The 72,089-nt window shown below is 38.1% G+C and overlaps 3 protein-coding genes, 1 long non-coding RNA gene and 1 pseudogene across 5 annotated transcripts; 4 read left to right on the top strand and 1 right to left on the bottom strand.

Annotated features, from left to right (window-relative positions):
- The first annotated feature begins 24,174 nt into the window (after positions 1-24,174).
- LOC142616117 (uncharacterized) lies at positions 24,175-24,882 on the top strand. Its single transcript, XM_075789002.1, has one exon. The coding sequence runs from the start codon at positions 24,175-24,177 to the stop codon at positions 24,880-24,882; it is 708 nt and encodes a 235-aa protein (XP_075645117.1).
- A 16,136-nt stretch (positions 24,883-41,018) lies between these two features.
- Positions 41,019-45,836, bottom strand: LOC142614962 (zinc finger CCCH domain-containing protein 48-like; annotated as a pseudogene).
- A 167-nt stretch (positions 45,837-46,003) lies between these two features.
- Positions 46,004-47,497, top strand: LOC142617635 (uncharacterized). The gene is made up of 5 exons (XM_075790579.1): positions 46,004-46,134; positions 46,224-46,380; positions 46,444-46,540; positions 46,626-46,755; positions 46,871-47,497. The coding sequence occupies exons 1-5, from the start codon at positions 46,110-46,112 to the stop codon at positions 47,083-47,085; spliced, it is 624 nt and encodes a 207-aa protein (XP_075646694.1). The 5' UTR covers positions 46,004-46,109; the 3' UTR covers positions 47,086-47,497.
- A 1,150-nt stretch (positions 47,498-48,647) lies between these two features.
- LOC142617710 (uncharacterized) lies at positions 48,648-49,251 on the top strand. Of its 2 annotated transcripts, none has more exons than XR_012841025.1 (3): positions 48,648-48,753; positions 48,843-49,005; positions 49,069-49,251. It is a non-coding gene; the product is annotated as an uncharacterized LOC142617710 (long non-coding RNA). The 2 variants fall into 2 exon arrangements; XR_012841024.1 differs by having other exon boundaries at positions 48,670-48,753; positions 48,849-49,005; positions 49,069-49,244.
- A 795-nt stretch (positions 49,252-50,046) lies between these two features.
- Positions 50,047-52,101, top strand: LOC142616115 (uncharacterized). Its single transcript, XM_075789001.1, has one exon. The coding sequence runs from the start codon at positions 50,047-50,049 to the stop codon at positions 52,099-52,101; it is 2,055 nt and encodes a 684-aa protein (XP_075645116.1).
- The last annotated feature ends 19,988 nt before the right edge of the window (positions 52,102-72,089 follow it).

The following is a 72,089-nucleotide window of genomic DNA, read 5'->3' as shown; positions in this document are numbered from 1 at the left end:
TGAACCTCACACCTATCGTGAGGCCTATACTGATCCTCTTTGGCAGCAAGCTATGAATGAAGAACTAGATGTCCTTTATAAGAATCACACATGGGATATAGTTGATTTGCCTCCTGGTCAGTCTGTAGTAAGTTGTAGATGGGTTTACAAGATCAAGACCAAGGCTGATGGATCTGTTGAATGATACAAGGCTCGCTTAGTTGCCAATGGCTTTACTCAAGAGTATGGCATTAACTATGAGGAAACATTTGCTCCTATTGGCCTCTTTATTAAATGGATGTGAAGAATGTTTTCCTCAATAGAGACCTCTAAGAAGAAGTGTACATGCAACCACCCCTTGGCTATCCACACTCAGGTAGTCAAGATTGTTGCCTTTGTCGTGCTCTTTATGGTCTTAAGCGGGCTCCTCGAGCTTGGTTTGAAAAGTTTAACTCAGTTGTTGCCCATCAGGGTTTCACTTTGAGTCCTTATGACACTGCTCTCTTTGTCCGAAGATCCTCTGCTAGAATCACTCTTATTCTTCTTTATGTTAATGATATGATTATTACTGGAATGATTCTACAGGCATCCACTTTCTTCAACACTTCCTTAGTCAGCGTTTTGAGGTGAAAGATCTAGGCACTCTCAGCTGCTTTCTTGGGCTTGAGGTTACCTCATCCTCTAATGGATACTATCTTTCCCAAGTTAAATATGCTTATGATCTTCTCTCCAAAGCCAGTATCATCGACAACAAGACTGTTTCCACTCCCTTGGAATACAATGCAAAGCTCACACCCTTGGATGGTGAACTTATATCCGATACTACTCGCAATCGTCAGTTGGTAGGTAGTCTGATCTATCTCACTATTATTCGTCCGGATATTTCACATGTCATGGGTATGGGTAGTAAGTTCATGGATGCCCCTTGTCTGTCCACTATGTTATTGTTCTACACTACTCTACTCGGTCTTCTCTTGAACTTCATGCTTATTCAGATGTGGACTGGGTAGGTTATTCGACTGATCGATGCTCTATCATAAGTTTCTGTTTCCTGTTGGGTACTTCTCTTGTCTTGTGGTGTAGCAAGAAGCAGGATGTTGTTTCCTGTTCCAGCACTGAGGCTGGGTATCATGTCCTTGTCGACACCACATGTGAGCTTGTCTGGCTTCGTTGGCTCTTAGTTGACATGGATACTTTACAACCCACTGCCACTCTCTTTATTGTGACAATCGTAGTGCTATCTACATTGCTCATAATGATCTCTTCTATGAACGCACCAAGCACATTGAGATCGACTGCCATATCACTCGCCAGCATCTCAAGAAAGGCAATCTCAAGTTGTTCTCCATCTCCTCTGCTGACCAGCCTGCTGATATCTTCACCAAGAGTCACCCGCCTGGTCATCTTTAAGATCTTATATTCAAACTCCAATTGGCTTCTCCTTGCCACCTCAAGTTTGAGGGGGGATGTTAGTATATAGCTTAGACTAGATTAGCCCATTGGGCTTAGCCTAGTTTACTGTACTTGTAGTTTACTCATATTACTTGTACTGCATACATACCTAGCCTATACTAATATTACTTATACTGCACACATACCTAGCCTATATAAGGCTCTCTATTGTACATTATTATTTATACATCAATATACAGACTATTCAGTCTTTCTCTTTCACTTTATATTGTTAACACTCAGTAGGGTCAATGGAAAGCCAATGTTTGAGGATTCAATAAACTACGTCACTGAATGTGAAGTTTACGGGATCCTAAATCATAGATTAAAGTCTTTCAAGAAACCCACATGGAGCGTCTCTATTTTTACACAAAACTGAAGAAGAGGAATCAGAAAGGGAAGTGAATTGAGGGATCTACACACTGCGGAACTTGGAGATGTCAAAAGGATGAACAACTTTCTCTTAACGAAATACAATATGGGTCTAAGAGAAGCTTCACTTTTGACCTCAAGAATGGCTTCATTGGCATGGGAAAATGGACCATGCATGAATTCCAGCTTGACGGAGTTTATGGAAACACGCCTAATCATGTATGACTCTTGATTTTTATTTAATATCCATAATGATACTCTGTTTCTTGATTTTATTTAATACCCATAATGCTCTGTTTCTTGATTTTTTTTTTCTTTGAAATCTCTCTCTCTCTCTATATATGGGGATTGTATCTGTCTTCAAGTTAATAAATTTAGGACAGGATTTTGATTTTTGTCTCATATACTGAAATGGGTTTCCCTTAATTTATTGATTTGTAACTTAGATTTCAAACACTGAATTTATGTTGTTGTACCAGTTGAGGATTTGGCCGATTTTGTGAAGTGGCAAATTTTGAATTTTGGGGCTATAATTAATGTCTCTTTGGAACTCCATGGTTTTACTTCTTACTTTAGTTAGTGGACTCTGGGGTTATGGATTTTAGTTATTGTGATCCAAATTGTGGTCTGGAACTATTCGAAAGTGTGTGATATTAATTGTTAATTTTTGATAATCAATATTATTTGTTACTCTAATAGAGATCAGCACCCATTTTATTTGGTTTGCAATAATGGTGACCCAGTTTTGGTTTTTAATGATGCTTGCTTAATGTTGCATTTTGTTATTATATAATTCTTTAATAGATAAGTGTGAAACTTAACATAATTTGGGAATTGGGTGTTGATGGGTTCTAATTCTATCATCTATGCATAATTGATTATATGCATCTAACTTTAATTAAACTAGTAAATTGCCCGTGCGATGCACGAATAATTTTGTGATATTTTGTGTAAGATAGTTTTGCATCATGTTGTACATATATCATAAAGAAAAAGTAGACTAAATTAGAGTAAAGAAATATATACATTTTAAGATATTAAAAATTAGTTTAGTGGCTTCATTGCATATTTGTAGCCTTCTTAAGGTAAGATTAATTTTTTTTTTTTAAAAATCATGAAACCAAAAATAAATGCAAAAGAGTAATAATACCATAAAAATCAAATAATTGTGTTCACATATTTCATACCATGAAATGAAAGTATGTCCAACTTTCTGACCGTCTTCCACTCATCGATAGTGCAACATTAAGATATGGTGTGGGCAAGTGTATATGCATGTGTCTTATAGATAATTTAAAATTAAACCATGGTAGAATACTTTTTTACATTACGCACCAAATATTCTCTCTATTTATATACCCAAAACCAAAACTATCTAACTAAATTACCTAAACCTAAATCATATTTAAGCCCCCTAATTTTTAAAAAAAAAAAAAAAAAACCCGTAGGGGTTTCAGCATCTTGATGGTGGTGGGAGGCCAGTATAATGGAGGTAGTGACCCCTCAGATTCCTCTTTCTCTCTCTTTCAAATGTTTTGTTAGTCTTAGGTCATTTATTTTGATAATCTATAGTAAAATAGTGCGTTTTATTTAACAATCCACAATATTTTTGTGTATCTCTATCTCTTTCTAGGGATTTATCTAGTTAGTTATTACTATTAGTCCTTACTTTTTTTGTTTTTGTTAAAAAAAAAAAACTAAAATAGTGGATATGCTAAAAGACATAAAGAATAGAGATATGTGTGGTGTAAGTTTAGGCAATTAATGAAATATTAAAGATAACAATAAAATAAGTTTTTTTTTTTTTTGGAAAACAGTAAAATAAGTTAATGTGAACTTTTAGTTAACAGTTAAAACAAAAATTTAATGAAAGTGGTAAAAAATAAGCTAAATACAAAATTAGAGCACCACTTGGCAAGATCTCATGCAATCTCGCATGAGATCTCTGCTTTTATATATATACTAGCTAATATCCCGCGCAAACGCAGTGCATTTTGATAAATTTTCTAAGAAGTTATTTATGACCCACTCATGAATACTATTATTATGAGTCATAGTTAATCTTTGAAGTTTTGTAGTAAAACTAAATACGCTGGGGAAAAAAATCCCTCCAATTTATGTAACCAATAAATGTCATCAAATCACAGTTCACATTATCACCTACAAACTGTTGATATCTAGGTGTCTTTCTTTTATGATTTGTGCTTTATATATAGACTCTATAGTGTTAATTTCTACATTACTTACCAAATTCGTTGAATTTGACTCTTGCAATTTTGCATTGAAGTTAGCTTATGCAGAAAATTTAAAAGTTTTCTTCATTCGTATTTTCCCCGTGACTTTTTAGATCCATTTGTATCTATCCAAAACATTTAAAATTGTAAATGTATACAAATTCTTTGAATTATATTAATACATTGAAATAAATGCATCTAATAAATGCTAAATTTGGATGAGGCGGAAGCTTAAATGAAAAAAAAAAAAAACTCATACGATGCGCTACTGGGTAGAATCTCATACTCTCCCACATGAAGACTCTTCTTATATATATTATTGACTAGTGTGTAGCCCCGTGTATATGCATGGATAGAATTAAAAACAATCACAATACAATTAAAATTATACATTTTTTTTAGAAGATGTTCAAATTATATATAGTATTAGCTTACACTTTTTTTAAACCATGCATTTCTAAAATATGTAATTATTTCTCATTATATATATATATATATGATTTAGAATTTAATTGATTTTAAATTCTTCGGTTTTTGCACACAATAATTCATTTGCCACTAAAAATAAAAACTTACATGGATACATGGCGGAAAATTAGACTCCAATTGAAATCCAATTTAGAATCTAATTGGATTTGGACTCTTCGATTTTTACACTCAATAATTCATTAGGCACAAAATAAAAAATTAAATGGGACATGTGATGCAAATTGAGTATCCAATTAAAATCTAATTGGATTTCCTTTAAGCTCCAGCAATGCTAGCTATCAAGGAAACTCTCCAACTATTTGTAACGTAGATAAACTCTATAGATATACCCCTAAGATTTATACTTATAAGTTAGTGGGCAAAAATGGTAAATTACAAGTAAGATTTTAAAACTAAAGATAAAAAATAGAAAATTAAATAACTCTAAAATTATCTTTTAAGGTTCATTAAATTTTTTCTTCTTAACGAATTTTGTTATAAACATTTAAATTTAATTTATTAGCAATATATATATATATATAATATTTAGGGTAAACTACATATTTAGTCCCTAACCTTTACACCATATTTCAATTTGGTCCTTAATCTTTCAATTGTGTCAATTTGGTTCTTAATTTTTTAGTGTCGTGTCAATTTAGTCTTTGCCATTATATGTTAGATGAAAATTTCTTACATAGCAAACAACCAAAATAAAATTTTAGTTTAATGTCACATCAACAGAAGCTAATTTTTTATTTTGGTCATTAGACACATCATTAATTTTCATTCAAAAGATAACTGTAGGGATTAAATTGACACGGTATTGAAAAGTTAGGGACCAAATTGACACAATTAAAAGGTTAGTGATCAAATTGAAATATGATGTATAAGATAGGGACCAAATACGTAGTTTATCCTAATATTTATTTATTAATTTCGTAGTTTTTTTATTTCTATGATTTATTAATTATTTAATTTATTTTGTTAGTTTGTGCATAAGCATATATTATGTTTATGTTTATGTTTTTTGTCCATTTATATTTTTGTTTAGTTGCATCTTTGTGTGTATGTGCATGTGCTCGCTCCTATATGTTTGCACCTTTGACATTAACATTTCTTTTATAAAAAAAACAATCACCTATGAACATCACCTTGAGATTATTAGGCCATCTTCCATTTATATCAACATCAAAGTAATTGTTTATATAAAGCAAAGCTACATGAATTATCTTTGCACCAAATTAGTAAAATAATAAAATTTATCAATACAATAATTATAATTTTTCAAAAAAGGACAACAAATTAAGAAAGCTAAAGGAGATGATACAAAATTAAGGTAAAAGCTAATAATAATAATAATAATAATAATAATAATACTTATTGACATCTGAAATTAAGGTAAATACAAGTCATCATGGTTACCCTCTAGTTATATTGTATTAAATACTTTGATTGAAAATAATAAAGTTTTGTAAATTGTGATGCTCACATGTGTTTTTTTTATTTAAGACTGAAATAGAAATACTCACGTTAGAAATAATGTTTACACCACCAGGAGGAGATGCTAATTGGCAGAGGTTGTAAATTAGGCCCAGATAAGATTAGCTTAGGTCTAGGCCTATCAGATTCGATTTTTTAGGGATAAAACCTGCCCTAATTTGTATATGCTGATTTTCTAAACAACTGTAACTTATTTGGTAAGCAGACACGTACACCTCTATAAATAGACGAGAAAATCTAAAATTCAGTACTTCTCATCCCTTTACGTTAAAGAAGTTCTGGAAGCTTTGCTTTGAGAATTTCTTTTTTATTAGGGTTTATACTCTAATAGTACCAATTAGCACTTTAGAAGTGCCGACTAGCACTCCTATAGTATCGATTAGGACTCCAATAGTGCCTTTTAGCACAGATCTTAGGTCCAGCCCAATCAACACTTATGAAGTGTCGATCAACTGATTAACTTGCCATCCATTGACATGATTTATTTGTCCATTTTTGTCTTTTTTTTTTTGGCATGGAGGAACTACTAATTTCAAATCAAATCAACTTAATTTTAGGCTACTGTTATTTAGTCCTTTTTTTTTTAATCTACTTTCCTATGTTTAGCCATGTTTTATAAATAGCATGCACTCATTGTAATCAAGGAATTAATTTTTTTGAATGAAAATCAAGACAAATGTGAGTTTTGCTTCTTCTGTTGGTTCTTCAAAGAACTTGTGAATTTATCATGGATTCTTCCTTGTGGAGTTCAAATTTTATACATTCGGTTTGTGATTCAATTATAATCATTGGGTCGAGGTTTGTTACTTTATACCTTTTGGTTCGCGTTTCATTTATAGATGTTGGGTCGGGGTTTTCTATCAAAAATTTGAATTTTAGCTTTCTTGGGCAAGTATTCCAAAATTATTTGTTGGGTTTTAGGGCATGTCAGTTGAGGTTCGCATTAGGGAAAAATGATATAAATTAATAAGAAGTATTTTAAATCAAAGATGAAACTGCAAAATAAAATAACTTTATTTTTTCCTTTTAAATTTTTGTATATAAACATTTAAATTTATGTTATTAAAGTATATTGTTACTCATTTAGTTGTTATTTGTTTCTCGAAATTATTAATTATTCATTTAGTTTGTAAGTTTATGTATATACATATGTTTATGTTCATGTTGTGTTTATGTTTGGCTGTATTTGTGGACTCTTGCTTTAGCTCTGGCTTTTATTCTAAACTACTCGTGAACCTTCTCAATGTGTGGGTAAGTCTCAACTCATTCGATAGATTTTGACAATTTATATTTGTAATTCTTCTCTTTTGAAGTTTTCATTATGGTTGGGTATGTGAGGCTCTCCTTTAGTAAAATAAAATAAAATATATAATATATATATTTTTATGTTCCCGAGTTTCCAGACATATAGCTAGTTTTAGTTTAAGCATTTCCTTCAATGATTCTTGAAAAATACTAATCAAGGAAAAGTGGGGGACTCTAGCTGGTTTTTGTTTAGCAAAATTGAAACAGAATGTTTGATAATTTTACTATTAAATTGCACAAATAGGAAACTTATTCAAGAACATGTTCAATAATGACAGTAACCAAGCTATGATGTAGAAAAAAATAATAATGATGAACTTATCGTGAAAATTTAGTATTAAAGGAGTCCTAAGGGATAAAAAGGATATATAAAATTGTTAGGAAAAATTATTAGTTCGAGAAAATAGTTGATGTGAATTCCTTTTCATGATGTAGATTTAATATTATTTGATGATAGCAATCATGATCATATTAAACATGCGGTGTTTAAAATTTTATGGATATTGATATTTGTAAAATCCAATATAAAAATTAATTATTGTGAAATTAAAAAAAAGTTACATGGTCATAATATTAGACAATTTCTTTTACACACATTAAATTATTAACAACAAAAATAAAAATGAGAAATAGTAACATAAAATTTTTTCTACTCAGGAAAATTAATTTAATCTAATAGCACACATATAAACATAACACATATCTTGATGGAACCCTTGTTGTAGGATAGAATACAAAATTTGATCATTCTTGAATAATAAATAGATAAAGCATAAATATTTATAGAGGTTATATAATGGATGTCACGGATTTAAAATTTCATTTATGACTCATAAGAAAATCCTTAAAAAAAAAACACAAAAATAAAGAAGAGAAATACATACCTGTTATAGTTTGGATGGTTGGTTTGATAAAGACTTCTACTATAGATTTCACAAACACAAAATTGCCTAAGTGATAAGAAAAAGAAAAAAAAAAGAAAAAAAGAATGAGAGTTAGATTTCTAAACGATATATAAATTGTAAGAGATTGAGAATTATTGATAATGGGGGAGAGAAAAGAAGAAGAATAAGAAGTTTGCCTAAGAATATATAAGAATACATGGAAGAACAGAATATATATATATATATGTATGTGTGTGTGTGTGTGTGGAGGGGGGGGGGAGGATGAGAATCTGAGGATAGGGTAAAAGGTGAGAAGTCCAATGTTAGAAGAACATACCTCGGAAGGCATTGACAACGAGCCCTCGGGAAAAATATGAGCAACTCATCGCAAGTTTGGGGAGACTACAATGCCCAAAAACCCCGAGGACACTCTTATGTCCTCAGGGGGATTGAAGACTAGTTTTGAAGACCATTAGGCATAAACCGAGGAAGAGGAGGAAGATTTGTTGGGAAGCAAAGAAGAGAATAATGTGGATAAAGCATTTATCAGCTTCACATTCAAAACTCTGAACGCATTTAGCTGGCCACATTAATGGAGAAATGACCCCTGAATAGTGTCATCACAGCTTATAGCCTGGTGTAGAAGCCTTCCAGTGAAGTCCTGATGGGACAAGTATACGAACCCAAGCCCTTTAAGTGGAAGACTAAGATACAACCTGAGAGGCTATATAAGGTGGAAAGACCTTTGTAGAAAGGGGAGGAATAGATCAGAGAAGAAAAGATAGCAATACAAGCAGTGTGATTGTAATCCAAGAACAAGTGTAACCTGTACCTCAGACCAAACCTAAGGAACATAATATAAGCCCCCCAAAGCTCATTTTGACCAACTCTCATTTATACACCTATGCTTAATATTGATCCTTGCATTTCTAGTTAATCCAATACAACTTAATAGGGGTATTAATGGTTAATTAGCATCCCACCTCTATAAATTAATCGTGTAAGGAAAAAAGCAAGTTTGACTTATTTTTTCCTACCACAATTGACACAATTTGTGGGAACATCACCTAAATACCCTTGGGTAAAGTCTTCTTATTATGGTCAACTCTAGAAGAAGTGGTTTCTTGGAGTCTGTTGGGTCCTAGCGGAGGGACCAATTTGTGAATCTTGAACAAAGAAAGGACCATGATATGGCCCACACCCACAACAAAAGAGCTCCATCTGTGCATTCCGAGCATACCAATCAACACCATGCCAGTCATAACTTGCATGAGAAGAGGTATATAATCTCAAGAGGAAAGTGGACCGGCTATGCCAATGCCTCCATCGCAAGACATGGATACGGGAGGAGAGGACTCCCACCCCTAAGCTAGAGTTCTAGCTCTGAGGATGAGAGAAGTTACCGACAAAGAAGCAGAACTCCACCTAGTGAATCTTTTACATCATCATCACTTTACAATTCTGGTGAGAGGCATCATTATAAGAGGTCTAGGACCCCACTGCAGAAAAGCATGAGAAATGATTCCATTGGAAAGACTCTCCTCCAAATATCACGCTCACCCTTCACCAGGCGCATTGAGTAGACCAAGCTCCCTCACCACTTCAATCAGCCCACTTTTACAATATATAATGGCAAGACAAATCATGTTAAGCACGTGAACCACTTTAATCAAAGGATGGCCATCCATTCTAAGAACAAGGCGTTGATGTGTAAAGTTTTCCCCTCGAGTCTCGGTCTTGTTGCCATGGGGTTGTTCGATGGCCTAGAGGAGGGATCGATAAGTTCTTTAGAGTAATTGATGAGGGCATTCAGAGTAATGTTTGTGACATTTAGTCGAGTTCTGAGGCCTTTAAAGTCTTTGCTTTCGATGGCTATAAGAGAAGGAGAGACCTTCAAAAACTATTTCAATAGATACTGGGAGCTTTACAATGAAATTGATGGGAACTTTGAGGATTTAGCTATCAGCGCCTTTATGGTGGGTCTCCTTACACACCGACATCCGGAAGTTTCTTACCATGAAGCCTCCTCAAAGCATGCACCAGTTGATAGATCGAATTGAAGAGCACAAAATAGTTGAGGACAATTAGAATCAAAGTAAGGAGAAAGCTAAAGTTTTTACACCCGATTGAAGAGATAACCAGGCTAACTAGTACACATTGTCCTATTCGAGGAGAGAGTTTTTTAATCAAGTACCTCGCAACCCTATTGGGCCTCAAATGGTAAATTTGGTGTTTAAGGAGCCGATCTACCTAGTGCTGGAAACAATCAAGAGTGAGCCCAAGTTTAAATGGCCTAACAGAATGGGAGGAGAGCCCACCAAAAGGAATCAGAATCTATATTTTCAGTACCATCAAGATTGAGGTCATACTACGGAGGATTGCAAGACATCGCAACTCTTTTTCAATCAATTGGTCAAAGTAGGGAAGCTGAAGCAATTTTACACCAACATGTCGCTTAAGGACAACAGCCCATGATAGGGTTTCAGACAAACAATGTTCCATGGTCTTCGCTTGGAACTTTCGATGTCATATTTGCGGCATCAAGAAAGGATCCTAGCTTTGTCAGCGGGGTGATGATGATATCTCCACAATAAAAAAATGGATGAGGAAGGTGGGCCGTTTAAGAAATTCAAGTTGCAGTACCAACCAATCCTAGGGTTCTCCGAGGCTAATAAGGAGGGAATGATTCAACCCCATGATGATGCACTCGTAGTTACCTTGCGAATTACAAGATTCGATGTCAAAAGGGTAATGATTGATCAGGGAAGTGGGACCAAGATCATGTCTCCATACTTGTATAAAGGCTTGGGACTCAAGCTCAAAGACTTTAGTAAGTATGACACCCCCTTGGTTGGATTTGATGGAAAGACCATCGTTCCTAGGGGCATGATGTCTCCATACTTGTATAAAGGCTTGGGACTCAAGCTTAAAGACTTTAGTAAGTATGACACCCCCTTGGTTGGATTTGATGGAAAGACCATCGTTCCTAAGGGCATGATCAGTTACTTGTTTAGATGGGAAAGCAAGTGGTGAATGTGGATGTCATTATGGTGGAGGCTTATTCACCCTATATGACCATCTTGGCAAGGCCATGGCTTCATGCTAAGGGGGCTATATTTTCAACTTTGCATGTAAAGTTGAAGTACCCTACCGAGGAAGGTGTGCGAGAGTTATTGGGATGCCAGACAGTGTATGGTGGTGGCAGTTAGGCACCAAGCATAAAAAATTGGCTCCTTGGAGTCAACTTCTACCTCATAGGAATTAGTGCTCTACTAGCCTCCTCGGATTCTTCAATATCATGTGAAGAATTGGATAACATTGTCATCAGTGAAGACAAGGAGAAGGACTTCCAAATTGGGACCGAGCTCCCACCAGATGAGAAAAAGGAATTAGTGAACTTTTTGAGGAGCAATCTAGACATTTTCACTTGGAGTGCATACGAAGCCCCTGGAGGTGATCCATAATTCATATGCCATAGTTTGAATGTAAACCCAAGTGCAACCCCGAAGAAGTAGCAACCTCGGCGGTCTTTCAAGGAGCACGCCGATGCAGTTATGGAGGAGGTCTGTAAGTTCAAGCAGGCTAGGGCTATCAAAGAGATCTTTTACCCCAAAGTGGTTGGCTAACACAATAGTTATCAAGAAAAAATCCGTGAAGTGGAGAGTATGTGTTGATTTCACAGCTCTTACCAAGGCATGCCCCAAAGACCTATTCCTTTTCCTAGGATTAACTAACTTGTGGATGCAAAAATTGGTCGTCCTAGAATGAGCTTCCTTGATGCTTTCCAAGGATATCTCAGGTCCCACTAGCACTGTCAGATCATGAGAAAATAGCTTTCCTAATCCCAACTAGGAATTACCATTATCGAGTAATGCCCTTTGGCATGAAGAATGTTGGGTCCACATACCAAAGAAGGGTGACGAGGATGTTTGAAAATCAGTTGGGCAAAAATGTAGAGGCCTTCATTAATGGTGGTGAAAAGTAAGGTGTTTGAGCATTTGACTATCTAGATGAAGTCTTTATAGTACTAAGGAAGCATAGGCTTCGCTTGAATGCTTCCAAATGTTCCTTCGGTGTAGGGTTAGGAAAGTTTTTGGGCTACATGATTACTCACTGAGGAATCAAATTCAATCCCAATCTGATTAAAGCCATTCATAATTTACACATACCTTGGAACCCTAAAGTGGTCCAACTTTTGACTGGGATGATGGCTGCCCCAAATAGATTCATATCTCAGTCAACCGACCAATGTAGACCTTTTTTCCAACTGTCACATAAGTTGAAGAATTTTTTTTGGTCCAAGGAATGCGATAGAGCCTTTAAAGATCTGAAGGCATATTTAACACATCCTCCAATCCTGTCTAAACTAGAAAAAAGAGGAGGTCTTATATGCTTATATAGTTGTTACTTTACATGTAGTGAGTTTGGTTTGATATGAGTTGAAGAGGGGATCCAAAAGCCAGTTTATTATGTCAGTAAATCCCTTCAGGAAGCCGAAGCTCGATATCTCCCCTTGGAAAAAGCCATCCTAGCCATTATTCATGCCACAAAAAAGCTCCTACACTACTTCTAAGCTCATACAATCATCATCCTCACCCAGTTGCCGTTGCAAAAGCTACTTTAGAGTTTTGATTACACTAGAAGAGTGGTCAAGTGGTGAACTATGTTAGGAGCAATTGATATCTGATATCTACCTTAAACAATGGTGAAAGGACAAGTCCTTATGGACCTGGTAGCAGAGTTTATTGAAGAAGTAGACCAAATCGATTCCGAAGGGGTAAGGATGCCTGAAGAAGGACTAAGGGTAAACATGATCTCATCTTGGTGAACCTGGGACCTATTTGTAGACGAGGAAGCTAACCAAAAGGATGAGGTGGTCGAAATCGTGATAATCTCCCAAAATGGAATTACATTAGAGAAATCTTTAAGACTAAGCTTCTCGGCCACAAACAATGAGTTTAAGTATGCGGCCCTCCAAGTAGGATTAGTTGCTGTTTAGAAGCTTGTGGGGAAACTTGTGAATTTTTATTATGATTCAAGACTCAAAGCTGGGCAAATTTAAGGGAATTTGAGACAAAGGATCCAAGGATGCAGTGATACTTAAGTAAGGTGAAGCATTTGCTGGCTAACTTTGAATCCTTTATTTTAGAAAGAATACCTCGTAGTCAAAATTCTTATGCTAATTCACTAGCAACTTTGGCTACCTCAGCTGGAAAGAGACTTTTGAGGACCATACTGGTAGAAAACCTTGTAACTCCTGCCAATAACAAGCAAATGCTAGTGGGGGTGAACTTCACACGAGTAGGCCCTAGTTGGATGGGCCCGATAGTCTCTTTGTACAAGAATGGATCTTTGCCCAAGGATAGAATTGAGGCAGAGAAAACTCGCAGAAAAGCACCGAGGTACTAGCTTTCAGAAGAGCAGAAATTGTATAAACGCTTGTATTCTGGACCGTATTTATTGTGTGTCCACCTTAAGGCAATTGAAACATTTCTGGAAATGTTTCATGAGGGAGTTTGTGGAAGTCATACGGGGGGTAGGTCCTTATCACACAGAGATTTGACACAAGGTTACTAGTGGTCGAGCATGCAGAAATCCTCCCAAGAGTTTGTTAAAAAAAGTGATCAATGTCAATGGTATGCCCTGAACATCCATCAACCAGGGGGAGTGCTCAATCCCTTGACTAGCCCGTGGCCTTTTGCGCAATGGGAATTGGATATTGTTGGTCTGTTCCCTAAGGCTATAGGAAATCAAAGGTATCTTCTCGCTGCGACTGACTACTTCACCAAATGGGTAGAACTTGAGCCTCTTGCTAGCATTCGAGATCAAGATGTGAAGAGGTTTGTATGGAGAAACATCGTTATGAGATTCGGGGTCCTAAACACTCTCATATTGGATAGCGAGCTTTAATTTGATAGCAAGGCCTTTCAGAGATATTGTTGTGATTTGGGCATAAAGAATAAATATTCCACCCCAGCATACCCTTAAGGTAAAGGCCAAGTAGAGGCTACTAATAAAGTTATCATGGATGGATTGAAGAAGAGGTTGGAAGAAGTTAAGGGTAAATGGGTGGACGAGCTACCCAATGTGTTATTGGCATATTGCACGACACTGAGAAGATCCACATGAGAAACTCTTTTTTCCATGACGTATGGGTCTGAGGAAGTCATCCCCTTGGAAACGGGTTTTCCAACAATGATAACTGATTAGTTTGACGACATTAACAATGAGCAACTTCTTTCTAACAACCTGGATTTGGTCAAATAGCGAAAGGAAGTTGCCACCTTCTGGCTGGAGCAATATCAGCAGGAATTAAGGCAGGGGTATGAGAAAGGTGTAAATTTAAGAACGTTCGTACTAAGGGACCTCATCCTAAGAAGGGTGGTTGGAAATATGAAGAATCTTGCTTGGGGAAAGCTCAGACCTAAATGGGAAGGACCTTATCGAGTGGCCTCAATAACCGGAGTGAGGCTTTATTGTTTAGTAAACTTATATAAAATCCTAGTGCCATATCCATGGAGTGTAAATAATTTATGAAAGTATTACTACTAGTGTATGGGCTCATGTATGGTCATATTCATCTTTATTACTTTGATGTATTTATAGAACTTTTCTCCTGTTCTTTGTGTTGATCGAAATCATGGTTGTGGATTCAAATAAAATGCACTAAGGATTAAATGGAACCTCGACCAGGTTCAATTCCTCAAGTCACCTACCTTGGGTAAATTAATGCATAATTCCGCTAAGGGTTAAACAGAACCTTGGCTAGGTTCAATTCCTCGGATCACCTACCTTGGGTAAATTAATGCTTAATTCTGCTGAGGGTTAAATAGAATCTCGGCCAAGTTTGATTCCTCAGATCACTTTCCTTGGGTAAATTAATACCTAAAAATGCCTAAGGGTTAAACAAGATCCCTACTAGGCTCGGTTCCTCAGATTTCATATATTGGTCAAATTAGCTTTTACCAAAAAAAAAACCTAAGTACAAATGAAATCTTGCTCATCAAAAAAACAACCTAAGTAAAAATTAACCTTGGGTTCCTTAGACCATCAAGTAAGTTAAACTTTAAAGGTAGTGCAATCTAAATCATCTGAAAGTGGCAAAGATTGTTAAAGAGAAGAACACATTTAAATATAACACTAAAATGAAGATCTTTATTAACTGATAAAAAAAAAGGCTCAAAATAAGCAAAAGTCATGGCAAAAGAACCCCACATGGGCAAATTTTCTACAAAAAGTAAGTATAGTAAACTATCTGCTACAAAAACCTAAGCCCTACTTTGGCAACTCTTTCCTCTGCTCCTTCAGTTTGTTGTTCTTCTTGGCCACTTGGGAGGTTTGCCCCGTTGTAAGGGGATTTGGAGGAACAAGAACAACCTTGTCTTGAATGGGGCCCTCATTCTCGGAAGAGAGCAAAGGAGTTGCAGGATTTTTGTCACTTGGGGTGGGACCAGAAGTCTTGGCAGAAGCCAATGAGGTTGAAGGGATAGTGCTGCTCGTGATAGGGGAAACTACTTTGACTCTGATAGCTAGGGGTTAAAATACCTTCTCTAGATCCCTTAGTTTCGAGGATTGATCTACACCGACAATCCAAGTCTTGAGGCAAAAGCCCCAACACACGGTTGTGATCTGAGACTTGAGGTGGGCCTCAGTCTATTTTTGCACCAAGTTATAGGCTGCTTGCTCAACCTTAGCAATCTCCTTGGCTTTTTGCCCTAGTTCCTTGGTCAACTCCCTAATATTTACTTGGGCAAGAGTAAGCTGATCCTCAACCTCCTTCAGATGACAAAGTTGCTCTCAAGCTTGCTTTTCAGAGCTCTTTATGGAGGCCTCTATGCTTTTTTGAGCTTTATCACACTCAGTCAGCTTGAGAAGAGTCTCTTTCAGCTTTTTATTGGTTTGGGCATGGGCCTTCTGAGCAGCATATCGTTTGGACTCTTTCTTTTTCTTCTCATAAAGAGTCTGGTTCACCCGCTCCTCGGCAACATGGGCAACCTGTGTTGCCTTTTCAAAAAAGGGGGGGGGGGGCTAGTAGTCAAGCCTGCAAGCAAATGTCAAAAGGGTGTACCTACGCATATTAGAACAAGAAAAATGGAAGGTGTGCATACTAGAGCCAAGTCCTTCTTCAAAGATAGGAACATCTCATGCTTTTTTAAATTGCAAAGCTCAGCCATATTGCAAGGCAGCAGAAGTGCTTGCTCTATAAAGTTGGCAATGTAACATACCCTCTCGTTGTAAAAATCTCAGATGGAGGAATTTGAGGTGAGGGGATCTCTATCCAAGACCATAGGAGGGTATTAGTGTGGAATCCGAGGACAGTGCTCAGGAATAGTCTCGGCGACTTCACCCCTCTTCTATTGTGACTGGGTGGCCTTAGGGCCCCTAGTTTACTCTAAAGGGGTATTTTCTTGAATCTCACCCACCTCAGTGATGTCGTTTCTTGCCTCTTTGTCTCGTTTCCTCTTCTTATCAATTGGAATGGTTTGAGGAGGAGGATGAGGAGCAGGAGCAAGAGGCCTTGGAACCACAAGGACCTCGAGAGTGACATCCCCAGCGTGATACTCTAGTAGAGATAATAGGCCTGATAGTCTTTTCTTGATTACCATCCCTTCAGGCACTTCGATAGCTCTCTGGTTAGTACTAACGATGATAGCAACTGGTGTTGATGTTGTTGTTGCGTCCTTGGTCACGTCGGGTTGGTAGAAAACTTCAAAGTCTTCCTCATGGACCAAGCTTTCAAAACCCTCTTCTTCGGCATTTTTATATTGAACCTCAGCCTCGTCCTCTAATGGGATAATCTCTTCACCTTCAGCTATGAGTTAGGCCACCTGGTGTGTGGGGAGTTCTATGAACTGAGTTTTGGCAAGAGGGGGCTTCCAAATGAATCCTTCAATGGCAACGTCAACCCTAACGAGTCGAGGGTCTTTAGCCTTGATTACGTGCTTCGAGATCTGAAAATGGGTGGAGATGGGCTTAAAATTGAGGATGATGTGCGCAGCTCGGAGTTGGCTATTGTGATGGAGAAATATCTTAGATCTCAGAATTCGGTTAAGCTCGTCGAAATTCACCAAGCTTCATCTCTTGGCGGTGGCCTTCTTATCTGAAGAAAAGACAATAGAAACCAGGGTAAGGAAAGAAGTAAAGAAAAAAAAAAATCCTTTCTTAGCAACTAAATGTTTAAAATCTTTAAGGTATTTCTAAGCCACCCCACTTGGTGTACCATCCTTGGTCGGGCAATGCAGTTCATTGTGCCACTCCTTTGAAACGATAAGAAAATTCTCGTCCATGCCCTTATTGGTCTTGGTGAGGCAAGAAATTAGCCTAATGGTGGGGACCCTAGTTTTTAGGTAATATCTTGCCTCCTTATTATTCTAGCAACTATATACCCAATTTACATCATGATGAGTGAGGTTTACATCCATTTTCTCATTTAGCGCATCTACACTACCTAATATCCTAAACATGTTGGGGAGCACACTAAGTGGGACAGAGTCTAAAAAGATACAAAAAATCTGAAGTTACCCTACTCATGGGAATCCTCATTCCCCCCCTCTATCAATGCTATCATTGGAATTACTACAGAATCAAAAGGCTTTTTCTCATACCACTCTCCTAAGTGGCAGTGTTCTATGGTGACATCACTAGAAATCCTATTTCTTAAACTCTTCCTTGTGCTTGGGGGTGTTAACTAAGCTAAAGAACCTACCCATTTTTAAGAAAAATAAGAAAGAAGAGAGATCTTGATTTTAATAAAAAGAAGAATCATGAGACACTTACAAAGAAATAGAAGAGAAGGGCTCCTCGAGCGTGTCTCAAATTAATTGAAAGGACACCCCTACGTGGGAACACATTTGGAGCATGCCAAATGCCTCTCCATAATTACCAAAACCACCCTTCCCTAGAAGGAATGGGAAGTAAGGTTTTGGAAGGCTGTTGTGGGAGGACGAGAATCCGAGGATATGGTCAAAAGTGAGAAGTCCGATGTCAAAAGAACATAACTCGAAGGCACTGACAGCGAGCCCTTAGGAAAAATATGAGCAACTCATCACAAGTCTTGGGAGACCACAATGCCCAAAGACCTCGAGGACACTTTTATGTCCTTGGGAGGGTTGAAGAATAGTTCTGAAGACCATTGAGCATAAATCGAGGAATAGGAGGAAGATTTATCAGCAAGCAAAGAAGGGAAGAATGTAGATAAAGCATCCATCCCTTCCACATTTAATACTTTAAACCCACTTAGCTGGCCATATTAATGGAAAAATGACCCCTAAAGAGTGTCATCATAACTTATATCTCAGGGTAGAAGCCTTCCAGTGAAATCTTGATAGGACAAGTATTAAGGGAAACAAATCCAAGCCCACCAAGTGGAAGGCTAAGATACAAACTGGGAGGCTATATAAGGTAGAAAGACCTCTGTAGAAAGGGGAGGAGCAGCTCAGAGAAGAAAAGATAGCAATAAGTGATAGGCCAAGAATGTATTGACCTGTTGTGATGAATTAACCAATTAATTTACTCAAGTTAATTAATTAATCAGATTAACATACAATATGGGTGGTAGCACAAACAAATCACCAAGGCAAAAACCCCATCGGGTGATTTTTAGGTCACCACTCCCAAGAATCCACTATTATCACAACAAGCGGTTACAAGTAAAGGAATCCCAGTATCATATACCAACCTACAATTGAACCCTTACCCCAATACACAATTGGACTTGTTTTGTAGTGACAATCTCTTCTTTTAATGCACGGCTCCTAATATGTGACTAACTAATAGATGCGCGGATCCCAGTGCACGACTTAATCACCAACTTGAGAAAGATGTTGGCTATCACCAACTTGAGAAAGATGTTGGCTGCAAAGTTCTTCAGTTCATCAACACGATGAACATCACTAAGTTGCTTGGTCACAAAACCCAACGGTGTACAAATGCAGTAGCTTCTTCAAAAGAAAGAAGAACTAAGGCAAATTAGGTTTTCGGTCACAATTTGCATGAACAATTCTTTGCTACACACTTGTGCAACTGTGCAACCTATGATGGCCCTTAAAACAATCCTTATATATGTTTAGAGTTGTGAGAAAAAGCCCAAACATCTATTCACGGATTGGATGAAAATTAGAACTGAAAATATGTTTTTCATAAATCTTGATAGATACCCTATCTATCAAGCTGCTATTGAGCATCGGGCTAGAATAGCTTTTTAAACCTCGATAGATACTAACTGTCGAGATTTAAAAACCAGCACTTCTTCACTTGTTTCTTGGACAGATTTGCATGACTTTAATACTTGAAGTATTAAACACATCCTAGATCTACCCAATTACAAGTAAAGTGTGTTTTGTTAAAGGATTAGCCAATATATAATGACATATGTTCCTAACATGAATCACATATGTCCTAACAACAAGTAATGTAATTGTAATCCAAGAATAAGTATAACCTGTACCTTGGAACAAACTCGAGGAACATAATATAAGAGCCCTGAAGCTTATTTTGACCAACTCTCATTTTATACACTTATGCTTAATACTGATCCTTCCATTTCTAGTTTATCCAATACAACTCAATAGTGGTATTAAATGTTGATTAGCATTCCACCTCTATAAATTATTGTGTGAGGAAAAAAGCAAGTCTTATTTTTTCCCGCCACAATATATATATATATATATATATATATATATATATATATATATATATATATATATATAGAATTTTCAATTGTAATGAAGTTAGATTTCTAATCATTCTAGGAATTATAAGAGAATAAGAATTAACTTAGGTTGTATGTTTATCCAAAAACAATGTGACATGAATATAATTTAAAAAAAGAAAAGAAAAGTAAGTAAATGTGAATGATTGAAATAAGGAAATAGTGTTATTTTTTTAAAGTTAAAATCATCTTAGAAGTTTAAACTTTTAAGTTATTTAAAACAGAAGAAGTTAAACTCAACATAACTTTATCCAAAAAAGTGATAAAGTTATAGAAGAAAATCTGATAAGAACAAAGAAGATGATTTATTTACAATTTTTTTTTTTTGGTGTTAAAAAGAATTTCTACAATTTGAATTTAAAAAGAAAAAAAAAATCATAGGAATAGTGTGAAAGTTTTTTTTTTTTTGTTGTTGATATGAACGTAACATAAAAAAATATTATAAAAAAAAAAAACGTGTTTGATGTTCATACAAAAAGATGCATTAAACCTTTTATATATATGTTTTCTTTTTATGTGTTGTGTAATAATTGAAAAATAAGAAAGTTGTTGCGTTTTTTTTTTTTTGTTTTTTTAATACACTACACATAAGAAATAAGTATTAGATGAATTAGATAAAGAATTTGGATTGTAATCAAATTTAGATTTCTAATAGGAGAAGAAAACTTATATATATATATATAAATTTAAAAATCTAAAACTTTTGTTGCAATTCTATTGTGTTGCCAAAAGATGCATTAGTCCCTTTTTTTATTATTTATAAATGTTTTCTTTTCTACATGTAGTGTAGTGCTTTAAAAAAAAAAGTTGCTTTTAAAAAAAAAAATACACTATATGTAAAAAATAAGGATTAGATAGATTAGATGAAGAATTTGGATTGTAATCAAATTAAGAATTTTATCAACTAAGAAATTATAGGAGAAGAAAAATTATATATACATATATATATATATATATATTTAAATCTAAAAATATAAATTTTTTTGCTATTTGATGAAACTACTTAGTGCAACCACAGTTTCTAAGCCCAACTTTTGTTATATAGTATATGATGTCCTATTTAATTTCTTAAATTTTCTACAAATATTTACTTTATGAAATTCAAGGAGTCCAATTTAATTTTCGTAATATTTTGTGCTAAATGAGTTATTAAGTGATAAAACTATAGAATCAAAATTAATAAACCTCTTTCTTAAAAAAAATAAACCTTAAAAAAATCACCATCATTTATTAATTTTTCTTATTATTACTATTACACAAACTAGTATATAACCCTTACATATGCACGGTACAATTAGAAACAATCATAATTATATACATATATGGGTTCAAATTATACTTGGTGTAAGAGTTACACATTTTTCAAGTCATAAATGAGTTTTACTCTTCCTCTTTTATTATTTTATTTTGGATATACACATGAGTTTACTCTTCTTCTTTTCTTTTCTTTTGGTTTATTGGGTTTTTAATGGTTTACTTATATTAGAGTCTTTGTCTTTGCACAATATTAACTCACCTAGAACAAAATTTTTAAAAACTTAGATAGGACACGTGGTACAAAATTAGAAAACGATTGTAATCAGATTTAGAATCTAATTGGATTTTCTTTCAGCTTTGGCTTTAATTATATACTAGTGTGTAGCCTTGTGCATATGCATATATTCAATTAACAATAATCACAATTATATGATTCGAATTATATTTTTTTTAGAAGATGTCCAAATTATACATAATATTAGCTTACACTTTTTAATATTATACGTTTCTAAAATATGTAATGGTTTCAATTAATTTACTAATCTTTAAACATTGCTACAATCCTCCATAACATATTATGTCTCCTTAATATTATGTCTTTACGACTAATAGATGTATTCCCATCCCATAAGGATATGAACCAATGAGAATATGCATACTGGCAGTTCATCAAGATTTCCATCAAGTCCCAATTGGTTATAATACCATTTTAAACATTGTCTAGTTAAGTGTCAGATTAATATTTTCTTTAAGATTTCATATAACACTTAAAACGCCACCATGAAATACTCTATAAGATCCAAATTGAAACTGGTACAATCACACTAAACGGTACAAATATCTCATGCTACACCATATTGAGGTTTATTCACACAGTGGACACGGCTTCAACGAAAAGTTTACAATACTATCAAAACTAAATATTTCATTGGTATAAATCCTTGATTGATTTTCGGGTTATGACTAACTGTTGGTTTCTAAGCGAAGAACATAGAAAGTAAAAGATGGAGACATGGGATTATACTTGATTGAGAGATCAAACTTAAACACTAGCTATAGCCTATAGATGATACCTCCAACCATCCCAGTACAATTATTTTTTCCTTTTCTTCTTTGGCTTACATGTATAATGAACTAATGAAAAGACCCTAGAGCTTAAATATACTTCCAAGATTTTATTATTTTTAATTAACCACAATTTATGGCGTTATTAACTACTGAATAAGTGGGAAGTCCAAGGGATTATATTTAAACTTCTTATCCAAATAGGTTTTATTCTCTTAACTTTTCCTTAAATGAAAAGAATGAAGACTAAAACTTTTATATGGATAACTCAAATTAGCCCTCTTTGTTACATCTTCCTTTTTTATTTTAAACTGTAACACAAAAATTGTATGCATTACAACTTTAGTTTTCTCACATATTTTTTAGAATCACAAAATTGTCTACTCCCATCTTACTGTGCACGTGTATAGCACCTCAACCCTATTATAGTATTAATAAAGCGCTCGAGAGGCAAGTTCAAACCCTGGCCGCCGCTGTGGAATGCCTTACCAAACAGAACCAAGATTTGGAAGAACAATTGTGCCAAAGGAACGCGGGTGCTAACACCTAAGAGGAAGATCAAGAAGGAACTAGCACGGAGAGAAGGAACCAAGAAGGGCCGGAAGGTAGCAACACACCAAGCAGGCTGGAACGATAGGACACGAGCTAGCCATCTGTCACTAAAACCATCCCCCCTCACATAGTCGCTGAGATGCAGATGATGAAGGAACGAATGCCCTCAGAGGACGGGTGTCTAGCGACCTTGATGACCTGGTCCAGCGGACTGACTCGCCATTCACAGCGTCGGTCAGTTCATTCCCCCTTCCACAAAAGTTCTGTATGCCACAAGTAGAAAGCTACGATGGGTCCAAGGATCCCTTAGATCACTTGGAGTCTTTCAAGACCCTGATGCACCTTCAAGGGGTTCCGGATGCAATCATGTGCAGAGCCTTCCCCACCACGCTGAAGGGACCTGCAAGGATCTGGTTCAGTAGGCTAACACCCAACTCCATTAGTACTTTCAAAGAGTTAAGCGCCCAATTCACCTTGCACTTTATCGGGGGGCACAAGTATAAGAAATCCACCGCATGCCTGATGAACATTAAGCAGCGGGAAGACAAGACGCTGAGGTCTTACATAACCCATTTTAACAAGAAGACCCTTTCGATCGACGAAGCAGACGACAAGATACTCGTAGTGGTGTTCACCAATGGGCTGCGGAAGGGTAAGTTCCTATTTTATTTATATAAGAACGACCCAAAGACCATGTTAGAGGTACTTTACAGGGCGACCAAGTACATGAACGTAGAAGATGCACTACTAGCCCGAGAAGAGAAGCCCAAGAAAAGGGAGGGGCAGGAAGTTGTGTGATCAGACAGGGGGGGAAGATGGCTAGAACTGGAGAATGACAGGAGGACCGACGCTCCAAACCACCCGTGTGAAAGTTCACGAGCTTCACCCCGCTGACTGCCCCAATCGACCAAGTACTGATGCAAATCAAAGATGAAGGACCCTGACTTTTCCCATCAAGCTGAAGGGAAATCCTAACAAGAGGTCAAGAGACAAATATTGCCGCTTTCATCGTGATCATGGCCACGACATAGCTGACTGCTATGACTTGAAGCAACAAATAGAAGCTTTTATTAGACAAGAAAGGCTGTAGAGATTTGTGAGAAAGGAAAGAACGGACCTGCCGCAAGAAAATGCTCCCCAACAGGAGAACGAGCACCCCAGGCCGCTCGTAGAAGATATAAGAATGATTGTAGAAGGCACCATGACTGCTGGGTCGTCGAAGAAAGCCCGGAAGACTTACCTTAGGATGGTTCAGAATATCTAGCTGACAGGTTCTGTACCCAAGATGACGCGGATTGACAACCCCTTCATTGGATTCTAGAAAGAAGACGCATGACGTCTTCACCACCCCCATGATGACACACTTGTCGTCACCATACAAGCAGGAGACTAGAGCATGAACCGGGTTCTAGTCGACAACGGCAACTCGGGGGACATCCTTTACTGCCCTGCATTCCAGCAAATGGGGATTGGTTGGGAGCAACTAGTTCCAACTAACGCCCCGCTTGTTGGCTTTGGAGGGACGAGGGTATTCCCCCTTGGTGTCGTCACTTTAGCTGTAACCGTAGGCGACTACCGTCAGCAGATCACTAAGAATGTAGCATTCCTCGTGGTCGATTGCTCATCAACCTACAATGCCATTATAAGACGGCCTACCCTCAACTTGTGGAAGGCTATAACCTCAACCTACCATTTGATGATAAAATTCCCTACTAACTATGGAGTAGGAGAATTGCGAGGGGATCAGGTGGCCGTACACAAATGTTACATAGCTATGATGGAAATGGATGGCCACCTCCAGGCCATGAGCATAGAAGAACATCGGATAGCGACGGAGCTCGTTGAGAGACTCGAAGATGTACCTCTTGACAATTCTAGACCAGAGAGAACAACCAAGATCGGCACCTTTGCAAATCTGATGGTCAGCCAAGCACTCGCAACCTTCCTTAAAGAAAATCGGGTCGTATTCGCTTGGAGCCATGAAGACATGCCAGGAATTGACCTGCCAGTCATAGTGCATAGGTTGAATGTGTCGCCTTCATTTCTGCTCGTTCGCCAAAAGAAACGAGTGTTCGCCCAAGAGAGAGATATCGACCGGTGGTAGAAGAAGTCCGCAAGCTACAAAAGGCAGGGTTCATTAGGGAAGTTTACTACCCTGATTGGTTGGCGAACGTTGTGATGGTCAAAAAGAGCAACAAAAAATTGAGAATGTTCGTTGACTTCACGGACCTAAATAAAGCGTGCCCCAAAGATCGCTACCCCCTCCTGCGGGTCGACCTACTGGTGGACTCTATGGCTCAACACCAGTTGTTGAGCTTTATGGATGCATTTTCAAGATATAACCAAATTCAAATGGACGAAGCTGATCAAGAGAATACTTCGTTCATAACAAGCCAAGGCCTTTTTTGTTACAAGGTCATGCCATTCAGCTTAAAAAATGTGGACGCAACATATCAGAGGCTTATGAAAAAGATGTTCGCATGATAGATTGGGAGAAATGTCTAGGTATATGTTGACGACAAGTTAGTAAAGAGCCGAAAGGAAGACGATCACTTGAAGGATCTCAGGGAAACCTTCGACACTCTTCGTTCCTATAACATGAAGCTTAATCCAGGCAAGTGTGCCTTCGGAGTGGCAGCGGGGAAATTCTTAGGATACATGGTGTCCCAGAGAGGCATTAAGGCTAACTCAGACAAGATCCGAGCTATAACAGAAATGGCACCTCCTAAAAACATAAAAGAAGTACAAAGTCTTAACGGCAAGATCGCCGCGCTTAATAGATTTGTATCTAGAGCGACGGATAAATGTCTACTGTTCTTTTGCACACTGAAGAAGTCTTTTAAGTGGACGGCTGAATGTCAGCAGGCATTGGAGGACCTAAAGGCCTACCTCTCTTCACCGCCGCTGCTAAGTCCCTCACAACCGGGAGAAGAATTGTTCATCTACTTGGCTATCTCCTCGGCCGTTGTCAGTGTGGCCTTGGTTAGAGAAGACAACAAGGTGCAATGGCCTATTTACTACACCAGTCGAGCGCTTCACGGTGCAGAAGAAAGGTACCCTTCAATGGAAAATCTTGCCTTCACTCTAGTCACAGCCGCCCGTAAGCTCTAGCCATACTTCCAGGCACATACGGTGATCGTCCTAACTGACAAGCCCTTACGACGAGCAATGAGCGATCCCTAAATGGCTAGATGTATGGTGTTATGGGCAATAGAGTTGAATGAATTCGACATACAATATCGCCCACGTACTGCCATCAAGGGACAGGTGGTCGCCAACTTCATTGCGGAGTTCACCGACGCAGAAGGCCAGGGGGCAGAATATTCCCTATGGAATATATACACGGACGGATCATCCAATAGGCAAGCTGGTGGAGCAGGGGTCGTGCTTCAATCTCTAGAAGGTGACGAGATCGAATGCATGGTCTGTCTTGACTTCCCTACAACAAACAACGAAGCAGAGTATGAAGCCCTGATAGCAGGGCTAGATCTTGCCAAAGTAGTAGGGGCCGCAAATATGGTTGTCCATTGCGACTTCTAGGTCGCCATAAATCAAGTGAACGGTGATTATGAATGTAAGGGAGAAAAGATGAAAAAGTACTTAGAGCAAGCAAAGAGAAGGGTAAGCGAGCTACAGGCCAAGATTATCCAAATTCCAAGGGGAGAGAACGAGCAGGCCGACCGTCTTGCCAAGGCAGCATTGGCAGAATACATGATCGCCTCCGACAAGGTACTCTCCTTTATTTAGCTCTCACTACTAATAGACATTGTCGATTTGCAAGAGATAGGTTTCGAAAAAAATTGGACCACCCCTTTAATTTCTTACCTAAAAGACAGCACACTACCTGACGAGAAGGAAGCCGCGAGAAAGCTGAAGGTCCGCGAGAAAGCTGAAGGTCCAGTCAGCGCGATTCGTCTTGATAAAGGATGTCCTGTATAAGAGAGGTTTCTCCTGACCGTACTTAAGATGTTTAGGCCCCGAAGAAGCAGATTATGTCATGAGAGAAGTAAACAAAGGGATTTGTGGCAACCATTCAGGGTCGCGGTCGTTGGTGCATAAATTGATTCGGGCTGGATATTACTGGCCGACTGTGCAGAAAGACACCCAAATTTACGTCAAAGCCTGTGACAAGTGTCAAAGGTTCAGCAACATCATCAGACAACCGACGAAAGAGCTGACCTTAATAACCGCTTCCTGGCCATTCGCCCAATAGGGATTGGACATCATAGGCCATTCCCAATAGTAGCGAGGCAGCTGAAGTTCCTAATAGTCGGCATAACTCCCAAGGGTAGAAGTTGAAGCCTTGGCCACAATCACTGAGAAGAACGTACGGAGCTTTGTTTGGAAGAACATCATTTGTAGGTACGGAATCCCAAGGGTCTTGATCTCAAAAAACGATAAGCAATTTGACAATAACTCCTTCCGAGACTTCTGCTTACAGTTAGGAATCAAGAACCACTACTCCTCCCTAGCCCATCCTCAAGCCAACGGACAGGTTGAGGTCACGAATCGATCCTTGCTTCAGATCAGCAAAACTCGGCTTAAGGGGGCAAAGGACATATGGTCAGAGAAGCTACCCAACGTACTATGGGCATACCGAAGACAGTCAGAAACTCCGTTTTGACTAACATACGGGAGCGAGACAGTCATCCCAGCTGAGGTTGGACTCACGAGCTACAGGGTGGACAATTAAGACTAGGGAAGGAATGATGGAGCCATACATCTATAGCTTGATCTAGTTGACAAGGTCAGGGCGACAACTGAACAGAGTCTCACACAGTATTAGGACCTCATGGCCAAACACTACAACTCCCGGGTTAAACACCAGGACTTCAAAGTTGACGATCTCATCTTAAGGAAAGCGATGGGAGTCGCCAAAGACCCCGCACAAGGAAAGCTCGGCCCAAATTGGGAAGGACCCTATAGAATCACATCATGGCTGAGGAAAGGCACCTACCACTTGGAGACACTTGATGGGCAGAAGCTATGTCATCCGTGGAATGCCGAGCATCTCAGGTTGTACTACCAGTAGAAGACAGCATAAAGATAGCAACTCGTCATTTCCAGTTTATTTCCTTTAGTTGTTTATTTTAGTTTATTTTTGTCTACAATACATTTAAGCCCAAAGGGCTGAAGTTTATTCTTTTTTGGAACAATTTTCAAATTATATATGCATTCATCATAATAAGAGGAGTTTATTTAGAATCTTTTGGTGTATTTATCGTGTGGACGGAGTTAGCTAGTCTTTAAGTCCAAGTGGACGACATTATCATTAAGTCCACAAAATGAACGGGTCTACCACTAGGTCCACAAAGTGGACAAAGTTATCACAAAGTCCACAAAGCGGACAAATCTACTGCTAAGTCTACAAGGTGGATGAACTTGTCACCAAGACCACAACGTGGACGAATCTACTGCTAAGTCCACAAAGTGGACAAATTTAGCACTAAGTCTACAAAATAGACGAATTTATCATAAAAGTCTACAAAGTAGACAAGTTTAATATAAGTCCAAAAACTAGACAAAAAACTATTACGAAGTCTACAAAGTAGACGAGCCTAAGTCCGCAAAGTGGACGAAATTGTTATTAACCCCACAAAGTGGACGGGCATGTTATCAAAATAGACGAGCCTAAATCCATAAAGTGGACAACCCCACAAAGTAGAGGGGTTTATCAAGTCCATAAAGAGGACAGGTTCAGTATAACATCCACTAAGTGGACAAGTTCGTAACAAAACCTACAAAATGAATAAATTTATTATCCATAAAGAGGATGAATAGTCAACTAAAAGAAAGCTGGCGCCATTATTTGTAGGTTGACGGATCCATGACGACGATTTAGAATCAGTGGGGAAGACGAGCCTAAGGACAACTTAGGTAGACGGCTTCGCCCTATTTCACTAAGTACCCTAGCATACAAGTATAAAAAATAGGCACACACGCCAAGAAAAAAAGCAACGCATACATATTGAAAGTGACGGGCATAAAATACTACAAATAAAGTGATGTTTTTACAAGCAAAAGCCCAAAAAGCCAACGGGCATCAAACACTTTGAAATTAGTCTACATTTACAAAAAAGAAAGAAAAAGCTTAGGTTCATGAAGCCGGGGGGTCTTGAGGCTTTTCATCACCCTTTGAGGGAAGAGCCTAGACCATTGGAGTAAAAGGATCTTCAGCATTAGGGTCTTCAACATGAGGATTGGTTGACAGAGTCAGAATGGCAGGCTGGTCCACGGTAGGCTAGGCAAGGACAATGCTATCATTCTTTGGGCCCGCCTCGAGCTTGGTAGCACCGTCACTTTCCTCAAAGATAGTATCACCCACAAGGGTTGACGGTAGAGGCTCATCCAAAGTAACTTTGGATAAATCTAAGTCAGGGTAGACAGACTTGACCTGCTTTAGGAAGTCCTCAAACCCGTCACCATAGTAGATAGCAGAAGCGTCTATGGAGGGCTGGGAATCCTTGAAATCCGCCACAGCGTTGTTCCTGGATGTTTCCACCTAGCTTGAAAGGGCCTTCAATTCCTTTTCCGCTGTCAGTTTGGCTTCCTGTTCCAATTTCCTCTGACGACCCTCCTCCGCCAACTGTTCTTTCAGTGCCTTCACCTCCTTACCAAGAAGACGAGAAGCCTCCTTGTATTGCTCTGCCCATCGGTCAGATTCTTGATATGCGTATGCAGACGGGTAATCACTCCCTCTTTAGCGATGCCCCTATCTTGCAAAGCTTTCATACAAACCATGGCCTATATGATAAAAAACGATGTCAGTTTATTGAATCCCATTTAGTGATTGAAATAAAAGAAAGAAACGCACCTGAGCAAGGTCAAAAAGGCTTGACGCCCCCAGCTCCTTCGTCTCTTGCTCAGCACAAGGGTCTATCTCTTCGCTTTTGAGGATGGACTCCATCATCTCGAGGGCGTAATCCTTGTGGGTAAGAAGACGGCGATCACCCTGACTGACAGGACCTGATGACGTCATTAACCCCTTGCTTGCCCCATGGTTTGGCTTAAGGGGTGACAACCTTTTAGGCTGTTTGTCCCCAGGAGTGATAGCAGCCTCCTTAGGAGGACGATCACCTTTCCTACAACCTTCCTCTTGGTAGCCGTTTTCTCGACGACCTTAGGGGCTGACAAAGACGTCCCCTCCCCCTTTGTTTTCTTTTCCTCTTCCTTCCTCTTGGCAGCAGCTGCCTTTATTTCTGCAAAAGACGAGAAGCTGGAATCAAAATAGGAGAAGATGACGAAAAAAAAAGAGACTGGAGAAATTAAGGAATGCGTACGTCGACGGGAGTAGGCGTTTAACTTACAAGCTTCCTACGTCGACTCTAGACCTCCACAGTATAAATGTATAGCGTCGAGTGTGATTAGGTCTCGACACTTCCGTTCATCCAACGAGATTGCTGTAACTCGATGAATAAAGTCCTCTTGTTCCGTAGTGATATATGGACGAACGCTAGCTGAAAAGAAAAGTAGACGGTGTTAGAAGTTTGGAATAAGTGAATTAAGTAAACAAGCAGACGGGATCAACCTGAGTCCCTGACGAAAGCCCAAGTATTGTCAAAACCGTGGGGCATCGACTTCCACTTTTCCTGACAACACACCTAGTTCATCCCCTCGATGAAAAAGTACCTGCCCTTCCAATTCCTATTTGAATCAGGCATATCCAACACCAACTTCAGCTCTTTCTTCTTTACTGCAAAATGGTATATCCCTTGGGACGAGGAAATATGCTAGGGTCGGTAGCACCAAAAGATCTCGTCGAGGGTTAATTGACGATTCCTGCCACTTAGACGACCTTATAAGATCTCAACCCCAATAAATAACCGCCAAGCATTAGGGGCAATCTAGTTGACAGGTAAACTCAAAAAATTAGCCAGCTGACGATGAAGTGCAGTTAGTGGTAGCCTCAATCCTGCCACGAACATGGCGTCATACATGCCAACATCCGTGGTTTGCCCTAAATAACATTTCTCGCCCTCCTCAAGGAGACGGATTGGGATATTGTTTGGAATTTTATAACGGGCACGTAAGTTTTTGAAGACATTGACCAACATCGTCGGCAAGAATTCATTAACGGTCCATTTCTTGGGTAGAATGAAAGGACGGTCATCCCCCAGGACTCCCAAGGTGCTTTTTAAGACTTCCTCTCCACTGTCACCTTCACCCCTATCACCCGTTCTCTCTCCCTCTTCACTTGACTTTTTGTCTCCATCACTTATTATTTCCTCCTCCCTCTCGGCATCCTCGTCTTCGCCCTCACTCACCTCATCTTCTCTACAACTCTCCACTTCCTCGTCAGAAGAATGGGCTGACGTTTCCCTATTTAACGACCAGGAAAAGCCCTCCTCAGGCTCATGACCTGATTGGATGACCTCGTCGTAACCCGCCCCCTCATAGATTGACGATTGTTCACTCATCGCCTCTCTAGACATCTAAATACCTACAAGCGACAGATTCATTCTAAGAACCTAAGTCGACGACCTCACTATAGAGTCTACTAGCTAACAAATAATTAAAAACAAAAGGTAGATTATAAGAAAAGAGAACTTACAGATGGACGATTTCTTGGAAAAAGGGACGGTCTTGAGAAGTTGACAGCAACAAAGATGACAAGGCCAAGAGGCTGACGGACGAAAGGAATTCAGAAAGCGACGGTATCTCTCTCTCAAAAATAGCAAAGAATGAAAAGTTGGAAATGAGAAGGGATGTGAAATATATATAGGCAAAGAGGGCACGAAAGACAAGGCGATACGCTCATCCAGAAACAGAGCTAGTCAACTCGTGCTGCATGTCCAAGCATTTAATGAAGGCGGCTCGAGGTATCACACATGAATGACCTTCCTAATGATGAGTACTCCACAACCCATCAGCCAAAGCTGATGAGGCTATGGAGTAAGGGGCAGCTGATAAGGATAATTTTGTAATTAACCCATGACGAGACAAAAGGAGACGGACATAACAAGGTCGTCAGCTTCACTCACGAGAGACGATCTTGTTGTAAAGTCTACAGCTCCACTCCATACCTAATGGCTAGATGTTTGCACAGTAAGCTGAAGATAGTAAGCTAACGACAGTAAGCTGAAGAGTGTAAGCTGACGACAGTAAGCTGAATAATGTGAGCGAACCTCCATCAATGGCCTTACTTGGTCTCCACGCATATGTGTATAATGAGAGTTCTTGCGCCACACACTTAGCCCTAATCAAGAAGACTCCTATAAGGAAAAGAACTTTAGGAGATATGCGAAATTCAAGAGGTTCACTCCTAGAAGGAAAGAACTTCTTGGCCAAGGCACGGATGTCAACCCTACTACTATAAATACCCAAAACCCTCATAAATCAAGGTACGTATAATTCCTCCCAACTCTGGCATTCTAGAGTTGTGAACAAGAGATTTCTCTAACTTGACCATCGGAGGGCATTTGGCCGGTACCACACCGGTACTCCTCTTAAGGTCTTCAACTTTTGTGTTGTGCAGATTCTTCATCTGGAGCATGTGAGAAACGTGTGACTTATTGACGATTTTCAACACCATCAAAACCCTTTGAAAACTTTTCTTTAATAGACCACCAAGATTCTAATCATATCTGTGCATAATCTATTAGCCATGTACGACTTGCCACCTGATTGTTGTTTTTAGTCCCACAGATGTACAAATAGTTCTCGACTATCTTCTCAACAGGGTCAGTGGAAAGCCAATGTTTGAGGATGCAATGAACTATGTCATTGAATGTGATGTTTATGGGGATCCTAACGCATGGATTAAAGTCTTTCAAGAAACCCACATGGTGCGTCTGTATTTTTACCCAAAACTGAAGAGGAGGAATCAAAAAGGGAAGCAAATTGAGAAATCAACACATTGCGGAGCTTGGAGATGTCAAAAGGATGAAGAGTTTTCTCTTAACCTAATACAATATAGGTCTAAATGAAGTTTCACTTCTATTGCCAAGAATGGCTTTAATGGCATGCAATGGCAGAGCCAAGATTTCAAGTTAGGAGGGGCAAGATTAAAAGACAATATTGAAGGTAAAATTAATTTAAGAAATACTAATTGATACTAATAACAAAATAAATAAACTACTATATGCCAAAGTCATTGTCATACATAATCTAATATAAAATTTTACTTTAATTCTTTTTTTTTTTCATTTCTAATTAAATTTACTCAATTGCAAAATCTACTTCAATATGAGCTCGTTTAGAATTTGACCTGGACATATTACTATGAAGTTGTATATGTTCCTCAATGCCATGAATGCATCTAAAATGTTAAGTAGACATTTGAGTTTATAGCAAAAACTCAGGTTTTTATTTATTTATTTATTTTTTAAAAATCAGCAAAAACTCAAGGTGAGACTAAAAGTGGTTGATAACAAGAGAAAAAAATTGTAAATAAGAGGCGGACTGGTGAGATGCTACAGTTTGGTATCACTATATTTTTTCTCCTAGTCCTATTCAGCAAAGTTGTGTGCAAAACCAATGTACTGGTAGGTGGGACCCATTATTTAATAAAAGTGTTCCTTCAGTGATTTGTGAATGTAAAATTGTCTTCTTGTTAACAAGTTAGCTATACATATCTAGTAAAAACTAAAAAGTTGTTTTTGCTAGGGGGCAAATATTCTTTTACTATGTTTATTAATAGTTTACTACTAATACATAGAGAATTTTTGAGGTCGGGGGCAGCTGCCCCCCTCAACCCCCCCTCCCTCTGCCCCCTGATGGCATGGGAAGGTGGACCATGCATGAATTCGACGGAGTTTATGGAAACACGCCTAATCATGTAAGACTCTTGATTTTATTTAATACCCATAATAATGCTCTGTTTCTTGATTTTATGAAATGCCCGTATTGCTCTGTTTCTTGATTTTCTTGATTTTATTTAATACCCATGATGCTCTGTCTCCTGAAATTTTTTCTTTGAAATCTCTCTCTATGTGGGGATTGTATCTGTCTCCAAGTTAATAAATTTAGGACATGATTTTGATTTTTGTCTCATATACTAAAATGGGTTTTCCTTAATTTATTGATTTGTAACTTAGATTTCAAACACTGAATTTATGTTACCGTACCAGTTGAGGATTTGGCCAGTTTTGTCGAGTGGTTAGTTTTGAATTTTGGGGATTTAATTAATGTTTGTTTGAAACTCCATGGTTTCACTTGTTATTTTTTTGATAATCAATATTACTTTTTTTTTTTTTACTCTAAGTGTGATTAGCACCCATTTTATTTGGTGTGCAATAATGGTGACCCAGTTTTGGCTTTTAATGATGCTTGCTTAATGTTGCATATATATTTTTTTATAATTCTTTAATAGATTATTTATTTATTGAGAAACTATAATTCTTTAATAGATGAGAGTGAGATTTAACTTAATCTGGGAATTTGGGGGTGTTGATGGGTTCTATCATCTATGCATAATTGATTATATGGGTCCGACTTTAATTAAATGTTATGCTCTCCCATTTTAAATATGGTGACCCACATTTGGTTTTAATGTTTGCTTGCTTTTTTTTTTTTTTTTTGAGGAAGTAATGTTTGCTTGCTTAATGTTTCATATTGTCCAAATTTAGTGAAATGTTCTTTTAATTCTTTTTTTTTTTAATAAATATTTATAAGTTACCTTCTTTGTTATTGATTTGAGACAATTGTTATATATATTTTTGTATTTACTGTCTTTTTTATTTCCTTTGTAATTAATCATAGTATGGTTTTAATTTTAAAGTATTCCTAAAGAGTAAACTACCTATTTTTGTTGTTATACAGGATAATTACGTTATTTGTTGCATTTCAGAGGAGGGGGATACACAAGATCAACATTTCTAAAGGCCTCATTGAGCAAAAGATGGAGCAACTTCAATTTATTTATTTTTTTTTATAAAAAAATAGAAAGTAAAAAACAATACTTTGACAGTAATTATTCGTTTTTATGACTTCTTAATTTGTATATCATTTTTATCATTGTTTTGAATAAGTATTTCTTATAGAATTTTTTTATAATAATTTTTAAAAAATTAATCATGATTATCTGTGATGATATCATATGGGATCAATGTCATCAGTCAAGCCTTTATTGGGTTTGGGCACCGCACATTGCCACTATCTTAATTTCATCTTCTTCTTTTATCGTGTGCGCTCAGTGCATATGTAAATGTGGATGCAAATGCTAGTATGTTACAATAAATGAAATTGGTTTTTTTATATTATTTTTTTTTATAGAAATGAAACTGGGTTTTTATCTTTTATGGAACGAAATTGGGTTTTAATTATAAATAAAAATGATAAAAAAATTTATGGGTTGTGGACTTGTATTAGAAGAGTATTAAAATTTTGTTATAAATAAATGAAAGTAATGAAATTTGAAAAGATTGTGGTGGCAATCTTTTACCTTCCCCACTTCAATTGCAGTTGTAATGTAACGCTTGCAGTGATGTGCATACATAGGTGAGACCAAGAGAGTCAATCTCGTACCAGATGGTGTACCGGTATACCGTTTTGAGTTTACTGTTATTTTTTTATATTTATAAATATATATGTGTGTGTGTGTGCATTATAATAAATATAAAATTTTACCATAAAATATTACTCAATTTAGAACAAATTATTCATAGTTTTAGACTTTAGCATCAATTAAAAGAAAAAAAAACACTATAAAAAATAGAAAGCTTAATTGTTCATTGCATACTAAGAAAACAAATAATACTAATAAATTAATAAAAATAAGTTACCATTATACCCTTACAAAAAATCAAAATAATACAAAACTTTAAAATAAAAAAGGATTTTTTCTGTAGTAGCTGGTACGCCCGGTACCGGTCGGTATTGCCCGAAATTGGCTGGTATGATCAGTACGACTGGTATTTAAATTAGTACGAAACATTGGTATTTCGATACCAGTATACGTATTGGTATGGTACATACCAGCCAGTACGGCCGGTACTGGTACGGTGTCGACTACCTTGGGTGGGACACACTAGGAAACCCAAGTCCAGGAGGCTACAAGCCTGCAACTAGAAGTAATCGGAGAAAGTACATACCCCTAGACAAATGTGTTGGAGAGAAACTCTAAAGAAATAAGGAGTTCTTCTAGTGAATCATACGGGATTTATGACTTTTTTTATTAGAAACCTTATCTTGAAACCAATCTAAGGATTCCTTCTTGTTATGTTGTTGGGTGTAGGACAAAGGACTAAAAGACGTACACAATTACACACGAGGGAATAGTTTTTTTGAGAATAAACGGTAGAATATTATTCAATGAAAGAATAAATTTATACAAGAACAAGGCAGCATCAAGGAGAGCCAAAGAAAACTGCACTAGCTATAGAGCTTTCCCAACACCTATCAAAAACAGCAGCTATATGCAAGGTTACACCAAGGAAAGCCAAAGAAAAACAAGTCTATCTTACAAACTCAAGACAAGCTTCCATAATTAGCTTCCAAATATTCTATAGCATGGGATGCAGCAGACCTGGCTAGAAAAGTGGGGTCAGGATGTGGAGTACCATAGTGAGCCTCATTCCACTTATTCCAAATTATCCAGTTGGTTGTGAAAAATATTGCAATCTCTGGGTCATTTTTCCTTTGCATAATTTGGTCAGCCACATCCACAAATAAAAGATTTGTGCAATGAGACATGGTCCCCCTTAAGCATGTGGACTTCCAAACCATATCAGAATATGTACAGCTTAGCAGGATATGGTCTATTGACTCCAGCCTATCCTCACAACATTCACATCCAGCATCAAACAAAAATCTATAGATTTGCTTTTGTAGGCAGTATATTTCTACAAGTTCTCCAAATGAAAGTTTTGATTTTATTACATACCTTGGCGACCCAAATCGCTTTCCAAATTTTATTGCACTGTGAGTAATTGGATGATTGGCCATGAGAAGATCTTAGTTGTTGAGTTTGTATCATCTTGTATGCACTTTTTACCGAATATTCACCCGTATTTGTGTATGCCCAAGTTTGGATGTCTTGCACCGCTCTATTGCTCAAAGGGATGGATTTAATAACTTCAGCTTCATGTGGGAGGAATACATGATCAATCATGGATACACGCTATGATCTTGTAATTGGATCAATGAGGTTATCTATTGTGGCCATTGTTGACATTATGGAGCATGGGGTTACCACCTTGAATGATGGTGGAGTTGGAAGCCATCGGTCTTTGCTAAATTCGAATTTTATTTCTGATTCCTACTTGCCATCTCAAACCACTATCCAAGACAGATCTGGCTGCCACTGTACTTTTCCATGCAAAACTCCTTGAATTTGGTGAAGGAGCATCTGAGAAAGATATATTGGAAAAGTACTTTGATTTGTAGACTCGATAGAACAAGGAGTGTGTATTTTTCATAAGCCTCCATCCTTGTTTGGCTAACATGGCTAAGTTGAAGGAATGAAGCTCCGGAAACCTAATTCCTCCCATCGACTTGGGCATACAAAATTTAGACCAACTCAACCAGTGTACTTTCCTTTCTTGCATCTTTTGATCCCACCAAAATCTGCTCATCATCCCTTCAAGATCTTTCAGCAAACCTTTCGATAGCAAGAAACATCCCACAACCATATCTCAACTCACAACCACCCCCACTACAAACCTACCCATTATCTAACCTTAGATTGGCCATAACCACCACCTCAGCCAACCACAACCACCACCTCAGCAACAAAACCCAAATCCAAAAAAACCCAACAAACCCACCATGGCACCACCATGTCTCAACCCACAAACACCATTGGCCACAAAACTAAGCCAAATCCACACAACAAAACCCAAATCCTTCAACTAAACTTAAATCCAAAAAACTTGTAGAAAACCCACCACTCTAACGGAACCCATAACCACCCCTACTGTAAATCGAACTCAACCCACGGATCCACTACTTGAGACCACAACCACCACCACCACCTCACCACCATCACTACAAAGCCCACAACCACAAACCAAAACCATAAACCACCGTAGACCCATGCTCTGTGGAGACCATTGCCGACCATCGCCAACCATCGTGGAGACCATCGCCTTCAAGAACGTCGCTATGGCCTTAGGCTCGGTAGAGAGTGGTGTGGAGGACCTAACTTGGCTAAACAAATGCGTGATCCAATGGTGAAGTATGTGAAGGGACGGCGGATAAGAGAGGAGAGGTTGAATGAGAGAAACAAAAGGATGAGAGGGAGAAAGAAAAATAAGTAACAGAAGTTAACTCCATTAGGATAAAATTGTCCTTAGGGACTAAAGTGGACAATTTTGAAATCTCATGGACCGTATCAGCCCAAACCTCAAAGGATGTTAGTGAAATTTACCCTTCAAAAAAATACTAAAATTATTTATAATAAACAAAAAAAATTAAGATGAATTCAGTACTTCAATAAATAAGAACAAATGTTAATATTATCAATCTCAAATATACAAAACTAAAGACTAAATATAAATTAAAATAATAAAACATCAATAGTGAAAGTTATAAACCACATATCCACAGCACATAAAAACAACTATTAGAGCATCTACATCAGTATGTGCAAAAAAATTTCCATTTTGCATATCTAAAACCTACTTTTTTTATTTTACACACCTATTTTTACAAAACACCCACATCAGTTTGTCTATTATATATATTTATTCAAATAACATATTCATTTCTTTAACACTGTGAACAGTAACGGTGAGAGTGAGGTGAGAAAGGAAATGAGAAAAAGTGAGTGAGGAGAGAGAGAAATAAAGAATAAAAAAATTATTTACACGGTGAACAGTAACCGTGTATATATACATAGTTACTGTTCATTTACAAGACCATTGTATATATTTAGACATTATCACAAAGACTGATGTGGGGGGTTTTGGGTTAAAATGTGCAAAATTTAGCACTTTTTGTATTTTAAAAGACTATCCATGAGCAGGTATGGTTGCTCTTAGTCTCTATTGCTAAAGCAAATGGCACTATTATCAACACTGAATATAATATTATAATTAACATATATAATGCAAACTGTAGACCACAACAACTCGGATTCATATCCCGTGCTATAGCTTTAATATCATCCATGGATTAAATCTAACGCTAAAAAAATTGACACGTCATATCTCCACACTAGCAATCCGCGTATTTCAGGGTCCGTTTGGTATATGCGTTTAAAAACTGAAAATTGTTATTTAAAAACATTTATGAAAAAACGTGTGAGCAAGAAAATGTGTGTAAATACGTATAATGCTGTTTACAAACTGAAAATTGTTGTTTGAAAATACAAACCAAACACCCCCTCCTATTTCTCTCCTATTTCTTCTCTTTTCACTTCAGCAGTTTAGCTTTCCCAAATTTGAATTAAAAAAAAAAAAAAAAAAAAACTCCTCTTGAAGATTGTAAATCCATGGCCGAATCTCTGTGGGCTTCAGCTTATCCCACACCACCACCATCAGTGATGCTTCCTGGTCTAGTCTTCTCTTCTTTCAAGGTTTTCTCGTAGCTCTCTCTTCTCATTGCACCCATACCACTGCTATTGGCGGTGCTTATTACCGGTGTTACCACCACTGATGGCTACCGATTCTCCCCTCTCTCCCTCTCAAATATATTTTCTCTTTTTTTTTTCAGTTTTAATTATTTTGATGAATAGAGCTGTATGATTTTGTTTGGGTTTGAAAAATGGGGGTTTTGGGTATGGCTGAATGTGCTATGATTGACTATTTGTTTGAGGTGAGCTTGTGTGTGTGTTGTGGTTATAGCTTTGGTTTGGATTTTTTGGTTTCAAATGAATGGTGATTTTTGGGTTTCAAATGAACGGTGGTTGGATGGGTGTTTCCACTTTACAGACTTCGGTTGATGTCAAAATGGGTTTTGATATGAGTCATTTTGTGCGTGAGTTATTGAGTGAGTGAAATTTGTTATTGCCTTGCTTCTTTATTATTGTTGTTGCTATGGCCTTTTGAGTCCTCTGTTATTGTTGCTGAAAGTGTTTGTTGAAATGCTTCATAGAGTTTTAGTTTATCTCTTTGTATTCTGCCTTCTTTTTTCTTTTCTTTTTAGATTTTTATGTTAATGCGATGCTAAAACTGTGATGTTATGCGTATGGAAATTGGATTTTCAAGTTAGTGTGTTATCGTTGAGAACTTATCTCAGGCAGACAGTAGACAAATTATTCTCATAAAAGTTATGATTTTGTATTCAAAATAGCACAAAAATGAAAAATTATTTATTTGTTAACTGCATTAAGCGGTCTGCTGCCTGCCCTAAGCTGTTTTAGCATTGGATTTGGATCTATTGGATTTTACATTTAGAAAATGTTGATACCAAATCTATGATTTCCCCTTTTTTTTCTCTGTTCTTGATTTATTTGCCTAAGATCATACATTCTTACTCCTTTTAGCTTCTTTTACTGAAATAGAGCTATGATTCTTAGTTTGATACTAATTTCTCAGTTTGAAATTTGTCACAACGAATCAATTTTTTCTCATCCCCTATATTTCTATTGTGGTTTGAATTGGGAAATGCACTAAAGATGTTTGTGAAAATACATGTTAGAAACTTGGAAGTGATGTTAAGATAATTTATTTGTATGTTGTGGAGTCTTGAGGGAGATTCGTCATGTTGAGAAATGCGCCAAGCCATTCTTTAAATTGCTTAATTCATTCAGGAGATTCATCTTGTGTAATGAAAAAATCAAAACAAATTGAAGTTTTGAATGGACTTGTCTCGGCCATGGCATCATTCAGGAGATTCATTTTTTGTCTTCCATTGTTGCCACTTGCCATTGTATAATCGAATTGCTGTGCAAGTTGTATTTTTTTGTTTGTGTTGATGAATAGATGAAATGTAAACAAATTTGTTTTGCAAATAGCATGTTGTGATGAAGTTCTATTATTAGCTTTTTAGGTCATAATGCATTCCAACTTTTTATCTAGTCTAAATAGTCATTCTTGTTGGAGAGACCAACAGTTCTTTGCATTTGAATATGCTTGGAACAAGTATTAAAATTGGAGGATGACTTAAAAAAACAAATTATATAAATTATTCACAGCCTCATTCCAGTTCTTCACCAAAAAGCCAATCTATATGATGAAATTTCTTGGAAATACTATTATTGCTCTATTCTATCAAATTACAACTTTGTGCTCAATATATTCTCTTGAAAACAAGAATTACATAACAAGAGTCTTCAAGGATGTTTGGCATATTTTAAAATCAATGGATCCAAGATAGAAGTAAACCGCCAAAAAAAAAAAAAAAAAAAAGCTTGATCCGAAAAATGAACTAAATTGTCTAAATTATATTCTTTAATTACAAGACCATAATAACATGATACAATAGACAATTTGTTTTCTACCATCATATTACCTAATTCCCATGTAATAACCAAAAAAAATGTTTCGCATGCTTCAAGATCAAATGCTTCAACAATCTTATACACCTACTTAATTGTAAATAAAAAATTGTGTAATGACCCTACTCAATTGTAAAAAAAAAAAAATAAAAAAAATCACACGCAATCATTTAGTTCCACACTTGGGGTGTCTCTTGCTTCTTGACTATATGCGTACATTCCATCTGAAACTTGCAATTTTCAATTGGCCCTTCAGATTTCTTCTTCTTGTTTCAAGTATTGGCAAAAAGGTTATCAAAACCTGAGCTAGAGAAGTGGGCAGCAGTATCATGGGGGATTTGGAATGCACGCAATAAGTTCTATTTTGAGAAGATTCAAGCCCATCCCAAAGCCATTTTGGACGGGGCTGTTTTTTTCTTGCATGAATGCCACAACCTTGTGGCTGCACAATGAAATTCTTGATACACAGTGTCGGGTCCTGCTGCTGCGTGCAGTGGGGTACTGCTGTTTTTTTCCTCTGCACTGGTTTTTCTGCACTAAATAGCTGCTGGATTTCTGCACTGAATAGCTGCTACCTGCAATGTGTAAGCCGCTGTTTTCTTATTCTGCACTGATTTCCCTCTCGGCACTGGCTTTAGTTGGCAGCACTGGTTTTAGTTTTGTTGTAGTTAGCTCTAGCCGCATTTACCGTTTTGTTTCCCCTGACTGACCCCCAGGGTCTATACCTCTTTGTATACAAACTATATCAATAATATATCTATCTTTACCTCAAAAGAAAAAGAAAAAGAAAAAGAAAAGATAATGGTAGTGCTACATGGAAGAGTGAAAGTAAATGAAACCAATAAGCACAACATCCTTCAAAGGGCATGCACACCAGAATTCACATAAGAGATACTAAAGCTTAAACCACAATTCACATACAATATAGCATATGAACTACAAGAATCTCTGATTTATAAACCCCTAAAACCAGATATCAGATATTGATTTACCACAAAGTCTTACCACATTGATGCAGAACTACATTTTTTTTAATAAACAGAAGCATGACTACATAGCAATTAGTTGTGACTGTAATCAGTTAAACTTCAAGGTTCTAAGCATAATTCTTCAACCATCAAGAGAAAAGAATAACATGTTTTCTCATGAAGAAACTAAATTAGTTCAATGCCCAACACGTAACTATACAAATTAAAACAAAAGGCAATGAGAACCAGTATCACTATCAAACTGCAATTGTTAATCTATTGCAATTAAAATGACATCTAACTAGGTATAATATAAATTACAGAATTTCAATCTCTAATGTTTTATTTCATCAATCAATTAAAACAAAAACCTTATAGTTCAAAATCCAAAGAAAAAAAAAAACCACTCTCTTAACAGCTGAAATAACATCCCCATTCAATGTAGTAAACAATGGTGAAAAACAGAACTACATTACACAACTATAATTTATTAAAAAAAAAAAAATCCTCTATAGCTAGCATCATAACTTAAAACAATTATATTCTAAACAATTACATAACAAATTACCAAAACACACATAACGTAATAACGAAGAACAAAATCGCATACATCAAGATGATCGACATATTATCAAACAAAAATAGTCAGCTAAAAAATACAATAAAACATAAGGAAGCCATAGCATAATGAAGGGCAAAAGAAAACACTCAGCTCATTGAAAACACAACACACACAATGATAATAATAATAATAATAATATCCTTTTCCTTCTCACCCTCCTACTTCCACAGGCACAAGTCTGTAAAGTGGAAACACCCATCCAACCACTGTTCGTTTGAAACCCAAAAATCACCATTCATTTGAAACCCAAAATTCCAGACCAAAGGTATAACCACAACACACACACACAAGCTCACCATCAAACAGATATTCAATCACAGCACATTCAGCCATACCCAAAACCCCAATTTTTCAAACCCAAACAAAATCATACAGCTCAAGTCATCAAAATAATTAAAACTGAAAAAAAAAAAAAAAAAAAAAAAGAAGAAGAGAGAAAATAAATTTGAGAGGGAGAGAGGTGAGACCCGGTAGCCACCAGTGGTGGTGACACCAATAATAAGCACCGTTAATGGCAGTGGTGTGGGTGCAATGAGAAGAGAGAGAGCTACGAGAAAACCTTGAAAGAGGAGAAGACTAGACCAAGAAGCATCACCGGTGGTGGTGGTGTGGGACAAGCTGAAGCCCACGGAGATTCGGCCATGGATTTACAATCACCAAGAGGGAGGTTTTTTTTTTTTTTTTTTTTTTTTTTTTTTTTTTTTTCTGAAATTCAAATTTGGGAAAGCTAAACTGCTGAAGTGAGAAGAGAAGAGATAGGAGAGAAATTGAAGCACGCGGATTGCCAGCGTAGAGATATGACGTGTCAATTTTCTGAGCATTAGATTTAATCCATGGCTGATATTAAAGCTATTGCACCCCGTGCAATTCCTTAGGTATTGCACGGGATATGAATCCCCTGATTCAATATTTCACACCTGCAGTATCACCAACATGCCAAATCAAGGTCACATCTTGAACTGACAAAGCCTGTAAAAAAAATTTCACAACATTACTCAGTTTTAAGCTCACCTTCACAACATTTGGCATGCCAACAAAGAGCCATGGGCCTTCACTACAAACAGATCCAACTTCGCCACCAAGGTTAATCACATTAGCACATTGACCAGTATGGCAGTCCCAAAGCCGAATTGTTCCATCACTGCTACTTGAACAAAGCTTGTCGCATCTTTCAGGAAGTGCAATTCCATTGAGTGCCTGTTATCAGAAAACTCACAAATATGAATTTTCAAAAACAACTTTCTCTGTCTAGGATATAATTTCTATAAACCAACATTATCTTTTGGTCCTCACTCTTCTATCAATTGTCATTTATGAATCCCATTGCAAAATTAGCAGCGAAGCATAAAATCCTCCATTCTCTTATTCAGGAACAAATCAAATTTCTAAAATCTAGATATCAGGAATGGGCTATATTAGTATTCAAATGATGAAACAAGTAATTAGGCCAAGTTTAACTTTGGCATAAACTAAGTTCAGGTCTCATTATTAAATCAGATTCCAAATTAAAAAATTTTGCACCAAAATCTTAATGGAAATGGAAGAATAAAGTTTATCAAACACGAATAGGTACCTTGTTGTGCCCTTGAAGCTCTGCCAACCTTTTGAACTTATCCCCACTAAACCATGAGTGTAGGTAAGGGCACTGATCACCATAGACACATGTCCCTTGCACCCAGAACTCACAAACGCTTTCTGCGGTTTTCTTAGGAACATGATCCAGAGGCTTTTCTTCAACCACATTCTCCAGATTAGAATCATTTTCAACAACAGAACATTCTGAAGAACTCTCAGAAATGCTTTCCGCCAACTCTGGCCACTTCTTATAAATATCTTCCTAGTCTGATTCAGACTTCCCAGGAACATTTTCGGAAAACTTGTGGTTAACAACCTTCTCCTGAACATTTTGTGAATTCCTAGGAGCACTTCGCCAAGTATTTGAAATTAAAGCGTTGCTGGAGTGAGGGTAGTAAGGAGTCTGCCTGGGACGGTGAATGGGCAAACCTACATGGGTTTTTAAGGCATCTATCACTAAGCCAAAATTTGCATATCTTGTTGCTGCTGTTGTTTAAATGTCCTCCGCGTCCTGCTCCTAATCGATCAAAAACAGAACTTTCTTTTCCCTGTGGCCCTCTTCTTGCAGCTTTAATCTCCATACTACAAACACCCACAAATAATAGGAGTAGGAAACCAATGAATAAAGCATTCCACAAACTGAAGCAACCAAAAACAAAAACCAACCTCTTTCTTCCATGGACGAAGATCCAATTCCAAATCAAAAACCCTACTGCAATCAAGAAAATCCTCGCTAACCCATCAAGGATTTTAAAATTCTCTATTCTGCCAAATCAGAGACCCTACTAAAAAATCAAAAAAAAAAAAAAATCCCTGTTCCGCCAAATCAATTCCAAAGAAACATGAATTTTTTAGGATTCTTGCTATAACAGTAACCCTAGAGAAACCGAAGAATCTTGAAATTCTGATTTGGTAATAACGGCTTATTGAAAACAATCCAACTATTCCATAATCCCTCATGAAATACATAACAAAATACAAACTTCCAAAACCTAATCGCCGATCCATCGGCAAACCCTAGAGAAATTGACAAACGTGAAAATAATATACTTTCGTAACATTGTCTAAGGTTGAGAATAGATTCGATCATTACAAAAGCCGGTGCAATCATAGCTAAAGAAATTCTAAATCTAAATCTAATTGCAATAGCAAACGTGAGAGATTTTGAAAATCGAGCCGCCGAGATCGTCCTTCAATCAGACAATCTCAAAATCTCCTGTTATTTTAAACGTGTGGCAGTGGAACTTAATTTCTTCTATTTATTTATTTATTTAGTCAGTAAATAATACGGTAATTTCTCATTGAAACAAATATATTTAAAACATTTGTTAATATATCCTTATAAATATACCAAAACCCAGTTAAGCTCCATATTAAACTAATATGGCAATTGAATTACAGCAAGATGTGAATGATCTCCAAATTCACATTTTTGACTCAAAGATAGAGCTACCAAACACACTTTGTCGCTAGTAAGAAAACTGTTGAGCACAGGGAAACTTCCTCTTATTATTTCTTCAAGAAATTAACCTGGCCATCAGTCTAGTCAGTCACGCGGAAAGAAACACGACTTGATAGTACTTTTTATAGTAACTTCGCTGAAACTTCCCTACGTCATATAAATTACCAACGCACCATTTTGATATGCAGTTATTTCTTCAAGAAATTAACCTGGCCATCAGTCTAGTCAGACACGCGGAAAGAAACACGGCTTGATAGTACTTTATAGTAACTTCGCTGAAACTTCCCTACTTCTTATAAATTATACCAACGCACCATTTTGATATGCAATTCTCTCTCTCTCTCTCTTTCCCAATTCAGTTCTGTCAATCTCCCTAATCGGTATCATGTCGAGGCGCCTAGTTGATACAAGTAAGTTTCAAAGAATTTCCGAATTAGACAATAAAATTTTTAGTATCTGAATGTATAGTTGTAATTTACCGTTTCATATTTTGTAACAGTTAGACGAAAAAGAAGTCAATTACTGGTGGAGTCAGTTTCCATTGAATCAATCTTCCCACCCTACAGCTCTGACACTGAAAGTGGGTCTAGTTCAGAATCTAACGAGTTATGTCCACGACTCTCTTGTTCCATAGACGAAATCTTCCCACCAGCCAGGTCTCCAAGTCAATCGCCTCCACGACTCTCTGTTTCCATAGAGACATTCTTCCACCCAACCAGGTCTCCAAGTCAATCAGATAGTTCCGGAAATTATGAAGAAATATTTCCCACTGATCATTTCATATCAACAAGCTCTAGATGCACATTCGGAGAACCAGTAAGCATGATGACCGAAAAGTATTGAAATTACAGTCATGCATGCTTTTATTTCATAATAATTTGACACTTTAACTTATTTTCAGCAAAAGGTAGCGATCCTGGTGCTCTTCAAAGGCGTCAATAATGCTCGAACCAAGTTATTGCAGATTGCAGTTGATGTAAAATGCGACAAATGTCTCAAAAAAGCCATGAGGATTGCAATTGGCCTTTCAGGTAACAAAACCCACGTTGTATTGTATTACAAAATTCGTAACACTACATATTAACACCACTTGAACCTATTTATTATAGCTGTTAATTAATTTGTTGGTGCATGTGACACTTGCAGGAGTGCAATCAGCAGCTATAATAGGGCACAGGGACCAAATAGAGGTAAAAGGCGAGCGGATCGATACCGTTAAACTTGTAACGTTACTAAGGAAGAAAGTAGGGCATGCAAGCATATTAAGCATTGCAGAAGAGAAGAAAGAAGAAAAGGAAGATGAGAAAAAAGATGAACTGAGCGGATATGAGCATGACACGCCTTCTTGCTCCATAATGTAATTTTGTACCAACCATCAGCAAAAGTAACCACAAAGAGGGAGACACTTGAAGGGTTATACTATACATCTTCTGGTCTTCATGATGAATTCCTCTAATGGATAATTTTCCATTTAGAAAGGATAAAAAATTTTCTTAGTACCCAAAAAATAAAGTCCTCAATGCTTCATGAGGTGATGGAGATGCATATTCTACTTTAAATTAGGGCTTGGTTTCATTTTACGTTGTTGATATTATTTTTCTCTCCTCATAGAGAACTTCAAATAAGTATGGTTTTAGTTGTTTCCCGTTTGACAACAAGGACAATTTAGCCACACTAGAAATTGTAAGTTAATTGTTGTTGGTATATATTTGTATTGCAAGTTGTTAAGGATGAATATAATATTTGTGAAATTTATTGTAACATTGTTTGTCTAGATGGTTTGGGCTGGCTTGTTTTTGGTCACGTGTGTACACACTGACGCCATTTCAAGTAACCTTAGCTCCAGTCAAACACAAAATTGGACTGATTCAGATAATTCCATGTAAAATTGTTTACTTTCATGACTTCTATTGGGGGAGAGGTGCCCCTGAACTTTCAAAAGGTTTACCAATAACTATAGCATATTGAACTGAAATGTCTTATTTGCCCCTCCTACACATAAGACGCAAAACTTTTCTATTTATTAGGAACAGTCTAGTGCTACATGGTTTAGAACTCAAGGCCAAAATTGGAAATTAACATTAACAGCTTATTGAAAACAATCCAACTATTCCATAATCCCTCATGAAATACATAACAAAATACAAACTTCCAAAACCTAATCGCCGATCCATCGGCAAAACCTAGAGAAATTGACGAACGTGAAAATAATATACTTTCGTAACATTGTCTAAGGTTGAGAATAGATTCGATCATTACAAAAGCCGGTGCAATCATAGCTAAAGAAATTCTAAATCTAAATCTAATTGCAATAGCAAACCTGAGAGATTTTGAAAATCGAGCCGCCGAGATCTTCCTTCAATCAGACACAATCTCAAAATCTCCTGTTATTTTAAATGTGTGGCAGTGGAACTTAATTTCTTCTATTTATTTATTTAGTCAGTAAATAATACGGTAATTTCTCGTTGAAACAAATATATTTAAGACATTTGTTAATATATCCTTATAAATATACCAAAACCCAGTTAAGCTCCATATTAAACTAATATGGCAATTGAATTACAGCAAGATGTGAATGATCTCCAAATTCACATTTTTGACTCAAAGATAGAGCTACCAAACACACTTTGTCGCTAGTAAGAAAACTGTTGAGCACAGGGAAACTTCCTCTTATTATTTCTTCAAGAAATTAACCTGGCCATCAGTCTAGTCAGTCACGCGGAAAGAAACACGGCTTGATAGTACTTTATAGTAACTTCTACTTCTTATAAATTACCAACGCACCATTTTGATATGCAATTATTTCTTCAAGAAATTAACCTGGCCATCAGTCTAGTCAGTCACGCGGAAAGAAACACGGCTTGATAGTACTTTATAGTAACTTTGCTGAAACTTCCCTACTTCTTATAAATTACCAACGCACCATTTTGATATGCGATTCTCTCTCTCTCTCTCTCTCTCTCTCTTTCCCAATTCAGTTCTGTCAATCTCCCTATTCGGTATCATGTCGAGGCGCCTAGTTGATACAAGTAAGTTTCAAAGAATTTCCGAATTAGACAATAAAATTTTTAGTATCTGAATGTATAGCTGTAATTTATCGTTTCATATTTTGTAACAGATAGAGTTAGACGAAAAAGAAGTCAATTACTGGTGGAGTCAGTTTCCATTGAATCAATCTTCCCACCCTACAGCTCTGACACTGAAAGTGAGTCTAGTTCAGAATCTAACGAGTTATGTCCACGATTCTCTTGTTCCATAGACGAAATCTTCCCACCAGCCAGGTCTCCAAGTCAATCGCTTCCACGACTCTCTGTTTCCATAGAGACATTCTTCCACCCAACCAGGTCTCCAAGTCAATCAGATAGTTCCGGAAATTATGAAGAAATATTTCCGACTGATCCTTTCATATCAACAAGCTCTAGACGCACACTCCGAGCACTAGTAAGCATGATGACCGAAAAGTATTGAAATTACAGTCATGCATGCTTTTATTTCATAATAATTGACACTTTCAACTTATTTTCAGCAAACGGTAGTGACCCAGGTGACCTTCAATAATGCTCGAACCCAGTTCTTGCAGATTCCAGTTCGTCACCAGGGGCGCAGGGAGGGGGGGGGGGCGAGGGGGGGCAGGGGCCCCTGAAATTTCAATTTTTTTTACTAGGAAATAACATTCCCCCCCCCCCCCCCTACCAAAAAAAAAAAAAAAAAGCTAGAAAGAAAAAGTAACGGGACTTAATTGAGTTCTTTTTTTTTTTTTTTTTTTTTTTTTTAAAGAATTAATAAAACATTTCCTGCTTTCCTAGTAGTAGTAGACTTCTACCCCTAGAAGTAGTACAATTCTAATGATCTCTATAACAACTTTGCTACACCTACCCGGATTAGAAGTCAGTAGAATTTTGAAAAAAAAAAAAAGTATATATAATGCAAACAAGGCACGCCTCCCATCACAATGAAAAAATTTCTTTTCAATCTAATTTCTTTCTTTGGATCTCAGAGTTGCTGTGCAGTTTTTAAAAGCATCCAAGTTGGGTTTTTAAGTTACATTCAAATATTTATAGGTATGCATACTCTTAATACTTTTGCTTTGATTTATTTATTTATTTTTTTTTTTAAGAATCAAATTATATGTTTAAACTGTTTATATTTAGATGGATCTCTTAATTTGACTATTCTTAACCATAAATTTATAATTCAAATTATATGTTTAAACTATTTGTATTTATAATGATCTCCTCATTTGATTATTCTTAATCATAGATTGTAATTTTTGTTTCTTTATTTTAATGATATGACATATATATTTGTAGTTAATTGAGATTATGGAGAATCTTTATCATAATAATGAGTCCGGATCAAATCCTAAACGAACTCGTATCGAAGTGGATGTTGCAAATCTTCCCACGGATCCTGGTTTAAGAATAAAAATTTGTAACTATCATCCTAACGAAAGAGATCAAATTAGAAGGCATTATCTACAAAATAAACCTTGTCAACCAGTTGATCATGATTTTCCACAAAGTCAATTTGGCAAAACAAAGCGTCGATTTAATCCAGTGTGGTTCAAAGACTATCCTAGTTGGTTGGAATATAGCATTACGAAAGATGCTGCATATTGTCTATTTTGTTATCTATTTCGACCTGATACTGGTGATCAAGGAGGGGGAGACTCATTTGTTACTGAAGGATTCAGAAATTGGAAAAAGAAGGAGAAATTACAGAATCACGTTGGGGACCACAACAGTGCACATAATATAGCTCAAAGAAAATGTGAAGCTTTGTTAAACCAGAGACAAAGTATTCAAACAGTTATAAACAAGCAATCGGATGTCGAGAAAAGGGAATATCGAACTCGTTTGAATGCATCAGTGGATTGTATTTGTTTTCTACTACGGCAAGGATTAGCATTTCGTGGCCATGATGAATCTAAAGACTCCAATAATCAAGGAAATTTTCTTGAATTATTACGATTTCTTGCAAATCACAATGAAGAAATTGATAAGGCAGTCCTCGAAAATGCTCCTGAAAATCATCAAATGACCTCTCCTGATATCCAAAAAGAAATAGCAAATGTTGCAGCCGTTGAGACAATAAATGCTATTATTAAAGATATTGGAGACTCATTATTTGCTATTATAGTTAATGAATCACGTGATATGTCTACTAAAGAACAAATGGCGATTGCTTTGCGCTATGTGGACAAACTGGGACATGTGAATGAGCACTTTTTAGGCATTACACATGTTAATAATACATCAGCAGTGACACTAAAGAGTGCAATTGAGGAGGTATTTAATAAACATAGCTTAAGCATTAGTAGATTGCGGGGACAAGGCTACGACGGGGCAAACAACATTCGAGGTGAGTTAAATGGACTAAAAACTCTTATTTTGAAAGATAATCCTTCTACCTATTATGTCCATTGCTTTGCACATCAGCTTCAACTAACATTAGTTGCAGTAGCAAAAAATCACATCCAGATTGCAACCTTTTTTAACTTGGTTGCAAAGGTATTCAATATTGTTGGAGCATCATGCAAACGTCATGATATTCTTCGTGAAAAACGTAATGCTGAAGTTATAGAAGCACTAAAAAATAATGAAATTTCAACTGGTCGTGGCTTGAATCAAGAAATGAGTCTAAAAAGACCTGGAGATACACGTTGGAGTTCTCATTATGGTGTACTTGTTAATATTATTCACATGTTTTCTTATGTAATTGATGTGATTGAAACTATTATAGAAGATGGTTTAGATTCTGATCAGAGAGCAGAAGCAAATATCTTAATTGGTTTACTCCAAACATTTGAATTCGTGTTTGATTTACATTTGATGAAAGGTGTGCTTGGCATAAGTAATGAGTTGTCACAGGCATTACAACGAAAAGCTCAAGATATTGTGAAAGCTATGAAGTTGGTTGACATTTCAAAGCAACGTTTACAGGTCATGAGAGATGATGGGTGGAACTCTTTGCTAGAGGAGGTTTCTGTATTTTGTGCAAAAAATAATATTGATGTTCCTGATATGGATGATTTTTATCAACCTTGGCCACGACGAAAAGCTCAAAACATGAAAAATTCACATCATTATCAAGTGGAGCTTTTTTATACTGTTATAGATATGCAACTTCAGGAACTCAATAGTCGTTTTGAAAATTCTGAATTATTACTTTGTGTTGCATGTTTGAACCCAGATAACTTATTTTCAGCATTCAACAAGGAGAAATTAATTCGGCTTGCTCAGTTTTATCCAAGTGATTTTTCAACAGTTCAAGTTTCTTTCTTGGATAACCAACTTGAGACATACATCCATGACATGCGGTCCTCTAAAGAGTTTTCAGCACTTAAAGGAATTGGACCTTGCTTGAAAAGATGGTAGAAATGAAAAAGAATGTTTCATATCCATTGGTTTACTCATTAGTGACTTTGGCATTGATCTTACCAGTTGCAATAGCTACTGTTGAAAGAGCTTTTTCAGCAATGAACATAATTAAAAATCGATTACGCAATCGAATAGGAGATCAGTGGATGAATGATTGCTTAGTCACATATATTGAGAAAGATATATTCAAGACTATTGAGTGTGAAGAAATTATGCAGCGGTTTCAAAATATGAAAAATCGTCGAGGGCAATTGAGTAAAATAAGCTAGGTGTGAAAAAATAAATTAAAGTTTACATTTTATGTTAGATTCTATATGACAATTACATTATCATATAGTTGTTTACTTATTTTGTTATTAATATTGATTAATTTTTTACTTCCAATCTTGTCTTTTAATCTTGCCCCCCTTGACCTAAATTCTTGGCCCCCTTGACCTAAATTCTTGGCTCCGACACTGCGGCGGATGTCGCTGAAAAGTCATGAGGATTCTATGTAAATTTTCAGGTAACAAAACCCACGTTGTATTGTATTACAAAATTTGTAACACTACATATTAACACCACTTGAACCTGAAGGGGATAAAAATAGGAGACAGGTATTCCCATAAAACTTGAAGGGACGGAGATAATGAAGACGGATCGACACCGTAGGTGACACGACTATGACGGTTAGATTTTGCTGAGTATCCGTCATGTATGAATTAATTGCAGATTCCGGGTTGCATGTCATTTGATATGTTTCAAATGAGTTTTTGCTTTATCCCCACGCAAACGTGCATACTTGGACTTCTTGCGACACACGTTTGGGAAGACTCCTATATGGAAAGGAACTTGAGAAGGAAGTTGTATCCTAAAAAAAAAGTAATTCCACTCAATATAAATACCTCAGAAACCCTAGATATGAAGGTACGCATAATATTCTTTACTCTAGCACTCTAGGGTAAAAGACACAAGATTCTAACTTGACCTTCGGAGGGTTTTTGGCCGGCACCACACCGGTGCTCTCTTTAGGTCCATTATTTTCTTTTTGCAGGTATAGCTTTAGGCGGAGGGGTGCTTGTAACTCACTGGTGATATTTTCGGCATCATCAGTTGGCGCCGTCTGTGGGAAAGGAAAGGTAAGGTAAAACAAAAAAAAGATGAAAGACGGGTATAGTTTCGACGAACTTACGTTTTCGAATTCTGTTATCGTATTGATGGGCAGCGGATGAAGGTTCGGGTCCGTCACAATACCAGTGTAGAGTATCGAGTGTGACGAGTTGAGCCCAAGTCCTCTCTTGCAGTTTTGTTTTGTTAAAAATTTTCTCCAGAAAATTCCACTGCTCCAAGTCAACTTGTGGACGGTCCCGAGCTGCAGCTAAAGACGGTTAGACCTTAAAAATAAATCAACTTTGAAGAATGACTGGACGAAAACAAATGGGATACATACCCGACGGAGGCATTATGCCCCATGTTGTGTCGACGGGCATGTTAATTATATCTCCTGGACGACACATCCATTCGTCCCCTTCCAAAAAGAAATAACGACTCTTCCAGTCTCTGTTCGAGTCTGGAGTATCACTGACGAGCCTCAATAATGGGCTTCTAGTCGCAAAACTATACATCCCCTTAGACTTGACTATCTCTGTTGGACGATAGCAATGGAAAAATTCCTCCACCGTCAACCTTTGGGCACCGTCAGACATTGCCCCGTACAAAACTTCAACCCCAATGAACACCCTCCAGGCGTTTGGGGAGATTTGGGTGACGGACAGGCCAAGGTATTGAAGAAGTTGACGGTGAAGAGAACTTAATGGAAATCTGAGCCCCGCCTTTAAAGCTTGCTCGTAGATTCCAACACCGTCTACCCCCTTATAGTAGCATTTTTCGGATTTTTCGGGAAGACGTAGACGGATGTTGTCTGGTATTTGGTATTTGGTCCTAAGTGTGTTGAGTTGAGATTCAGTCATGGATGACCTAAAATCATTTACCGTCCAAAAAGGCAGCATGACGAACTTTCTTAGGCCATCTGGGCCGATTACTGACTGGACGGGGGGATCCACACCGTCCAAGCTACTGGACGACTCAGAACTCTCCGTCTCCAGACCACCATCAAGGGAAGAAGAGGTACTGGACGGATTCCTCTCTTCGCTTGAAGTGTCAGGATCTCTTGGACCTGACGGAAACTTTTCATCGTAGCCCGCCCCCTCGCGGACAAACGACTGGTTACTTGACGCACTAGACATTACCTACATTTATGACGGTATAACCTAAGACACCGACGGATCTAAAGAAAGTGCATATACTTGAAACAATGAAATTAAAAGAAAGACGGAGAAAGGTTTGGAATACATACCGGATCAAGATGGTTTCTGACGAGGAACGACGGACGGATCTGCTGAACGACAGGAAGGCACGATAGCTGTGACGGTTGCGCTCTGCTCACAAATTTTTGATAAGAAGAGAAAATGAAGGGAGAAATTTCTGGCTTTTTATAGAACAAAGGGCGCGGGATACGAAGCGACGCCTCGATTTGGGGAAATAGCCAATCCACAAGGACCACGTGTTCTTCGTCAGAAATGCAGGCCACGTGTCATCCGTTATGGTATACTAAGACCGTCCCCTCTCAATACATTGCTTTAGTCATTCCATGAATCTGTCAGGTTTCAAAGACGGATCCAAGGACTGAAGGGGGCAACTGAAGGGGATAAAAATAGGAGACAGGTATTCCCATAAAACTTGAAGGGACGGAGATAATGAAGACGGATCGACACCGTAGGTGACACGACTATGACGGTTAGATTTTGCTGAGTATCCGTCATGTATGAATTAATTGCAGATTCCGGGTTGCATGTCATTTGATATGTTTCAAATGGGTTTTTGCTTTATCCCCACGCAAACGTGCATATTTGGACTTCTTGCGACACACGTTTGGGAAGACTCCTATATGGAAAGGAACTTGAGAAGGAAGTTGTATCCTAAAAGAAAGGTAATTCCACTCAATATAAATACCTCAGAAACCCTAGATATGAAGGTACGCATAGTATTCTTTACTCTGGCACTCTAGGGTAAAAGACACAAGATTCTAACTTGACCTTCGGAGGGTTTTTGGCCGGCACCACACCGGTGCTCTCTTTAGGTCCATTATTTTCTTTTTGCAGGTATAGCTTTAGGCGGAGGGGTGCTTGCAACTCACTGGTGATATTTTCGGCATCATCAAAACCTATTTATTATAGCTATTAATTAATTTGTTGGTGCATGTGACACTTGCAGGAGTGCAATCAGCAAGTGTAAAAGGGCAAGACAAGGACCAAATAGAGGTACAAGGCGAGGGGATCGATCCCGCTGCACTTGTAGGGTTTCTAAGCAAGTGGTTAAGGCAGCCTGCAAGCATACTAAGCGTTACAGATTAGAAGAAAGAAGAAAAGGAAGATGAGAAAAAAGATGAACTGAGATATGAGCATGACGCGTCTGCTTGCTCCATAATGTAATTTTGTACCAACCATCAGCAAAAGTAACCACCAAGAGGGAGACACTTGAAGGGTTATACTATACATCTTCTGGTCTTCATGATGAATTCCTCTAATGGATAATTTTCCATTTAGAAAGGATAAAAAATTTTCTTAGTACCCAAAAAATAAAGTCCTCAATGCTTCATGAGGTGATGGAGATGTATATTCTACTTTAAATTAGGGCTTGGTTTCATTATACGTTGTTGATGTTATTTTTCTCTCCTCGTAGAGAACTTCAAATAAGTATGGTTTTAGTTGTTTCCCGTTTGACAACAAGGACAATTTAGCCACACTAGAAATTGTAAGTTAATTGTTGGTATATATTTGTATTGCAAGTTGGTAAGAATGAATATAATATTTGTGAAATTTATTGTAACATTGTTCGTCTAGATAGTTTGGGCTGGCTTGTTTTTGCCTTTTTGGTCACATGTGTGTCAATACCGTACCGGAGGCTGTACCGGTTTAGCTAGTGGTACGATATATTTCGAGTACCGATCAATACCGGTGTACCATTTAGAATTCACCGCTATTTTTTACTATTTTATACAATATACAAAGTTATAATGATTTTTTTTTACAAACATTTAGTTATAAATATTATTTTATTGGTATGTTTAATGTTTTATAGATATTCTAATATAAACCACATTATTATATATTATATTATTATTATTATTATTAATTGTGGTGTACTGTGTAAAGAATATTCAATCACCGGAACAAAAGTTGTAAAACTAATATACCTTATTATACTATACCTTATTATAATAATAAAAAAATAAAGAAAGATAAAACTTAGTCTAGAAGTTTACAGCTATATAACACTTTTTATTTTATTTTTATCTTATGGGTAAACCAAACAGCTGTACAACACTTCAGTTGTACAACACTTCAACCCTTAGTCCAGAAGTTTACTAGTTCCCATTTTGCATTCTCTGTGAAAAGAGCCGCCGCCATCTCCAGCTCTCTCAACTCTCAAAGAAGTTTACTAGTTCGGTCAAAGTGAACTGCTTCACAGCAGTGTTGAGCAGTTCTTAAGTCTTAACCAGTGTAGAGCAAGAGAGAAAGAGGTGTATTGGCCATGGACGAGTGGCAAGAGAGAAAGAGGCGTACCAGTGTTGCCGCCGAGGAGTGGCGTTACAGACTCCTAGCAAGAACACTGGCAGCGTGGTTAACTGGCCATGGCAAGCGACGCAATTGGGACGGTACCAGTGTCGCTGCCGAGGAGTGTTTGTTTTTTTTTTAGTTTATATATGTTGTAAATTTGGAATTTATATATGTTCACTGGTTACCTTTTGCATTTTTTTTTTCATTTTTCTCCTTCTTTCTGCTGGGTTTTCTTGGCTTACTCAGATTTGTATTTCGTGTTTCGGCCCGGTATCCATTTACCGACCGAAACAGCCGGATTTAGCCGGTACGGCCGGTACGACCGATATTTTTTCCGGTACGAAACAGGAGGTGTACTGTACCGATTTTCTGGCCAGTACGATATATACCGGCCGGTATGGTACGGTATCACCTACACTAGTGTGTACACGTTGACATCATTTCAAGTAACCTTAGCTCCACTCAAACACAAAATTGGACTGATTCAGATAATTCTATGTAAAATTGTTTACTTTCATGACTTCTATGGAAAAGGCCAAATTACTTCTTCATTGGAAGGTGTTAAAGTCCATCATACAAAGTAATAATTAAAATACTTGACATTAAATACGAGCAGTCTAAGGGATACTTCATCTCTTAGCAAAAACATAGAAAAATGGTTAAAGGCGACCATGCTCTCAAAAAAGCCATGAGGATTGCAGTTGGCCTTTCAGGTAACAAAACCCACGTTGTATTGTATTACAAACAGGGGAGGGCGAGGGCGAGGGCGAGGGCGAGGGCGAGGGAGGGGGGGAAGGGGGTGTTGGGGGAGAGGTGCCCCTAAACTTTCAAAAGGTTTACCAATAATGATAACATATTGAACTGAAATGTCTTATTTGGCCCTCCTACACATAAGACACAAAACTTTTCTATTTATTAGGAACAGCCTAGTGCTACATGGTTTAGAACTCAAGGCCAAAATTGAAAATTAACATTAATTTTCGAAAAATATAATTAATAGGCACTGTTATTGATGATGAATGAAGAAAAAGTTACTCCAGATCGTCCATGGTCATCCACACCAGCAGCCGTCCAGAAGAAAGCACCAAGACGAGGCTAACGCCCATGGTCGTCCATGGACGAAAACAAACCCGCATCACTCATCCAAGGAAAGCGCCCATCCCCGCCCTGAAGGGATTCGTCCACAAGAGGACTCCTGGACGAGACATTTACACTTAGGAATTACTAAGTATATTTCACCACTCCGCAACATACGCATAACTTCCGGTGACCGTTGTATGAGAAAATATAACTCCTAAACGGTTGTGGGAGTTATCCTTGAACCCTCCTACCTCCTCAAATCCAAGGGAGGTTACAATTCCAATAACTATTCCTAGGACACTATATAAACACCCATTCAGATCAGAAAAATGTACGTTTTTTACTTCTCCCAAAAAGTTGGAACTCCAAAAATATAGAGAGAAAACTAACTTTGCCATCGGAGGGTTCTTGGTTGGCAACCCTAGTCACCTTTGATAGCTTTTCTTTCTTTTTCAGGCCATTGAGAGAGCAAGTGGTCCTTTCAAGTCCGAAACATCCAGCCTACTGATTTTCTTTGCATCATCAGTTGGCACCGTTTGTGAGAACTACTCTATTCGCTGTTCTTTTCGTTTGACTTATCTGTTTTTGTTGTCAATGATTAGCTTTTCCCAGACAAAAAGATAAATGGTTCGAACAAGATCAAGGGCTACCAGCCCAGGCCACCAGGAGAGTAGGGATGCTTCTAGTAATCCCCTTCGCAATCGCAGGTCAGTGTCTGTCATGCAACCGCCTTCTATTCAACATATACAATCCATGACTGCCACTATGGCAGAACTGACCCGTCAGAATCAAGAGTTGAATAGGGAGATCAACCTTAGGAGGCAGCGCCAAGATGGGAACACGGAAGGACGAACCCAGAGTCGGGAAGGTGGAGGAGAAAATGTCGAGTCTGAAAATCAGACAAAGGGTACCGCTTCAAGAAGAGTGCCACACTTGGAAAGAGAGTTGAACTAGATGAGAAAAGCCATGGATGAGATGAGGGAGAACATGGGATGGGCAAATCCAGTGGATGATTTGGTTCACCGAATGGACTCCTCTTTCACAACTTCCATCAACAGTCATCCCCTACCTCCGAAATTCAAAATGCCTTCCTTGGATTCGTATGATGGAAATCGTGACCCGTGTGACCACATTGCTACTTTCAAAATGACTATGCACCTTCAAGGGGTCCCGAACGAGATTATGTACAGAGCTTTCCTTACCATACTTAAGGGACCAGTGCGGGTATGGTTTAGTAAAATACCCCCAAACTCAGTGGGATCGTTTGAAGAGTTGAGTAAGTTGTTTGTCAATAACTTCATTGGAAGGCAACGCCATAAGCGTTTCTCTTCTAGTTTGCTGACTATAGAGCAAGGGAAAAATAAGAGTTTGCTGTCCTTCATCACCCGATTTAGTAGGGAAGCCTTGACAATAGACGAAATGGATGACAAGTTATTATTGGCCGCCTTCCATAATGGGGTCAATTCTGACTTGTTCATCCATAAGCTCTACAAGCAGGAACCACAGACTATGGCCGAACTCATCCATTTGGCCTAAAATTTCATGAATGCTGAGGACGTTATCATAGCCAAGAAGAGAAAGAAAGCAGTGCGCTCAAAAGCAAGCCACCAGCATTACTCAGATCTGGGACCTCATCCAAAGAAGGCTCGGGTAGACGAGAGAAAAGACAAAGATGGTAAGAAGGCAAGTTTCTCAGCGAGGAATCAGCAATACATGCCCCTAACTATGCCACTAGAGCAGGTTCTTATGCAGATCAAGGATGATCATCCTTGAAGTGGCCGGATAAGATGAAAGGAGATCCAAACAAGCGCAATAGGAGCAAGTACTCCCGCTTTCATAGAGACTACGGGCATGACACGGACGAGTGCTTTGATTTGAAGTAGTAGATAGAGAATCTCATTAGACAAGGAAAGCTAAGGAACTTCCTTGGGCGAGACTAGAGAGATGAGAAACTGAAAGCTAAGGTGGAAGAGTCATCCCGACCCCCACTAGGAGAGATAAGAGTAATTATAGGAGGAAACTCGACAGCGCAATCATCCAAGTTGAGGAAGACATACCTGAAGGTGGTGCAAAACATCCAGCTGTCTAGACGACCTCCTAAAACGAGGGAAGTGGACAAGCAGGCCGTTACATTCACAGACGAGGAAGCAGGACGACTTCACCACCCACACGATGACGCGATAGTCATCACCCTACCTATTGCTAACTACATGACTAGGAGGGTGTTGATAGACAATGGTAGTTCTGCGAACATTCTGTATTACCCCGCCTTCCAGCAAATGAGGCTAGGACGAGATCAACTTCGACCAGTGAATTCGCCATTGGTAAGATTCAAAGGAATGAAGGTGCAACCAGTGGGCACCATCACATTACCAGTGGTCGTTGGAACATATCCGCAGCAGATAATCAAGGAGGCAAATTTTCTTATTGTTGACTGTGCATCGTCATATAATGCAATTATTGGAAGACCAACTCTGAATAGTTGGAAGGTGGTAACCTTTACCTACCACTTGTCCATCAAATTTCCAACCGAGCACGGAGTGGGCCAAGTACAAGGAGATCAATTGGCCACCAAAGAGTGCTACTTAGCCATACTGGCGATGGATGAGCATATACAGGCAATGAGTATAGACGGGAGAAGGATCACAGTAGAACCCACTGAAGTGTTAGAGGACGTCCCTTTGGACAAGAACCAGCCTAAGAAGTTCACTAGAATTGGGGCGAGCATGGAAAAAGAGGCAAAGCATGCTTTGGTCCAGTTTTTGAAGAAAAGCCTCGATGTCTTTGCATGGAGTCATGAAGACATGCCTGGCATTGGTCCAAGTGTTATTACTCACAGCCTAAACGTGTGTCCCTATTCAAAACTAGTGCGTCAGAAGAAAATGGTTTTTGCTCCTGAGCGAGACAATGCCATCAAGGAAGAAGTACAGAAGTTGGTTGCTGTGGATTTCATCCGAGAAGTTTATTATCCAAACTAGTTGGCGAACGTGGTCATGGTGAAGAAAGCTAACGGCAAGTGGCGAATGTGCGTGGACTTCACCGACTTAAACAAAGCTTGCCCCAAGGATAGTTACCCATTGCCACGCGTTGACCAGCTGGTGGACTCGACGGCAAGTCAGAGGGTGCTGAGCTTCATGGACGCCTTCTCAAGTTACAACCAGATAAAGATGGATAAAACGGATCAAGAAAAGACCTCATTCATTACAAGCCAAGGGTTGTATTGCTACAAAGTGATGCCCTTTGGTTTGAAAAACGGAGGGGCGACCTACCAAAGACTGGTTAACCACATGTTCCGTCCTCAAATCGGGCGAAATGTGGAGGTTTATGTAGATGACATTCTGGTGAAAAGCCAAGATGAGGACAATCATCTGGACTACCTTCAAGAGACTTTTGATACACTGCGATAGTACAACATGAAATTAAATCCAAGCAAGTGTGCTTTCGAAGTTTCGTCAGGGAAGTTTTTGGGGTTCATGGTTTCGCACAAAGGAATTGAAGCAAATCCGGACAAAATCTAGGCGATACTGAATATGAAATCACCGAAAAATATCAAAGAAGTCCAGTCTCTTACCGAACGAGTCGCCGCCCCTAACAGGTTTGTGTCGAAAACTACTTACAAGTGTTTGCCATTCTTTAAAGTCCTCAAGAAGGCATTTGAGTGGACAGACGAGTGTCAAAGGGCCTTCCAAGATTTGAAGACATATCTCATGACAACGCCGCTGCTGAGTCCGTCTGTACCTGGAGAAGAGCTGTATTTGTACTTGGTGGTGTCCCCACATGCAGTAAGCTCGACGTTGGTCAGAGAAGAGGGGAGAATCCAAAAATCGGTTTATTAAACAAGCCGTGCAATAAGAGGAGCAGAAAGACAATACCCGATGATGGAGAAGCTAGCCTTTGCCTTGATTACGACTTCTAGGAAGTTGAGGCATTATTTCTAAGCTCATATTATCAACGTCCTAACAGATTACCCTATAAAGAAGGCAATGAACAAGTTGAAAGCTGCTGGACGACTAATACAATGAGCTGTTGAACTTAGCCAGTTTGATATCAGATACCTTCCAAGGAGTGCGATAAAGGCGCAGGCATTAGCAGATTTCATCGCAGAGTTCACCCCAGCTAGGATGAGCTGGACAAAGACAAAGGAGTTGAAAGATGGGTCATTAATGTAGACGGATCGTCCACACTATATGCAGGAGGGATTGGAGTCATACAAAAGTCCCCAGAGGGTGACAAGTTGGAGTACGCGGCCCGTCTACAGTATCAAACCACCAACAACGAGGCTGAGTATGAAGTTCTACTCAAAGGATTGGAATTGGCTAAGTCCTTAGGGGCGGAGTCGATAACAATCAGAGGAGATTCTTAGCTAGTCATCAACCAAGTAAATGGAATGTGTCATACTAAGGAAGATCGGATGAAGAAATACCTCAGCAAAGTGAAACGACTCGCACGAAAGTTTTCAGCAGTAAGTTTTGTTCAACTCCCCAGGGAGGAAAATATGGAAGCAGATGCCTTGGAAAAAGTAGCTTCGGCAGGAGGAGTTACGGACGAGTGCGACAACGTCCAATATATGCCAAGCATAGACTTTCCGGACATACAGCAGATAGGAGGGGGAGAAAATTGGATGAGTCCAATAGTAATTTATCTTAAAGATGGAAGGCTTCCAGAAGACAAAGATGAAACTAGGAAGTTGAGGGTCAGGGTAGCCAAATACGTCCTTATAAATGAAGTGTTGACAATTCCAATAACTGTTCCTAGGACACTATATAAACACCCATTCAGACCAGAAAAAGGTACGTTTTTTACTTCTCCCAAAAAGTTGGAACTCCAAAAATATAGAGAAAAAACTAACTTTGCCATCGAAGGGTTCTTGGCTAGCAACCCCGGTCACCTTTGATCGCTTTTCTTTATTTTTTAGGCCATTGAGAGAGCAAGTGGTCCTTTCAAGTCCGAAGCATCTAGCCTACTGATTTTCTTTGCATCATCAGTTACAAAATTATATTTTTTAATAACATCTCGAATCTAAAAGACTCGATTTTGAGCTTATAAATTGACTTTCAAAAACTCAATTTTTATGGTCTGATCACGTCTGATGTGACATTTTTTCCACATGGCGTCTACCTGGAAATCGAATCTCTAAAACTCGATTTATAATGTTTGAAAAACGCCCTTTACACGACTCGATTTATAATGTTTGAAAAATGCCCTTTACACCTTCTCATTAAAGGAAAAAAAATCACCTACAGCACAGCAGTCGCCACCACCACCTAAAATCCAACAACACCACCACCGCCAAATCCATACCCATAAACCCATACAAACCGAATCTACCACTAGAGAAGAAAGAAAAAAAAATCACCCACAACACAGCAGCTGCCATCACCACCTAAAATCCAACACCACCACCACCACCGCCGCCAATTCCATACCAACAAACCCAAACAGACCGGGTCCACCACCAGAGAAGAGAAAAAAAACTCACCCACAGCACAGCAGCCACCACCACCACCTAAAATCCAACAACGCCACCACCGCCAAATCCATACCAACAAACCCAAACAGACTGGATCCGCCACCAGAGAAGAAAGATAAATAAAATAAAATAAAAACTCACCCACGACCACCAACGGCCACCCATGCCCCACGACCACACACGGCCCACGCCCAGTTGAAGCCACCCACCCACCCATGGTCCCACGCTAATCTGAAGCCACCCACTCTAATTTCGATCTTCGACGGCAATTTGAACTTGACCCACGGCTAGCCACGAGCACTAATGGCCACCTACGCTCCACAACCACACACGGCCTACGCCAACTTGAAACCCGCCCTCCCATGATCCCCTCAGCTTTTTCCTTGTCTTTCTGTTTCTGGGTTTTTTTTCTCTTTCTCTCTCTCTTTCTTCTCTGATGAGATGAGAAGGTGTAAAAGGTCTTGTATTGTAAAGGGTTTATAAATCGAGTCTTAGAGACTCGATTTCCAAGTAGATGCCACGTGGAAAAAAAAAAGTCATATCAGAAGTAATCAGACCATGAAAATTGAGTCTTTGAGACTCGATTTATAGCCCAAAATCGACTTTCTGAGACTCGAGATGTTAGTAAAAAATATAATTTTGTAACAATGCCTATTAATTATATTGTTTGGAAATTAATGTTAATTTCCAATTTTGACCCTAATAGAACTCTGAAACTACTATAACTCTAATATAAAACTATGGGTCCCACCTCATAATGATTTAAAAATAATAAAAAACAACCTACTACTAATGCTATACGCATATATGGAATAGGAATCACAGTAACCTAATACTAATAGAACTGTTAAAAGAAACAGTGTATATATAATATCGTATAAAGCACGCCTCCCATAATATTTTTTTTAAAATTCTTTTGATACGTCTTTTTCAATTTGTATCTTAGAGTTTCTGTTGATTTTTTAAAAGCATTCAAGCTGAGTTTTAGATGTTTAAACTTGATCTATGCCTATAAATTATATTTAGGCCTGAATTTGTCAAATAGTCCAAGAACTTGAGCTCGGCTTGGCCTAACATGATTTATTAGTCAAATCGAGGTCAAACTCAATATTAAGCTTTTGAGAGAGCAAATTACAAAACCATAGAACTAAAACCAAGCAGTAAATATCTATCACTATTTCAAATTGCAACCCACAAATATCAAAGAACCAAACAAGAGAGAGCCTCTTTTTCTCACACACACTTTGAATTTGCCGCAATAGCACTATGCTTATATAGGAGATTTGAGTCAGCTAGTATATCCAAAACCAAGACGGAGTAGACTTCTTTTCTTTGCACAAAGGAGAATCACTCCGATTCCAAATAAAATTCAAAATCAAGTGGTATACAAGACTTCTAATAGAGTTTGATAACTTCAAACAATAACAACCCAAAAGGAATAAAATTCCTTTCTTATCCAAATCCAACAAGGAGTCGATCTCCTAATTCAAGCCATATTCTACAGTTGAGATGAGCACCAGCCTTCAATTGGTGAACTACAGAAGCTTTGAACTCTTCTATTGCATATTCCACTTACAACACCTAACCTAATCTTTCAGTTTGTAATTCTACTACTCTAGATCAAATCTAATTGTTGCACAATTGATTTTGGTCACCCTAGTTCTAAGATTTTGCATTCTACTTTGATCAATGTACATGAATCTGCGTCTTTGTTTTTGTATAAGTGCAAAGATGCACAGAACCCCATTGAATAAACATGAAATATCATCAACTTTTCCATTTCATTTGATTCACAGTGATATTTGGTTTCCTGAACCCACTACTTCTCTTCTTGGTTTTAAGTATTATTTTATATTAATTTGTAGATGATTTTACTAGTTTTACATGGATGTTCTTGTTGAAACAAAAGTTTGATGTCATTTTTTTTTTTTTGTGTTTGTGCATTTTTAAAACTCTAATTAAAACCCAATTCTCTGCAAAAATCCAAATTCTAAGAACTGATGGTGGGTGAATATCCTAGCACTAAGTTTAAATCTTACAGTCATTCTTCATGTAGGGATCACCATACTCATTAGGTAATGGATATCCAACCCTACCCAATCCAAATATTCTGAGTAATATCCATTTCTTAATGGGTAGAAGGTTATCAGGTAGGGTTTGGATATTACTTGAATTTTTTGAAAATTCCCTAAACCACTATTTTCAAAACCTGCAAAATGACTAAAATATTATTAGAACCTTTAATTTGATGAAAATACTCTCAAAACATCCAAAATACCTCAAACCTCTATTTTGGTAATTTTAGAGATTTCATGTGTATTTTGGTCACCTCACAGCTTTAGGGGTATTTTGACCATTTTAAAGGTTTCGAGGGTATTATGGTCATTTTAGATATTTGAGGGGGGTATTTTGGTTGTTTTATAGGTTTTAGTGTATTTTTGGTAATTTTAGAAGTTTTGGGTTATTTTTGGTCATTTCAAAGGTTTTGGGGTTATTTTGGTCATTTTAGAGGTTTTGGGGTTATTTCGGTCATTTTAAAGATTTTAGGGTCTTTTGGTTATTTTATAGGTTTGAGGGTATTTCAGAAATTTTTTTTTTATAAGGTTTAGGGTGTATTTTTATCATCTTATAGGTTTTAGGGGCATTTTTGTCATTTTATAGAATTGAGGGGGGATATTTCAGTCATTTTTTAGGTTTATGGGGTATTTTGGTAATTTTTAAGTTTCAGGGGTATTTGGGTCATTTTTTAGATCTCAAAGGTATTTTGCCATTTTTAGCTTTAAGGGATATTTTGGTCATTTTTAAGTTCAGGGCTATTTCAGTCAAATTTTAGTTTTCACGGATATCTCGATCATTTTTTAGGTTTAGGGGGTATTTTGGCAATTTTTATATTTTAGGGGTATTTTGGACATTTTTTAAGTTTCATGGGTACTTTGGTCATTTTTTAGGTTTCAAAGATACTTCAGTCATTTTAAAGGTTTAGTAGTTATTTTGGTAAGTTTTAGTATTTTTAAAGCATATTTGGTTATTTTAGAGATTTCAATGGTATTTTGGTCATTTTAAAGGTTTCATAGGTATTTTACTTCTTTTAAAGATTTTGGGGATATTTTGGTCATTTTAGTAGTTTTTTAGCATATTTGGTGCTTCTAGAGATATCAAGGGTATTTTGGTCATTTTCAAAGTTTCATGGGTATTTTGCTCATTTAAATTTTTTTGGATATTTTGGTTATTTTAGTGGTTTTTGAGCATATTTGGTGATTTAAAAATATTGGGGCTATTTTGGCCATTTTAAAGGTTTCATGGGTATTTTGCTCATTTTAAAGATTTTGAGGATATTTTGGTCATTTTAGTGGTTTTTAAGCATATTTGGTGATTTTATAGAAACTGGGTTTGGGCTAGGTATTGATATCTATGGAGAAACAAACCGAGTAACAACTGAGTATGGGTACTAATTGGGTAAGATAATCAAGTATCCATGGATAAATTAATCGGGTTGGGTATAAGTATACTCTACCTATATCCAATCCATGCCCATCCTACCAACTTCATGTTTTGCAACAGAGTGGTGTTTCTAAGAGCAAAAGACATAAGTCTCACTTACCTTTGAATTATTGGTCCTATGCTTTCACCACTACCCTTAAGGCCCTAAGAGCATTAGTTTCTGAAGTTGTAAAACTCCAAATTTGCTTAAATTTAGCATCAAACCCCATAAAAGATGCATTACTCAGACCTGCAATTTAAAAAAAAAAAATTACAACTTCACTACAATACCATCCTAAATTTATGATGGTACTATAGCAATGTTCTAAACCTAGATAATATATTTTATTCCTAAAATATCTGCCTTTTTTTTCTCTCTCTCTTCAACCTCTTATCTCTTCTCTCTCTCTCTCTCTCTCTCTCTCACGGTGGTGGCTTGCTTGTTCTCTCCAACCCCGAAACTCTCTCTCTCCTCTCTTCAAAGCCACCATGGTTGGACCTACCATCACCAAGCCAGGTCAGAGTCATTCACCATTCCTCGACCCAGGTCCTCAAAAACCTCAACAAAGTTTGCTTCCTTTGAATCGAGCTTCCTAGCGGCGAATTAGGTATCAAGGACAGGGTTTTGCTCAATTGGCGTGCTTTGGCTCCACCCTTAACAATTGTGTCATTCTTGGCGCCTCCTTGGTTCTCCACTCCCCTGCCAACGCTGTCGATTTGGGTATTTGTTATGTTTGTGGGTGAAGATTGTGTGCGTTCGTAGTGGAATAGTGGTGGGATGATTGGGTTTTGATCGTGGTTGTGTTGGGTTTTGGGTTTGTTCACAATGGCGAAAGAGAGGTTGAGAGAGAGAGGGGGAGGAAGAGAGACAAAAATTAGAGAGAGAGAGAGAGAGAGAGAGAGAGAGAGAGAGATGATTTTGGGTAATATATTTTATTGTATAGATACATTATTTTAATGTATTGTATAGGAAAATAAAAGTTAAATTATTGAGTGTGTTATAAGGTGGCATGATATAATAGATAAAAGTCCAACACTTACAGTCCGTTTCTCTGGCTACTAGGGTTTTCTTACGCCGCCAGTAGAATATTTGTCCCTTTCCAAGGTTTAGGTTTTCGTGCCCTCCAGACTCTCTAAAATCTGGTAAGATGGATTGTTTTGTTTGCTGTATTTTTTTGCTTGGGGTGGTGTCTGTAGTCACTTGGAGGATAGGTTTGGAAGTCGGCATCTCTTTGTCATGGCGGGTTTAGAGAGCCTATGGTCCCGTTTCAATCTAGATGACGATGAGGAGTATGGTGCAGAGGTGCCGAAACCGTTGGAAGTGACAATGCACTGGCTGGCTGGTCAGTTTTTCATAAAAAGGACTCTGAATGTAGAGTCTGTTGCCCGTACCTTTAAACCAACTGGTGAACTCAAACTCCGAGATCTTAGTGAGAACATTATCCTGTTTGAATTCACAGATGTGCTGGATCTTGCTCGCGTACTTGAGTTTGAGCCGTGGACGTTCGACAAAAATATAGTAGCGTTCAAGCAAGTGTCTGTAGTGGAGGAAGTCCCTTCGTTGGAATTTTCAAGGGTGAATTTTTGGGTTCAGTTGCATAATCTCCCACAAAGCAGTCTCAACCAGGCTACAGGAGAAGCTATTGGTAACACCATCGGGAAGGTTATTGATGTAGCTGATTCGGAGGATGATAGGGAGGGAGGTGAATTTCTGAGGGCTCGTATCGCCATTGACATTACCAAGCCACTACCGAGATGTCATAAGCTTTGGTCGGAAGGAAAGCAGTTGGGTTGGGTGGGGCTCAAGTATGAACGCCTCCCCAACTTCTGCTATTGGTGTGGTCATCTAACACATGGTGAACACGAGTTTGGGGTAATCTGAAAAGGGATGAACAACAGTTTGGGGATTGGATGAGGGCTGAAACGGTTAGACCGTTGAGGAAATCAGTTGCAATAATATCTAGGAAGGCTCAGAGCCATGCTCCGTGGTAAAGGAAATCAGATAGCAAGGAGAAAGTCCCACCCACTAGCTCGGTGAGCAGAAAGGATTCAGGATCAGAGCATGATGTGGCGAATGGTGAAGATAGTGATTCCTGCAACGAATTTATTATGGAAGATGCAATCCCATCCAAGTCGGTCAAAAAGGGTGGTGTTGCTTCAGAAAGTGGTAGGGCTGTGAATATTATTCTGAATAGTGGAAGTACAGAATTATTGGCTGAAAGCATCCAAGGGTTACGTGTGGATAAACATGATGCTAAGGAATCTGTAGTGGGACTTATGACCCCACCCATTTATGGTGGATTGATGGGCATTACTACTAGCCATGCAAAAGTGGCTCACCTTAAGTCACCTTTGGGAGATTGCACAAACCAAGTAAGTCCTTCCAACCCACTTGCCTCAAAACTTTTAAGAAGCTAGCTCGTAATATTACCTCTAGCAATGAGAAGAAGTCCAGTTTAAGCACCAAGGCAAAACATTCTGCATCGGGATCAACAGAAGTCCAGGGGGTTAAAGAACAGCGTGTATTGGCAGAAGGTACGCAGGCCAAGGAAAATATACCGGTGGAGACTGGTTTCCAGTCTCACCCAGCCCAATGAGTTGCCTTAGTTGGAACTGTGGTGGGCTTGGGAACCCACAGACAAAAGATGAACTAGTTGTTATGATCGGCAACAAAGATCCCAAAATGGTTTTCTTGATGGAGACAAAAAGTGAGAGGTCTACCATTGAGAGAATTGGAAGAAAGGTATAGCTTACAAATATTTTTGTAGTCCCACGGGTTAATAATGGAGGGGGCTTAGCTTTACTGTGGAAAATTGATTTTTAGGTGGATGTTCAGTCTTCCTCTGACCGTCATATTGATGCCATTATAGATCATGGAGTTGATGACGCCTGGCGTTTCACGGGTTTCTATGGCGACCTTGATAATGCCAGCCGGGAAAACTCCTGGTCACTACTTCAGGCCCTTAGTAGTCGTTTTACTCTCCCTTGGATTTGTTTAGGGGATTTCAATGAAATTTTGTTGGCTGAAGAAAAGCAGGGTTGGCTTGACAGACCAAACAGACAAATGCAATCTTTCTGAGATGCCTTAGATTTCTGCCTGCTAAAAGATTTGGGCTACAGTGGTTTTCCCTTCACTTGGTGCAACAGGAGGCCCGGAGTTCATAATGTATGGGTTTGGTTAGATAGGGGTGTAGCCACTGTGGATTGGATGCTGCATTTCCCATCTACCCGTGTTCATCACCTTGAGGCTTACCACTCTGATCACAAGCCCCTTCTCTTATGCACGGAGTCAGAGTTCAAAAGGTTTTACCGCAAGGGTCGTCTATCTAGATTTGAAGTGATGTGGATAAAAGAGGGGTCATGTGAAAATGTGATTTGGGAGTCATAGGGTGACAGCAGCGAGGTTCCCTTAGTTACGGGCTTCAACAAAAAAATCCTCACGTGCCAAGAAAGTTTGAAGGAGTGGAACCGGAACACCTTCGGTCATGTCCGAAACACTCTAACAAGGAAATTAAAGGAGTTGCAATCTGTTGAAGAGTCTAGTGGTTACACGACAAGCCTAAACCGTGTGTTCAACTTGAGAAAAGACATTGACAAGTTGAAAAGGAAGGAGGAATGCATGTGGAAGCAACGGGCAAGAACAGCATGGTTGAAGGAGGGTGACCTGAATACTCAATATTTTCATTGGCGAGCTAGCCAAAGGAATAAAAGGAATTATATCCTAGGCCTAGAAAATGAAGTTGGTACGTGGCTGGAGGATGAAGCTGCAATGGGTAGGATCATTAAAAGTTATTTCCAAGACATGTTTACCACGTCCCAACCAGATGGGTTTGATGCTATTTTGAATGGGATAGAGCCAGCAGTAACAGTTGAGATGAATGCAGCTCTTGACTGTGACTTTCAGGCAGAGGAAGTGGTCCATGCTCTTCAACAAATGGCACCTCTTACTGCCCCGGGGCCTGACGGTATGTCTCCTATTTTTTACAAGACCTATTGCCACATAGTTGGTAAGGATGTCACTACTATGGTTCTTAATGCTTTAAATACTGGTGTGGTTCATGAGTCCTTAAATCCCACTTTCATATCTCTCATCCCAAAAATTAAGAACCCAAAAAAAGTCTCTGACTTTCGACCGATTAGTCTTTGCAACGTGGTCTACAAATTGATTGCTAAGGTGTTGGTAAATTGGTTGAAAAAGATCTTATCAAACTTGGTCTTTGAATCCCAAAGTGCCTTCCTTTTTGGTAGATTAATTTCAGATAATGTTCTGGTTGCATTTGAAACATTGCACTATCTTAAGAGGAAAACCCAAGGTAAATTAGGGTTTATGGCACTAAAACTTGATATGAGTAAAGCGTATGACCGGGTTCAATGGGTCTTTTTGGAGAAAATTATGAAGAAATTGGGATTTTCTGATAAATTGGTGACTCTCATTAAGTCTTGTTTGAATTCAGTCTCTTATGCTGTCTTACTCAATGGTCAACCAGTGGGAAACATCAAGCCATCTAGAGGGCTCCGACAAGGTGATCATCTGTCACCCTATTTATTTTTACTATGTGTCATGGGACTACAGAGTTTGTTAAAAAAAGCAGAGGCAAATGGGGATATCAGAGGTGTTTCTATTTGCAGAAATGGCCCTCGAGTTTCCCATTTATTTTTTGCTGATGACAATGTCCTGTTTTGTCGAGCAAAGGAGGAGGAGTGCCAAAAAATGCTTGATTTACTTTCAATATATGAAAGAGGTTTGGGGCAGAAAATAAATAGGGACAAGACCAATATTTTCTTTAGCACCAACACACGGCCCGAAATGCAGACCCGGATTCAAAATCTCCTAGGTGTGCTTGCTATACGCCAATATGAGAAATATTTGGGATTGCCAGTTCTAGTTGGGCGCGCAAAGAGACAAAGCTTTGCCTATATTAAAGAAAGGGTGTGGAGAAAATTGCAAGGTTGGAAGGAGAAGCTCCTCTCCCAAGCTGGCAAGGAAATTTTGATTAAGTCTGTCATTCAGGCCATCCCTACATATACTATGAGTTGTTTCAAACTCCCTAAGGGGCTGATTAAGGAACTGGAAACGCTCATTAGGAAGTTTTGGTGGGGGTATGATGGTACTAATAAAAAGGTGCACTAGATAAAATGGGAAAGGCTTTGTGAGGACAAGAGGAAAGGAGGTTTGGGTTTTAAGGACATTAAGAAATTCAATGATTCTATGTTGGCAAAGCAAGTGTGGCGTATGATAAATAACCCGGATTCCCTATGTCATAGAGTCTTTAAAGCTAGATTCTTCCCTGATTGTTCCATCCTTGAAGCTAAGGAATCCACCATTGGACCCTATGTGTGGAAGAGCATTTTAAATG

Source organism: Castanea sativa, chromosome 11 (assembly GCF_040712315.1).
Source record: "Castanea sativa cultivar Marrone di Chiusa Pesio chromosome 11, ASM4071231v1".
Classification (NCBI taxonomy): Eukaryota; Viridiplantae; Streptophyta; class Magnoliopsida; order Fagales; family Fagaceae; genus Castanea; species Castanea sativa.
The sequence above is the reverse complement of the archived record's forward strand: the minus strand, read 5'-3'. Positions and strand labels throughout refer to the sequence as shown.

What these genes read in the sequence shown, in the direction of transcription:
- LOC142616117 (XM_075789002.1), top strand. Translation starts at nt 24,175, where the DNA reads ATGAACCGGGTTCTAGTCGACAACGGCAACTCGGGGGACATCCTTTAC.
- LOC142617635 (XM_075790579.1), top strand. Translation starts at nt 46,110, where the DNA reads ATGTCGAGGCGCCTAGTTGATACAA. An exon ending in GAAATCTTCCCACCAGCCAG is followed by an intron (nt 46,381 to 46,443) that starts GTCTCCAAGTCA and finishes CCACCCAACCAG; the next exon opens with GTCTCCAAGTCAATCAGATA. An exon ending in GATTGCAATTGGCCTTTCAG is followed by an intron (nt 46,756 to 46,870) that starts GTAACAAAACCC and finishes TGACACTTGCAG; the next exon opens with GAGTGCAATCAGCAGCTATA.
- LOC142616115 (XM_075789001.1), top strand. Translation starts at nt 50,047, where the DNA reads ATGGAGAATCTTTATCATAATAATGAGTCCGGATCAAATCCTAAACGA.